Source organism: Beta vulgaris, chromosome 9, assembly GCF_026745355.1.
Source record: "Beta vulgaris subsp. vulgaris cultivar EL10 chromosome 9, EL10.2, whole genome shotgun sequence".
NCBI classification, from domain to species: Eukaryota; Viridiplantae; Streptophyta; class Magnoliopsida; order Caryophyllales; family Amaranthaceae; genus Beta; species Beta vulgaris.
The window spans coordinates 8,343,391-8,404,338 of NC_079210.1; the positions used below are offsets into that span (position 1 = coordinate 8,343,391).

General features: G+C 35.6%; 1 protein-coding gene and 1 long non-coding RNA gene across 15 annotated transcripts; both read left to right on the plus strand.

Moving 5' to 3' along the window:
- Window positions 1-35,609: 35,609 nt before the first annotated feature.
- Window positions 35,610-38,675, plus strand: LOC104902913 (benzyl alcohol O-benzoyltransferase). Its single transcript, XM_010690855.3, has 2 exons — window positions 35,610-36,156; window positions 37,518-38,675. Exons 1-2 carry the CDS (start codon window positions 35,704-35,706, stop codon window positions 38,394-38,396), a joined length of 1,332 nt encoding a protein of 443 aa, XP_010689157.2. The 5' UTR covers window positions 35,610-35,703; the 3' UTR covers window positions 38,397-38,675.
- A 14,485-nt stretch (window positions 38,676-53,160) lies between these two features.
- On the plus strand, window positions 53,161-60,731 carry LOC104908481 (uncharacterized). 14 transcript variants are annotated; one of them, XR_007269954.1, is made up of 11 exons: window positions 56,005-56,907; window positions 57,253-57,369; window positions 57,469-57,830; window positions 58,599-58,654; window positions 58,767-58,909; window positions 59,021-59,150; window positions 59,260-59,371; window positions 59,767-59,831; window positions 59,921-60,009; window positions 60,239-60,318; window positions 60,415-60,731. It is a non-coding gene; the product is annotated as an uncharacterized LOC104908481 (long non-coding RNA). The 14 variants fall into 14 exon arrangements; XR_007269957.2 differs by lacking the exon at window positions 58,599-58,654 and having other exon boundaries at window positions 57,469-57,570; window positions 57,664-57,830; XR_007269958.2 differs by lacking the exon at window positions 58,599-58,654 and having other exon boundaries at window positions 57,469-57,570; window positions 57,726-57,830.
- The last annotated feature ends 217 nt before the right edge of the window (window positions 60,732-60,948 follow it).

The following is a 60,948-nucleotide window of genomic DNA, read 5'->3' on the forward strand; positions in this document are numbered from 1 at the left end:
AACTTATCTAAACTTATCTAAACTTATCTGAACTTATTGGACCTGAAACTTAATTTTTTAAGTTGAAGAGAACGCACCCTTAATGATTGTTTGCAACAAAAACATGTTCTATGAACGTGCAAATGTGTAATAGTTAAGTGAATAAATGACTATATGTATGTCACGGAGACATCCGTTGTGTCATTTAGCGCCGGATGGTTCGCTCGGGAGGTGCACCTGAGACCCTTCTGAATGTTGAGCAATCGATATGTGACTTAGTGCAGATTACAACTAACCTAGCCTAAGGTCATAACTGGGATGTGGACTTGTCTGAAAAGGTTTTACATAGGAACCCACCAGTAGTGAATGGGAAACGGGGGCCAGAAGAATTGGTAAACTGGGTTGGGGAGTTTGATACGCTTTTCTTTACCCTTACCTGTCTAGATGACAAGACCCTTAACAAGCTATTACCTATAGGGGGATGCCCACTTTTGGTGGACTCAAGCAAAGGACAACCTCCTAAAATAGCCTGACTTTGGGTGGAGAACTTTTAAGAAAGCTCTAAGGGATAAGTATTATCCCCCGTACCTCTACAAGGAGAAAACCCAATAATTTATGGTGCTAGGACAAGGGATCATGTCTGTTGAGGAATATTACCGCAAATTCATTAACCTAATGAGATTTGCACCTAATATTGCCCCTACTGAGGAAGTTAAGGCCTCAAGCTTTAAATTAGGCCTCACCCTTAACCTGCAAGGGAGACTGGGGGAGATACTTTCACCTGGTTGGACAATATTTTTGGCAAAGCTCTCCCACTTATATGGAATAAGGAAACTAGAGGAAGAACGTAAACAAGGTGAGAAGCGAAAGGACAATCCAAACCCCAAGGTTAAAAGATTTGAAAAGAAACACCATGGGAACCAGAACACCCAAGCCTCACAAAAAAACTTCGGGTGGGGACCCAACAACAACAACACTGACCACAATAACAATACCCTCAACAATAATCCAACAACCGCAGACCTGAGCGTGTGCACAGGTGTAAGAAGTGCCCAAACAACCATCCTGGAGAGATTGCGAGGGTAATAAGGTGGAGTGTCATGAATGTGGGAAAATGGGGCATAGACCATATAAGTGCTACTCAAAGAATAAAGTTAATCCCAATGGTTAAAAGAAAGGGAGCTATGGAGACAAGCCTAGGAATGAGAATGGGAATGGTGGAAATGCATACAATAGAAACTCTAATTACTCCAAACCACCAACCAATGCAAATAATCAGGCACCAAATGGGAACCTTGTGACTAATAACAACGATAATAAGGGTAAAAGGAAGTTGTATATGATGACGGCTAGCGAAGAGGAAGCTCCTAGGGATGTTTTCACCGGTACTATCTTTATCAACTCAATTCCTGTTAAAGTATTGTTCGATTCTGGAGCATCTTTTTCTTTTATTGCCCATAGAATTGTTAGAACTCTAGCACTGGTTGAGTCTGAGTCAATTTATATGCCTATAGTTATTCCGTTTGGGGATATTGTTAATTACTCTAAGAAATTCCTAAATGTCTCACTGAAAATAGGGGAGGGCTTCTTTCCTTCCGATCCAATAGAGTTTAACTTATCAAACCTAGACATCATTTTGGGAATGGATTGGCTTGGGAAGTACAAGGCTAAGATAGATTGTGATGCACATAAGGTGGAACTGAGAGATCCTTCAGGAAATAGAGTGTCATATAGGAGAATACCTCAAGAACTTGGGATTAAGGTAATCAATGCCTTGCAACTTAAGAACTATATAGACAAAGGATGGCCTCTATTTATGTGTTCCGTGAGAAGGGTTGAGGATGATCCACTGATAACTGAGGATGGGCCTATAGTTAGAGAGTTCCAGGATGTTTTTTCCTGAAGAAATACCTGGTATGCCTTCAAGGAGAGATGTAGAGTTCACTGTTGACCTAGCACCTAGAATTGGACCTATCTCCAAAGCCCCATACCGAATGGCTCCAGTAGAAATGAACGAGCTGAAAAACCAGTTGGAAGAACTACTAAAGAAGGGGTATATTAGACCTAGTATGTCACTATGGGGAACCTCTGTCTTATTTGTGAAGAAGAAGGGTAGTAGTTTGAGGTTGTGTATAGACTACCGTGAGTTGAACAATGTCACAGTGAAAAACAAACATCCATTACCTAGGATAAATGACTTGTTTGACCAACTTCAGGGTGCAGGGATGTTCTCCAAAATAAACTTAAGGTCATTTTACCATCAATTGAGGATTGCTAATCAAGATAAACCTAAAATCGCCTCTAGGACTAGGTATTGGACACTATAAGTTTACCGTCATGCCTCTCTTCTAATCTCTAACATAACAATTGTTCTTTTTAAATGACCATAAATCGTATATTAGCTTTCATTGTCATGGTGAATAAGAATTTTGACTGTATTTGCTAGATGAGTAACAAAAAATGGAGAAAGTCTAAGCTACACGTGCTTCTTAATTAATTCAAATTATATGTGTTTATCAAATTAACTTATTGTCATTTCATTATTGTCAAAAGGTTTTAGTTTGACTTTAACAAAAAAAATATATAAATAAGAGTTTTAGTTTAGTGATTGCCCCATAAAATTATGATTAACTTGATTTTTCTTAGTAATGGTCGATGGCTAATTGATTCAAGTTACACTATTACACTACTACAACTATCATAAAATATGAAGTTTTAAGATTATTTTATAATGGTATAAAATCTAATGTTCACGACATACTATAATGTGATGTTTCATGATCATTAACAACTACTCCCTCCATTTATTTTTAATCTACACAATTTCGTTTTTCGTATTGTTTTTAATATATACACTATCACTTTTTATATTATTGGTGACATGTCCCATCTATTTTCTCCTATTTTTCCACCTATGTCATCCATTTTTTTATATTATAACCCACTTTTTAATTTTTTTTTGAAAAGGAATCAACTCAAATATATTAAAACAAATCTAATTCCGCCAAAGTGACAATACTTTGGGGAAACCAGTCCAAATACACATACCCAGTAGCAACATCATTCCATCTAGATCTATATGAGCTAAAGTATTCCCTCCTCTTTTAATATGACAACATTCAAAAGGATCAAAATAACATCTTTCTCAATCAATTTACTCATAGAAAAGGAATATAGGAGAGTAGTCATGTGTTATGTTAGTAATGTCACGCACCACATTCATCGAACACACTCCGAAATATCCTTCTTCCACCCCATATAACCCACCAATTCCAAGCTAAAACAAGCAATAGCATCATCGACCATCTCTTCACTTAAACCCCTCACCCCTCTTCTCGTTCCAGTAGCTAACACCACCCCTTCACACTCCTAACCATAGGGCCTGACCCCACACCCCTCCCCCTGCTAGATGTGCGTCTTTATTAACTTTCACAAAACCAGATGGGGGGAGTGTAAAACCCCAACTTCTAATCAACATTATTAGGTTAATTAATCATCCATTAGCAGCGGAACTTAGATAGTCGGTGCATTACAACCATACTTTCCTTTAGGAAAATACAAGGCAACATAATCTCATAAACTTAAACATACTATAACATAAAAAGTATAATAACTATACAACATTAGTTTCACTAATAAAACTTAGTTACTGAACAGAAATTAAAAGTGTGGCCGCGCGCGCAACACGCTGTCAGCCTGTCAGCTCGTTTTCAAATGGTCATATCTCACTCGTTTCTCGTCGGAATCGAGCTTCGGGCCAGGTGTTGAAAGCTATCGAGCCACAATTTCATATCCAACTTGAAGCTTCTCAAAATATTAAGATTTCTGTGAGATATGACCTTATTGAAGTAGACCCTTATGCACAAATATTGATAAACATATAGAGTTACTCTTATGAACAGATGAAGTTACTTTTATGAACAAATGGAGTTACTTGTATGAGTATGTGGTTACTTTTAATAATGAAAGGGTTTCACTCTTATAAAGAAATATGGTTACTCTTATAAGCAAATGTGGTTACTTTTGTGAACCTTCGGAGTTACTCGTATTATTAAATGAGGTTACTCGTATGATTTATTAAAGTTACTTGTATAAATAAATGAGGTTACTAGTACGAATTAATTGGGTTACTCATAAGATTAAATGAGGTTACTCATAAATAAATGATATTACTAGTATAAATTAATTGGATTACTCATATGATAAAAATAGGGTTATTCATATAATAAAATGGGGTTACTTTTGTGAGCAATTGGGGTTACTTGATCAAATAGGGTCATCATATGATTAAATAAGGTTAATATTGTGAACTAATGAGATTACTCATATGAAAAAACGAGGTTACTTTTGGTAACAAATGAGGTTACTAATTAGTTTACTTTTATAAATGAATGAGGTTACTCGTTTGAATAAATGCGGTTACTTTTGTGAACCTTTGGGGTTACTCGTATGATTTGTTGAAGTTACCTGTATAAATAAATCAGGTTACTAGTATGAATTAATTGTGTTACTCATAAGATTAAATGAGACTACTCATAAATTAAATTACATTACTAGTGTGAATTAATTAGGTTAGTCATATGATAAAAATGGGGTTACTCATATAATAAAATGGGGTTACTTTTGTGAACAATTGGGGTTACTTGATCAAATAGGGTCATCATATGATCAAATAAGGTTAATATTGTGAACTAATGAGGTTACTCGTATGAGAAAACGAGGTTACTGTTGTGAACAAATGAGCTTACTCATTTGAATGAATGAGGTTACACGTTTGAATAAACGTGGTTAATTTTGTCAACCTTTTGGGTTACTCGTATGATTAAGTGAGGTTACTCATATGATTAATTGAAGTTGCTTGTATAAATAAATTAGGTTACTAGTATGAATTAATTAGGTTACTCATAAGAATGAAAAGTATGGGTCATACACTCGCAAATCAATTCACTCTCCAGTCAAAATTTCAGGGTGCATAAAAGCACAAAAGTGGGGGAAAGAAGTTTTCTCTCTCCTCAATTTTTCTTTCTCGTTCATATTTACACTCTTCTTGTGCTGAAGCTTTCAGACACACCTTTCACCTTTGTTGTATTGTTTCACTTCCTTCTCGCATTTACTGCCACCATTTCTCTACTCATCATGACGTAAAAATAACAAGTTATAACCACCTTTTCTTCCACACTTTTTGTAGTACTTCGTATTTTTGGAGTTAATTCTTTATAAATAAGAAAATATAAAGAATATAATTGAAAGTTATTTTAGTATTATTTACAAAAAATAATAATAGAATAATAATAATACAGATTGAATACACTTACAACTTTAACGTAATTCTATTATCGTTCGGTTTATTTTAATTTCGGAATAAATAAAATAAACCAAGACCTATTAGACTTAAGATGGCCACACTATAAATAGGAGAGAATATAAAAAAATCAGAAAGAAAAAAGAAACCCTAATTCTCTCTTTTCTCTCTCTCAGACGCTCCATCTCTCTCTCAAATTCTCTCTCCCTCTACCTCGTCGCCTCCTCTGAACTTCGTCGCCCTCGACGAGGTTGGGTGTGTGAGACGTGCGAGAAAGTGTGCAAGCAAGTAGTGAGCACTCGAACGTGGCGTGTAATGTTCGAGGCTAACCGACAAAGTTGGCGTGCGAGCGAGTGCGAGAGTGTCGGACTGTGATGCGGTGGTGTGCGGGACATGCGAGAGTGCTGAGTGTGTTGTGCGAGCGATTCGAGGGTGTGCGAGCGAATTCGAGCGCACGCGACAAGGGTTGTGAGAGCGAGTGAAGTTGTGCGAAGGAACGAAGCTATGCGAGCGAGTCTTGTGGCGGGTTGTTGCTGTGTGTGCGAACCAAGGAAGGGGTTCGAGTTTTGGGCGAGGCGTGTGAACTCGCGATCGTGTGGTGTATTGTGGTTGCGCGAGCAGGCGACTAATTGTGTGCGTCGTTGCCGGAAGCTTCGTCGTCGGTGATTATCGCCGGCAAGTCGATCGGTAAAAAAAAAAAACCTAATATGTATAGTATATATTGTATTAGTTTTAATATTGTTTATTCTGTTTTATGTTAATTTAAATGGTAAGTAATTAATTTGTAATTTGAGTAAATTAGTAATTAATTAAGTTGTATGATTATTTTAAGTTATTAATCTGGTTTAAGTTGTTAATCTGATTTAAGGAGTTGTAATTAAGGTGTGAAGTAAAGAAAGTAGTTTATTTATTTTTAGATGGAAATTAAAGTTAGAATGACCTTGCTACTCGAACCTAGTTTTAGTTGTTTTGGACATAAGGACTTAAATGGACTTGGTAAAGGTATTAGATTATTAAACTAACTAAAATCAGTTAGGCTCACTAACTTTGACTCTTAAAAGACGCTAAGCTCAATAGAGTTAGGAAAGAGAAGAAAGTTAATAAACAAAGAGATTAGTTATTGTTTATACTTCGAAATACTAAGTCGATGTAGTTAGTCACGTATTATTTGATAATGTTATCAAAGACGTAGCACTGAAGTACTTCCTTACTCGTTGGGTCCCAATTTCATAAGCTAAACATTTGACTAAGACAACGAAAATTCTCCATTACAAGGTACATACGCGTACCAGTTTAGTTGCAAGTACTAGGATCATGATTAGGTTGTGCTTTGTTCCATCGAACCTAGAATCATGATAGCGAACGATTTTGATTGCTGAGATTGTTTGGTAATATGTTTATAATTGGAAATCGATATGTGGCATTGTAATGCCACTACTACATTTTGAAGCAATTGCAACGATTTAATGCAATAGTTGACCATAAAGCAACGGTCTATTGCAACGACATGTGCTAATGCAACACCTTTTTGCAACGAACAGTGCTATTGCAACGACTATTGCAACAGGTAGTGCTATTGCAACGACTATTGCAACAGGTAGTGCTATTGCAACGACTTATTGCAATGGTTAAAGTAAACCGTTGCATTAGAGAGGGTTAACTACAACATCATTTTAATCTATTGTAACGGTTGATCCAATAACTCAAGTCTAAAATTTTTAGCCATACGGCCCATACCCGCGCTGACTATTGATGTCCTACAGTCCCTCCCTATCCCTAATACTTTATTTTTTTTTCCTCCCGCACACATCCACAACATACACAATCAAAGACCAACGGCAATCCCTAATTCGGTCCTGAACTCCACGTACTCGTTGGCTTCTCTTATTCCTCGCCGGGATAACTGCGCGCGAAGGGGAATCCGGTGTACTGCTCGTCGCCTCCCTAATCGTCGCCGCAACAATGCACAAGGATGGCTGTTTAATGCTCGCCGGCTTCTCTTAAACTCTACAAGGCTTCAACTGCTATCTCACATTCTCTTGGGTCCGCCAAACTCTCTCTTTTTTTCCGTGACTTGGTGCTGCTCGGCGAGATCGTAACGGTTTTCAGGTGATGTTTCTTTAGTTATGATGGAAATTCGATTTGTTGATCATTTGATTGATGAGTAATGAGTTTCTACTCTACAGTCTACCCTAACTTTTTAAATTATGGCAGGTGTGAGCGGTGGAGGCAGTGGCAAGTTCGACGGCAATTCAGCGGCCAGTTCAGCGCAAGGTAACTCACGAATCAAACTCTAATCTTTACCTATATTTGATTGATTTCTGGGTTACTATTTCCCCTGAATGATGTTTCTTTATTGAAGTGATTTCTACAATTTCTATATTTCTGAGTTAAGTATTCAATTCCCCCATTTCTATGAAATTTTGGGTCACAGCACTAACACTACTAAAAAAAAGGGCAAAGATAACACGGTTAAATTAACTCTTATCTTAGCAACTGTTATGTAAAAAAAAATTTAACATTTTGACATAAGAACTGTTATCTTAGCTTGTATTGAAAATATATCAGTTAACACTTATCTTAATGTGTGTTATCTTTGCCATTAAAATTATTAGGTTTTTTATTTTTTTTATTTTTTAATAGCAACGTGGTGCTTCAATACATTATTAATAATAATAAATTCTGTAAAAATAATTATATTCAAAATAACGGTTTACTTAGTAGAAATTAGGAACCAAATTACCCTTGCTAAACCCTTTTGCAATTTCGCTATCACCACACACGAAAATTCTGCATCGTCATTGTCGTCTACATCAGTTTCGCGAGCCGACGGTGGTGACGCCGACGACCCTCCTCTGCTTCGTCCGACTCGCCGACCCTAAATCCTCCTCTCACTTCTCGTTCGACGCGCCATCTTGTCTGCATCGTCGTCGGCATCTGCTCGTCGCCAGGAACGTAACCACGGTCGTTTTCTTTGATTCTTGAATTTTTTGCTTTGATTGAGATATTGTTCTTCTGTTTCTTTTGATTTCAGTATATAATCTAGATTTCTTTTTTCGAAGGACCATAACCTTTTGACAAACGAGATCCTTTCCTCTCAAGTTGGTGTTCATATATAGACACTAAAGTAAATTACCACTTGAAATCAAATTAAATTAAACAAAATACATATAAGTTTACATTAATTTGGCTCTAGTAGCAGTCGATGAACTGCAGTAGGTAGGTAGCTAGCCAGGAGAAGCAGAATAAGAATAAGGAGGTCTAAAGTTGAAGCTGCTGTTTTGTAGGTCGTTGGCTAAAGGTAAACACGCCGTAGTGCACAATTGGTGGCACTGAACTGAAGTATCATGATACCATAAGTTGCTATGTACTACGAAATATATTTTTAGGGAATTAAGTTCCATTATCATTGGCATTAACATGTGGTTTCTTCACAAATTACATCCACTTATTAAAAAATTGTAGTAAGTTTGTCTGTATATGAGGATATTTGTGGTTTGCTACTCCAAGCTAATGAAAGCAACAGTAAATGCACAACAACCTATTTATTTACTAACCTTTTTAGTTACAGCTATTTGCAGTATCACAACAATGTGATTTACATAAGTTCTAAGCAGTGAATTAAAATTATCATATAATTTACCATGTCAAACATATATAAGTTGCAATATTAACTCTAAAACCTCTTAGTACCTTTAGTCTAAATTTGGTCACTCAAACTATATCTGCATCAGTTTGCTGTTGAATTTTGAGACTTAACTGAAGCATGTTTTTGTAATTGAATGAAGTCAGACTCCAGTAAAAATTTGTGAAGATTGTAATGGTTCTTCATAACCTATCAAACATTGATATTTTGAAGAAGCTTTCTGCAGTTACTAAATAAAGAGTAATAAATATAGTACATTACCATGCTGTGAGCACTTGATACACCACAAGCAACTTGTGGTTTCACTATGCTTGGAAGGGATACCTTAGCCTCCATCAGCCTTTCCATCAATTAGGATCATTATAACAGTCAATCGCATATTTCAACCCAAAAACAAGGCCAAAACAAGATGTAGGAGTAGTTTTTGATCTTTTTCCTCTTGGTTATTCTCAAACAATCTGCAAGCTATCTGGTTCTATGTGTCTGGTAGATTTTGATGTTCTCCTTTTATATGAGATATGTTGTCCAATGGCTATGTTCACAGTTTTTTGTAGATATTATCACTTTTTGTATCATTTCAGACTAATGTGTAAGAGGCTCTTGTTTGCAGATCCTTGAATGTTTTGCTTACAAATCCGATCTGGGTACTCGTCACTCGGATGCAGGTACTTTCAGATTTTTCCTTTACGTGACACTGATGCATGAGGGATTGTGGATAGTGTGTCCGAAGTTTTCCTGGCTCATGTTGTTAGAGTCAATCTTGTCAACGTTGCAGCTTCTTTCCCCTTTTTCCTTTTCCTTTCGGGGTGTGGGTGGTGGGGTGGGCATACTGTATGCAGAAACATTCTGTTTAGCTAATAGATTAATTAAAGGACAAATACTGGCTGAAGTGGAGAAAATAGTATTAAAAGAAATCCTTGGATATGGAGTTTAAGGGAATCGACTAGGACATTATATTTTGAATACGTGCAAGGAAAGTAGGAAATGTATTATTTCTTGAACATGTGTGCTCTCAAATAAGCATAAGTGGGAATTTCCATGATGAATATATTGTGCTCATTCTTGCATCACACATTTTGAGAGTGTGCAGAATCTACTTCAGAGCTCGTGATTTAATGTAATGTTTTGCAGCGTCTTTGTTTATAGACACAAACCCAAGCAAAAAGAAATATATGCTGGACACCTGCTGGCTGCAGTTAAGATTTTGCTTGTCTAACTTTTGTATGCATGTTTAGGGTGAAATGTATGATGCATGTGGAATGTGGATTGACTTGCAGCTTAGTGTATTTCACTTTTTGGAGCAGCTGTTTATAGTCTGTTCTCATGCAAAACTTTCATTCGCGTTCGAGTGTCATGTTATTTATTTTTAGGTTTCTGTCTGACATTTCTAAATTTTTGTTTTGGTAAACTAATTTTTGTAAGGATCTTTTTCCTCTTGGTTATTCTCAAACAATCTCCAAGCAATCTGGTTCTATGTGTAGGAGTTTTTGTGAAGCTTTTTATTGAGATAACTAATGAATTTTCTGAAATATTGTTCACAACATTTCATAAGCACCAAAAAGTACTTAATTCCACAACAGCATATGATTGACTACAAGCTGGAAAACTAGCATATTTTCCTATATTTGCATTGCCTATTCCAAAGAAACTTGAACAAAGGAATGATTAAGTAGAAAAGGGGAAAACATAATTTATGATCACCTAATTCTCTAATGCATTTCTTGTGGGAACACAGCAGGGGGATGCTGCTGGTGGGAACACACCAGTAGGGGGTGCTGCTGATGGGAACACAGCAGGGGAGGGTGGGGACTGGGGAGGGGTGGGGGGTGCTGCTGGTGGGAATGCAGCAGGGGTGGGGGTGGGGGGATGCTGCTAGTGGGGTTACAGGGGAGGGTGTGGTGGAGGTTGGTTGGGATGCAAGGTGGAAAATGTTGAGAGAGGTATTGTAGCTCCCTCAACTCGCTTCTACGTAGAGAGGTGAGGCGATTAATTAATTCTGAATTTTGTTGACATGTTGCCAACTTGATATTTACAAACAAACAAGTGATTCGTTTAAAGTAAGCATACAGTGCATGAAAATCAGGAAAGAACTTTGATATGTTCGTATGCTGTGAGATATGACTTATGAGCTGCTGCATAAGTTGGTTCGTTTAGAGTAAGTTTATTCAACTAACTATAATAGTCATAAGGAAACTCAAATAAGTAAACTCAAACGATACTTGAGAGCTTACTTCTAACCTTGGTTCTGTCATAATACACACACACACACACAAATAACTATCTTCCCTAACTACTTTAGTAAGTTTTTTTCCCTTCTATTTGATGCCTTTTTCTTATATTTGTTTTGATTACACTAACTTCGTATTTGTAGCTCCAAAAACCAAGAAGCATCGAAGACCAACAAAGTTGGTTAAGGTTCATGATCGTACAAAAACAGAACGCCCTTTTCTTATTTTTATAACTCCAATGGGTAACCAATTGGACCCACAAATGAGATCGTTCAAGAATTCGATCGCTTTTTGGGAACAGTGTCAAAAAATCCTTGAGCAGAATGGTGAACAAGAATTATCTTCCGAGACACACTTGTTAAATCATGTAAGATTTATGCATTATATCTTTTCTGATCTTCAATATCCCGTGATGATGATTAGTCCCTTGTCTCATATATATTATTAGAACCATATGTCGTACTTTATTAAACCTTTGTATAATTCTATATGTACATCAAGGAGAAGAAAATGTATCACATGAAGAACAATTGCAGTCGCACGAATGACAATTTTTGGGCGTTGGATCTCGCTTAAAAGTGGAGCATGGTTTTGGAATTAATTAGGCGACTAGCTAGTGATCTTATTCAATGGACATATATTTATGCTAGAAGTAGATATTTTTGGTGCATATATATTAGTTGGAAGTAAATATTTAGGTGATTAAACTTCTCTTGGGATTTGATATAGATAGTACTATATTAAGTTCTTGGTATTGGAAATTATCGAACGATTGGATGACCATGAATATATTTATGGGTCTTTTTGGAAATCTAAATTTTATCATTATGTTTATTTGGATTTTTTTTTGAATTATTTCGGCTTTGCATCAACATCAAATTAACAGGTTGATATATACATATTTGTAGATCCGTCGTTGCAGTAGGCGTGTAGCCACAATATGGAAAAAAATTGCAACGGTTCATGGGATATCATAGAGGCGTTGCCTTAGACTTTGAAATGTGTTGCATCATATCTAATGCAACGGTTCATAGGATACCATAGAGGTGTTGCATTAGACTATGAAACGTGTTGCATCATTTATTGCAACGGTTCATGGGATACCATAGAGGTGTTGCATTAGACAATAAACATGTGTTGCATTAAAACTATTGCAACGGTTATTTAGTGTTGCAATTGGCCGTTGCATTAGGTGTCCAAGACCGTTGCATTAGAGTAATGCAAGGGCAGCAACAGCAACGGTTGTCTGACCGTTGCAATAGCTCTGTTGCAACGGTTTTCGAGTCTATTGCAACGGTTTTTAGGGGTTGCAATAGCTCATTTATGTAGTAGTTTGCGTAATTCTATCGTATTATGAACATGAGAATTGGATTCGTATTATTTGATCCATGGTGTAACAAGAGTGTTACAAGAGAAAAGATTTGAGTATTGTATCAAAGAAAACATATTAAACGATTCTATGTTATTGTGGTATGAATGGACAGTATTAAGAATGAACTATGGCAATAAACTTGTAGTTGGACTCCCTACAAGTGATGAACAATGGGGGGAGTGTGGGACTTGTTCTACACTCCTATGCAGGCCTACTGTGACGACAGTAGTGTCGTAATAAAGTTTGATAACTCAAGTAGGAGGAAGGTTTCGTACGATCTTGGGGGTATGCATACTAAGGTGATGGATGTGAGACGGAACGAAACCGTATTTGCATTTCATCTAATAGACCAAGTTGTCTATTAAGCATTAAGTAGCCCGTATGATTCTAGTAAGATGACGGTGCCCGTTCGCTGCCAACTAAATAAAGAGTAAAGGATGTAATGCTATTGTAGTATCATGTCTAGGAATGTTCATTATTGCATTGTTTATGTTTGTATGCATTCAATGGTTTACTATATACTCAGCATAGCTGATTCTGTGTTATTATGTGTTTGTTGACCTGTGATGAACCATTGATGCTACAATGGGGAGCAGAATAGGTGTACTAGTGCCGCTACATGATACCCAGCATACGGGGGATAGTCCTTAATCTTTGAATTTTATAGCGTTTTAATTAAGTATTACAAGAATATTATAATTTAATTAATTAGTTGTGGTTTGAATAAAAATGGATCGTTGATGATTCCCGAGTTGTAGTTACATTTTATTTCCGCTGCATTTCAGTGTTCGAGACAATGATTTGAGTTAATATTCCTTTTCAATAAGCCTTGCGTTTCATCGCGGAGGTAACACTCCCAAAGTCGATGCGACGTAGTCGTAGACGTGTATGGATTTTGGGGGTGTTACACTTTTCAAGAACAACGAAGCCATTGATTTTACATAGGAGAGAAATAAGTTAGGATTTAAGCTTTGAATTTTCATGGAGTTCGATTCCATTTGCGAAATTACTCCAGTTTTTTAACTTGATGATTTGGTGAGGTTAGAACAAGTGAAGTACAGGAGAGAGAGGGGAAAGGATGAGATTGGAGAACGGAGGAGGAAAAGAGGAACGCATAATAGTGAAAGGCGCATGCAAGGGTTATGTTTCTGTGTGTGGGCTTATAAATGGGCCGGCTACACGGGAAGCTACAGATGTTGCCTGCTGCATATAAGAATTTGTGAAACTTATATTATGAGCATAGGAGTCTACACAAGAGTCTACATAAGTCTATATTAATCCGCATCGATATGCCATCCTGTTATCCTCATCAGTGACTAAAATAGAAAGCAAAACCTCGTGAGCCGAGGCTTGGTAATTACTTTAACAACGTAAATCCATTTCAACTCATTTTATATATAAACAAGGAGGAGGGAATAAGTAAAACTATTTGACAAACTTATAATGTCATATTACATTATCATCTTTATCATGTTTATAATCATTGTTCAATTATTTGGTAACTTGGCTAGTATACAACGGAAGGTACATCTTCCCAGAACATGGTAACATTGTAAACGGAAGACAGCCACCCAAGTACAATAATCCTCACAAATGGGAGGTGACATTAATGCCCAAAATATAGTAGTGCGCGGTACCACTCGATCATAAAATATTTCATTTCCTGCAATTCATATGTAAAGCATACTATTAACACGATCATAAAAACATACTTCAAAGGGGAATGCGGGAGTTAGCAGTAGACATTGCATTTATTCCTACTTAGCAACTTTGATAGTCGGGAGAGACTTGTAATATTTTTTATCCTTTTTCAATCTAGTTAAGAATAATGATACTAATATACGTTTGAAAATTTAATATTTAAGCCTTAATATTTATTAGATCTTATTATAGCCATAAGATTCGTCTTATTAACATAAAAGGATACATGGTCATTGTCATCACTTAAGTTTTACTTATTTAAGTCATAAGAAGGTCCAATAATAGTCATTATGGTCTAAGTCATTCTTAACTTATTAATGTGACTCTTAAATTAACTAACAATTAGAATAACTCCTTTGGTTCCATTTTAGAATCAGTGAACAATTATACTTACAAGTCATAACAATATATACCTATTTCATTCGGTTATAAAAGTGCATTATTATGTTTATAGATTATTATGTGAGTCCATGATTAAATATCAATTTATTAGTTATTATTAATTAACTAAGTCTATTGCTAAATAGAGCCATTAACATTATCATAATATTATTTACTTAAATTATACTAGTAAAGCAAGTTAATTAATTTATTAAAAGTGCATATAAGTATTAGTGAAGCAATAATATTATAGTTATCGCTTATTCTCAAATTATATAATTAACAAAGGTTAATATAAGTCTTTAATTTATTATCCATAAATCATGCTAAGTTTCTAAGATTAATAAAGAGAGTATAAACTTAACAATTCATATTAAAAAAACATTAACAATAACATAGTTTAGATCATATTAATGGGCTATAAGTTAGCTATTAACAATTACTAGGAGTCCATAAGAAAATTAGTAGTTTAACTAAGTGAGGTAGATATTATAAACTAGGTTATTAGCACATGAGACAAGTCATTAGCCCAACATGTGCAGCAAGGTGATGTCTTATTTATTTACTTTTTGATAGCTTTTAGTTGGTATTAAAGTTTTTTTTGAGTTAGTTTAGGCTAGTTTTGTTATCTATATTTCCTTAATTTGTTGCAATTTTTCTTTTTGTATGCACTTTCTTTGGATGCTTTGTTTCATTGGAAGGCTTAGGAGCATGCTTAGAGGATATTTGCACAACCCCGAATATTATGGTCGAAGGGGAAGGTCAAGAAATAATCAAGGAAGCATAACTGAGTTCATGCGGGCATACATAAGAAGTTTTGGAACGATTTGCGCACAAGGGTCAACTACAAATGGCCATCACTTTCAGCATACAAAACATTTTTGAGCGATTCAAGTTGGATATGAAATCTTTGTTCAATAACTTTCCAACGAGTGGTCAAAAGTCGAATTCCGATGAAAAAGAAGTAAGATTTGGCTGTTTGAAAACGAATTGACGAATTTGAAAAAGTGATCCAAGCGCTCATGTCAACTCACCCACCTGGGTTGGTCAACGAAAAAATGAATTCCAATCATGTTGATCTAACCCGCCCTGGCCAACCTCTACCCGAGTACCTAGGTCACTCCAACCCACCCAGGTCGCTGGATTTTTCTGGCAGGAAATTTTCTTTAATCCTCTTGTGTATGGGGTTTATTGTAATTATGCCTAGTTTATTTATTTTAGGACTATATAAGACAAAGTTCTCTCATTTTAGGCTAAGTTAATTTATATTTTAATAAAGGGTGATTTTATTTTGTTGAACATATCAAATTCTTAGAAACCTATGAGAGAGAAAATCTCATCTTCTAGAGAGAGAAATGAGAGAAACTTGTTGAAAGATGGAAGTTGACGAATCTAAGAAGGAAACTTGATGATTTGGAGCAGTGGCGGAGTTAGGATTTCAAAATTGCGTGGTCACAAAAAATATGATGGAGTACCACTATCTACCGTTGGCATTGAAGAACATGAATTATCTTGAGATTTCATTTTCTTGAACATAAATTGTCGAATATCGGGTTGTTTTCCCATTGCCTTTGATTTTTTTGCTCTAGGTGTGTAACTCATCGTTCCTATATTCATTATGTAATACAAATAAATAAACACATATGAGCTAATTATTAAACTATATGAAAATCAATTAATAAATTACCATCATAAAAGAACTAAATCATCATAAAGAATTATAAATTAATTAACACTGCCTAATTTATACAAATTCACACATTCACAAATAAACTTAACAGCATACTCAAAAGGTGCATCAATCACAATTCACAAATTCAAAAATTCACACATGTACGCAAATATTACAAATTATAATTAATATAAATAAAATAATATTTTATCTATACAATATAGGAATTAGGAAATTAATAATGTCAAAGAATTAAAATTTTAACTATTTCAAGTTTCAATACCTGATGGGTTATGGTTGTCGGCTGCCGCGGGGGTCCGAGGAGCGGTGTGGGCGTTGGCGCGGTGGTAGACGGACCCCGACCGCCCGGCGTCGCCTGAACATGATTAGGGCTGCACTTTTGAGTTTTGAATATCGTGAGTCGTGAAATCTGAGTAACTAAGATGGATTGGGAACCGAAGGACTAAAGAGGGAGAAAGTGATAATTGAGAGGTTTTAAAAATTAAAAGGTTTTTAAGTTTTTAAGTTTGATTAAAAAGCTGGTTTTAAGTGGGAGTTGGGAGCCACTGTCAATTTTAATTAATAATTTTGCAAAAGTGGGCAAGTGGCAGACAAGTTATAGAGAAAAAATTTCTAGCGCTAGAAGTTGTGGCGCTGAACTTTTTTTTCCACGAAAATCCTTAATTTTTTTTATTCAAGGGGTCATGTGACCCCACGTGACTCATATTAGCTCCGCCACTGATTTGGAGGGTCGTTGCAACTTTAATGAGAATTTCTTACACTCTCTCACATTTTATTACTTTATTTTCTTATTTTCATATCATTCTCACTCTATTTAGTTATTCATTGATAGGTTGTCGTTCATCTGTCAAAAATAATTCCTTCAAAACCTTCACAATGTATTAGGGTAAGTATGGTCGAATCCACAGAAAGATGGTGGTTTTAATCTAGCTTCTAAATTATGGGAAAACTAAATAAGATTAACATAATTTGAATTAAGGTTCTAAACTAATAAATACAGAAAATCAAAGTAAAAAGGATTTAGGGCAATGATTCACCATGTTTATACTTATAGTCTATCAAAATATCATCACTAGTTTAATCGATCATATATCTATAGCACAGGTTAATCCTACGGTCGAGTCTTAACGCTCTCAAATCAACATATGCTAGTACGGTCGCTCAACATAATCAAATTTTCTGATTGTAGGTAAGCCTCTAAAGAGTACTATCTCTCGATCTATGACTCGATTTTAGAAATATTTAATCAGACAATTGATCAGATTGCAAGATTAACAATAAAAATACTAATCAATTAGAGAAATTAATAACTAATCAAACCATGAATTAATATCAGTCAATAATCATATGATATAAACATGGATTCCCAAATCCTAGATATAAAAACTACTCTATCATGAAATAAATAACGAAATCGAAATCTACAAAGAAAAGTATAATCAAAAATCAAGGAAAGAAACTAATGAAACTCATGAAATAATGAAGAAGAATAAAAACTAAGATTTACAACTAAAAACTAGAGAGAAAGAGAGGAGAAAACTAAACTAAAACTAAGAATAATAAAAATAACGTGAGAGGGAGGAGGAGAGAGAAAGAATGAAAACCTCCTCTAAATAATATTCAATTACCTAATATGTCAGGATAGTAATTTACAAGATAAGAAAAGTCTTGAATATATCATTAAATGGGCGGAATAGTGACCCGATCGTACGTGTGGCAGATTCCAGAAGAAACAGTGCAATCTTCTGGAAGGCATAACTCCTTGAATACAAGTCTCCTCGTGGCGTGCCACCTATCGTTGGAAAGCTCTTCAAGTCTAGCTAGTTTCCAAATCTACTAGAATTACACGATTAATAAGCACATAAAAAGTTATAATCAAAAGAGTAGACGTGACTCTTTTTCACAATTCTTCTAGTGATTTTCTTCTTCGTTTTCGCTCAAACTCATACTGTAAGATATCTATGACGATCCTTATGCATTGTAGCTTCTTTCAAAATGCTCCTAATTCTCAAGTTTAGCTAATCATACTCCAAATACGTTCTAATTACCAGAAATTTTTCAAAAATAAGAAAACATACCGGATAGGAGTATAATAACATAACTTAAGAATATGCTGCAATAATGAACCTAAATATGAAACTAAATGCTCTAAAATACAACCTAAATGAACCTAAAAACTATATATAAAAATGACTTATCGAAAATTTTCTAGCGCTAGACGTTGTGGCCCTTAATTTTTCCCACGATAATCCTTAATTTTTTTTTATTCGAGGGGTCATGTGACCCCATGTGACCCATATTAGCTCTGCCATTAATTTGGAGGGTTCTTGAAACTTTAATGAGAATTTCTTACACTCTCTCATATTTTATTACTTTATTTTCTTCTTATTATATCATTCTCACTCTATTTAGTTATTCATCCTAGATTAGTGTTTAGTTCATGTTAATAGATTTTAATGTCTTTTAGTTTATAATTTATCATGAGTTGTGAGTGGTTATTTCTTTGGAAAAGGTTGAAGCCATTGATGAGTTCATGAATCTCTAAATCCAACACTAGGTTTTACTTGGGATAATGTTGGTTAATTGATTTGGCATTTTTATGGATGGTTTTGTGATTGGCCATCATAGGAGCATAATTTAGATACCTTTACTGAAGGATCGAGAGATGAAGTTAAGGGGTTGTCTCAAATCAATTATTATTTTTGAAGTACCATGAGAATAGGGACTAACTAGCTTAGGGTTCTTTGTTTGCTTGTTTATGTTCATCATGTGAATGGATGTGCTTAACTAAATGCCTTAGCCATGAGAATATGTCTTCGGTAGGAGACTAGGACAACCTAGCTAGATCGAGAGAGTGGCTAGAGTATCAATGGATGAATACTTCCCCTTAATCGATTTCAATTGTGAATGAGTTCATTGATGGATACCCTATCCCAAGTCATTTTTCTTATTTTCTTTTCATCTCTAAATCTTCAAAAAACTATTGGCCTAACTTATTAGATTGTTATACTTATTTGTGTTTTCTTTAGTTCTTGCGGATTCGATACTTTGATTGCCTTATATTGGGTAATTTAGGTTATATTTTACGTGTTTACGAGCTTGTCAAATTTTGGCGTTGTCGTCGAGGAATTCAACTTGCATTGATTCTGTTGATTAGATGAGTCTAGGCTATTTGTGAATATTCTTTTTTTCCTTTTTTTTTAAAGAAAGAAAAATTCTCAAAAAAATGGCAAGTACTTCTTTTCCTTAATATGACAACGAATCCTTTTGGGCATACTTTGATAGGCTTAGGTAATTTATAAATTTCCCAAGCTATGACATCGGGGAGGCACTAGTAGAATAATTGCTTATTGCTACGGTGGTATTGCTGCGGTTTTACTCATACGGAGCAATATATCACGTAAAAAGAAATGGTAAAATACAAAATAAAGATATTGCTGCGATTTTGGCCTAAAACGCAGCAATATGGTATCAACATATAAAAATTTGAAAAAAAGTTGACTATTTGACCGACATATTGCTGCGGTTTTGGTCAAGAACCGCAGCAATATATTAAAATAATATTTAAAATAATATTAAAAGTAATATTTTGATATATTGCTGTATTTTTTTGCAAGAAACCGCAACAATATCATTAAAAAAATATTCAAAACAGTATAAAACATGCACGTGTATCACTTAGGGTTTTTTATTTCCTCACATACCGTTATGTTCTCAACCTCTCATCTCTCTCACTCTAATCTCAACCTCTCATCTCTCCTCTATTCTCTCATCTCTCCTCTATCTGATCTTCAAATCTGCTCGAAATAATCTGTTCTAAACATGCGTATCTATTTTCTCATCTCTCTCACTCCTAATTTGTCGTCATTCTCCGCATTGGGGCTTGTTCGAAATTTCAACGTCTTCGAAATTGTTCGTCTCCGGCGAAATCTGTTCGTCTTCGTCTACGGCGAAATTTGTTCGTCTTCCTCTCTGGCTAAATTTATTCGACATTTGCTCAAAATCACAATCAACCGGCGACTTCGTTTTCTCCAATTGGTGACAGACTAGATCTGCTTCCTTTCATTCATCGCAAACCGCCGGCAACCGACCTACTGCATTCTCTTCCTCTCTGCTCTCGTTCATCACAGACTGGCGATCACCTACTGCATTCTCTTTCTCTCTCCTCTCGTTCATGAAAACTTGAGACCATTAGACATGTATACTTATTAAGATATACTCCCTCCGTCCCATAATATAGTTCCTACTTCATTTTTGGTGGGTCAAACTTTAAAATCTTTGACCGAATATTCTCATTTGTACATATAAAAAACATATTCATGTGAGATCTTGTTAGATTCGCCTTAATGTGTAGTTTCATACTATCAACTTTTTATGTTTTTGTACTAATACGGAATTGAAGATATTAAAGGTCAAAGTTATGTTTTGGAGACCGTGTAAAAAAGAAACAAGCACTATATTATGGGACGGAGGGAGTAATTAATAAGCTGGAGTCTCCCTGCATAAGACAAATTTTACTACTCCAAACCTTAATCCTAGCCATCATTTGCTCCATTATACCACTATACTCAACAACAGGAATCTTTCTAGAACAAATGAGAACACCCAAATATATGAATGGCAATCTACCGTGAGCAAAGCTAGAGACATCCCAGATTCTTCTTATATCATCAGTGCTAACTTCTGTTGTGTATCTGATTTTTTTCATTAACTTGCAACCCATAAGTAGTAGAGAATAGCTTGAAAGCTCGAAGCATTGCATAAACACTATAAAATTTTCCAGAACAGAATAATATCATTAGCAAACACCAAATGATTCAATGCATCTTGCATCTTGGGTGAAAAGAGAATCTTGGGTTGCTTTGAATTTTCTTCATCATCTTAGACATGTACTTCATGCATATGACAAATAATATGGGGTAGATAGCATCCCATGTCTTAGGCCCTTTTTAGACTAAAAAAAACCACAAAGAGCCTCAATTCACCATAAGAGTAAACTTAAGGGTTGCTACAGAAGTCATGACTGTTCTAATAATCTGATTAGGAAATTTCAAGGCATGCAACATCTCTTCAAGAAAATACCACTCTATCGTGTCACATGCCTTTCTCATGTCAAGTTTCATAATACAACTTGACTTAACATTTTGTCTAACTAAGTCTTGACTACCATTACATTATGGACTATAACCTTTCATGAACAAATGCACCTTGATTTTCAGAGACTAAATCAGGTACAACTTGTCAAGTCTATTACACAACATATTAGCTATGCATTTATACAATGTATTGCAACATATTATAGGTCTAAACTCCATAACTTAATTTGGACAAGGAACTTTAGGAATCAAAGTAAGTATGCATGGTAACATTAAGTTCCTTAAGCAATTAACTTGAATTGAAAAGAAATCCAAGACAGTCTGAGTCACTTCATCACCTAATTGACCAAGAGTTTCGATAAAAATGGGATCCAAAATATCACCAAGAATCCCAAATAGTGATTTCTTGACCTCGTTTTCTGTATAAGGACTGTTGAGAATGTGCAAGTGAGATTTATTCATCATATGACCCATGTTGATCACAACCTCTTTAATTGATTCCCTCTGCTCCAATTGTGAACCCAATAATTTCTTATAATACTTCAAAATAGCTTCATTGACATCCAATAATGAGTCCTTCCATACTCTAGAAGAGTCATGTATTGCATAAATAATGTTCCTTAGCCTTCTTTACCTGATTGATTGATGAAAGAGAGTTGTATTGTCATCACCTTCCTTGCACCAATTTACCTGTGCTTTCTGAGCTAAGAAAGAAATATAGGCTTTGTGAACTCTTCTATACTCCTTCACAACATCAATTTCTTCTTGCCTCAAATCCAAATTCATAGGTCGCGCCTATAATTCAGCTTGACATTTCTACATTCTATTATGAGCTTTTACATCTCTGCATTGTAAATCTTAAAAAAACCCTCCCTATTTAAATTTTTCATGCTACATTTCACTTTTTTTTTATCTTTGTCAACAACTTGAACATAAGACACCCTCATACTTCTTCATTCCACCCTTCCCTAATATTATCCTGAAAAGTTGAAACTTCTGTATACATATGAAAATATTTAAAAGGCCTCTATCCGGGATCAAGAACAGGGTAAACAACTACCATAATAAGGCAATGATCAAATTGACCATCTGGCATGAAATGAGCTACTGCATTTGGAAAGGTATCCGCCCATGCTTGATTAACCATAGCTATGTATAACTTGCAAAACACCCTATGCTCCCCATTTTGTTTATAATTCAAAGTAAAATAACTCCTTGTTCTTCTCATATCAATCATCCCACATTGATTCATACAGTCCTGAAAACCTGGATAATCCTGAGCTCTCACAAAATGCCCAATCCTTTCTTCAGGATTCAACAATACAGTTGAAGTCACCAGCTATTAACCAAGGCCCGTTAATTATTTCATTAAGCCAGTTGAAGTCTTTCCAAGCATCTTGTCCCTCATGTGCATCATTTGAAGCATACAAGAAAGAGTAGAAGAAGCTAACCCCCTAACCCTTCCACCAGTAGGAATAACTAGGCAATGAACCACTTGACTAGAAAAGAATAAGATTTTCACTGTAAAACTCCCTAGGTTCCAAGCAATAACCACCCTACCTCCATGATGAAAAGCAAAATTAGAATTGAGGCACCATCCTTGAAAAACTCTCAAGTATAGATTTCCCGTATTATGGGCCTTTACCTTAGTTTCTGGGAGACCAACTAAGTCAAGTTTATTAAGAACTTCGAATACCTTCACATCAATATGTTTATGTTGAATGTTGATCTCCTTACGTTCCAAATTATAACCTTATCCATGGTCAACAAGAGGTGGACAACCTCCTAGTTCCCCCTGATTACCTTGAACACACTCAACATCACCCACAACAACCACAAGAGCTTGAACATTAAAGATTTGAAAAGTATTCTATGTATCAGCAGGCTTTCAGATTGTTAAAGTCCTTCTAGCTGGATTTCTAACTTCCATATACTCATTTTCATCCTTTTCCAAGACCACCTCCTTTGTCTGCACTTGATCTACAAATTGCTGCACCTCAACAGCTGATTATGGTCTCCTAGATTTCCTAGTATCAGGCTTCACACACTCTAGCTTTATATCCCATACCTTTACATGAGCTATAAGAATCTGGCTTCCATTCAGAAATAATTTCGACAAGATCAATCTTATCTTGTTCATTTACAAAATAAATCATTTATGGCAAATGTTGATCAACCGTCACCTCCACCATTACCCTAGCAAACTGCAACTTATCTCGTTTACTAGTATCTTGATCTATCTTCATCATCTTACCAATACTACACATAATTTTTCCAAGACATGATCCCCCAAATATTGAAAATTATGTTTTTAGTGAATCCATGTTGGAATAGTCTTAAGAGTATTCCTACATATATCAATTTAGAAGTTCCAAGCCTTCACAATCAGTGGTCTCTTATCAAAAAAATGGATCAAGAGCAGCTAAAATCATGTCTCTTTTCTCCATATACCTAAATCTAACTACATAGAGTCCTTTCTTACCTGTGTAACTTTCTCAACTCCATAATTCCTCCAAATCCTTCATATATAACCCTCTGTAACGTAAATGGGAGGATTTGCCCCCACAAAATAACAATAAATCACATAATTATAGTAATCAATTTCATATTGAACATCATCTACGTACGTTAATTCTAACCATATGGCTTTCAACAACAACAATAGGTTCATTTTTAACATTACTAATTTCAATATTATCAGGAGAAAATACTATTATATTGGCAATGGGTCAATCATACCCTTAACTCGATTGATTCTCCTACTTTGTTCTGGTGCCATTCTCTCATCAGATTATTGATTGTTGCCAACCAACTCGAAAAATTCTCCCTCAGTTGTTCTTGCAGTTGAAGATCTCACATGGATGATCGACGAGAAATAATTTGCTTTTGAACCTCCACTTGGACATCCTTTTGCAATCTCCAGCAATGAAACCCCCATAACCGAGTCCATTGATTTTACATTTTTAACTTGAGAATCGAAGTTAGGTCCCTTCATTTTCTCCTTTTGTAATTCCGCTTGAGGTGCCTTCATCTTAACTTTAAATTTTCTGGCCATGGCGTATTGCGTTCATTTCCCACAGAGAGATCTTGAGAGAGAAGCGCGCGAAATTTTGATCTTTTTCTTAATATGGCATTGAATTCTTGTGTTATTTATTTAAAATAATATGTAATTCATATTCATTTAAATAAGTTTAGTGTTCCGTCAAAATAAAAAAAGTTTAGTGTTGAATGAAAAGTCGAAAATCAATCTACAATATTCAAATAGGTTAGCAAGGCAATGTCTTGGATAATTAAACCCTACTTTTATTTGAGGAGTAATGAAACCCTATTTTAGTGAGCTGAAGGTAGAGTCAATTTTGTCCTTACTCAAGGTCATTGAGAGTGGACAGGACACGAATGACTTAAGTAGACTAGCTTACCAGTTGATTTGCAACGTTGTTTCATAGGTTGATGGATACTAAATGTCATAAATTAATTGCATAAGCATAGGATGGAAACTTATGTGATGTGTAACGTGGAGAAAGAAATCTCACACCTTACAACTCGAAAGATAAGGAAACAAAGAAGATTACTCTATTCCTTGAAACGTTTAGTTAAGGTTCAAGAACTTGGTTCTTGGATCCTAAACTAAAGGTTTTTAATTTGTTAGTATTGGAATACTCACAACACTCACAAACTCTTCAAAGATTTACTTGGAACCTCACAAGAAATCACTCGAAAATTTAATCAAACAAACAAACAACATTAGTTGCAAATTTGATGAAACAAACGCTTTCTTAAACTTTGATAATATTTCATGTGTTAAAATAACGTACAACCTAAACTATTTATATGCAAATATCTTTAACCCAACAAGGCTTAGAACACGTCTCTAAGTCCTAGACTCCTAACACCCTTGAATCATGTAAAATCCGTCATTTTAAGAACGTAGGCAAAACCATGACTCCTAAGACTCCTAAAACAAAGACTCTAAAGACTCCTAATCCAACATGGATTAGTACTACCTTCTCCTAACAGATTTAGGAGAACTAATAACAATACTACCTTCTCCTAACAGAACTAGGAGACTAATAACAATCCAAGCATTAGCTGTCTGGACAGTGGCTAGCACTGTGTTGCCAATTAATTAGCTGTCTGGACAGTGGCTAGCACTGTGTTGCCAAGTAACCACCATGCACGCACTTGTAGCTTCCAAACTAGGACCATGTGCCTCACTAAACCTCCCATGGCCTCCCTCCATGCCTTTAGCAAGCAAAACCTCATGACCTTCTCTTGATGAGATACTTGCAATCATATCATTATGTTAGACTAACCCATCGTGAGAATGTTGTAATAATTCTTTGTCATAAGCATACCTCATTAACTACTAGAGACTATTTCTCGTAAGACGAGTTTCGATGTCTAGTTTACTCTTGAACTATTAGTCTTGATACTATCAAATGTTGCACCGTAAAAGGAGACTAAAAAGGAAGTACTCGGGTTATTACGATCATGTGATTAGAATTGAATGTACAAGATTGGGTTTGTCTTCCTATTGTATAGTACTCGTGTTACTACGTTCTTGTGATTACAGACCTCTCGTGACATGGACGTGCTCTAATTGATAATGGAATGATCATTTATCGTTATAGTTAACTCAAGGGATTCATGAAATAAACACATTTGAACCTGATCATAAGAATGACCTTCATCTTACCTTATAATTAAGATACATATGACAAAGGAACAAAATCATATATGTGTGAAGGATAGGTGGGATCTTGTTGGAATTGTGTCCCTCAACATTGTATATTTCTCTATATATTAGTTTAAAGGTTTAATTATGGAATAACCAATTCAATTATATTAAGTGATCAATAGATTTATTTATTTAATAAGATTTATTTTTAGCAACTTAATCATAATACAACCTATAGGTCAAATATAAACTGCAATACAGATCATTAAGTTAGGCTTGGAGCATGACTTAAATTGGGTTAGCAAAGGATTATCTCAATGCCCATAAAATGGCCAAAATAGGCGTGTAAAGTGAAGACTATTATTGGAATTTTGGTATTTTGACTGAGTCCAAGTAGTTAAGGACTCAAGCAGTTTGTTTGATGGTTTCTATTGCATGAATACCCAAACTTAGACGTGAGTTTTCGAAAGCGTAGTAGGCGTGGTTTTATCAAGCATTCTTGTTTCATCTCTATCTTTCACGCCCAAAATTACAAATCAAACACTAGGTGTTCGTTTGTTCGTCGATCATTTGTTGATCAAAACTATCAAAATGGCGAGATCCTATTGTGTTGTGTGGATAGTTGTAGAGCAACTTGCATGCATTGGAATTCTTTATTCTGTGGTCAAGTCTAACAAAGGGAATGCATGCTTCAAAGGTATAAATAATGTATTTTAGATTCAACATATGTATATGCATGAGATCATGTATTAATGGTTTTGGTTTTTTCACCATATCCCTGACAAATTTTTATTGCACCATATAACCTTGAGAGTTTCCAAATTCACCATATACCCCCGACGTTTTAAAAATACATCAAGCTATCATTATGATTAACGGAAGTCTAACACCGTTAGTCATTAACCCTTAATCCCCTCTCTAACCCTAATTAAATCATCTAAACTTAATCTCATCTAACCCTAATCCCTAATTACCCTAACAACCTAACCACCAACCATACCCGATACCCCTTCCCTCCGGCCCCACCACCCCTATAGACTCCCCTTCCCACCACCCCCACAGCCCCCCTCCCCACCACCTGCGAAGCCCCCCCTCCCCTCCCTCGTAGTCCCGTAATCCCCCCTCCCCTTCCCCCGCCACATCCCCCATCCTCGAACCCAGATTTTTGAACTCATAGCCCCCACCCCGAGCCCAGATTTTCGAGTTCACAACCCCCACTCCCAGACCCATATTTTCGAACCGATGATGTGGTTGGCGACGTCGGTGGGGTCGAGTAAGATGTGGTTGTGTGCTTGGGAAACAGCGAAGGAGAGGTTGGAGTTGGCGAGGTGTTCGGCGGCTTTAACGAAGTGGCAACGAGGGGGGCTACGGGGATGCGGGGGAGTGGGGGCTTCAGGGGTGAGGCTGCAAAGAGGGGGCTTCAGGGGTGGGGGGAAGGGGGTGTGGAGGTGGTGGGGGAAGGGATGGGGTGGGAAGGAGTGGTAGTTGTTGGTTAGTGTTAGGGTATTAGATTAGAGGTTAGGAGTAGGGTTAGGTTTAGGGATAGATTTAGGTTAGTTAATTAGTGTTAGAGGGAGGAATTAGGGGTTAATGACTGACAGAGTTTGATTCTGTTAGTAATCAAGGGTAAGTGGATGTATTTTTTCAAAAGTGGGGTGTATATGGTGAATTTCAAAAATTAAAAGGATATATTGTGCAAACAAAAAATTGTCATGGGTATAACCGTATATGGTGAAAAAAACATAATGGTTTTAATCAGTTGCGTAATTATTTGTAAAACCTAACAGTTTGGTGATAGAATGATGAGACCATCAATAAATAATTGCTCAATAACTTAGATTAGGATTGATATACTTGAATCAAAACCTTAATCAAATAATTAGAAAAGAAAGTTTGATAGTTTATCATCCAATTACACAACAATCTAATATCAGAATTTTTGGGTTAATATCATCTAGTTTCATGGATAAAACATATCATTACATTTTGTGGTTCAATAAAAAAAAAATACCATTACATTTAGTGGTTCATTAAAAAAAAAAAATACCAGACTTTTGGGGAAACTCAAAATTCAAATAAGTTTGCGATTTCCATTGCAATCGTTATCGAGGTAATATATTGTGTTGCTTTTGTGCGCTTTCTCTTGATTCTGGGACGCTTTGCAGTTTGCGTATTCTTCTTTATTTCTGGCAAATTACAGAATTTGTATTGGGCGTAGCAGGTGGCACTATATTTGCGTCTATGAGTATCACCGAAATCAGATGGCTCATTCTCACACGCCATTCTTTTCTTTTTTTCCTTGTGATTCTTTCACTGATACGATTGATTAACTTGTTGCTTTGGGTGGATATGCACAACTTTTAAGTTGACTTTGTGATAGTTTACTCCATTTGGTGCTGCTACTATATTTTTAATGAAAGCCTGATTTTCTTTGATTGCCAGTCCAATGGATGTAGTTGATGTCTTAATCTATAGCAAGTAAATTGGGCCACGCAATAAAACATATCACTAATAACTTATCTGTGAAAATCATAAAAAGTTGGAAACTTATAAACATGCATTGTGATAAATCCAACCAAAGATCCTTGGGTCTAATGGTATGACTTTCTATCTTCTACATGGGAGACTAAGGTTCAAATCTTGGTGGAAACAAAATTTCAATATTGTAAACCATAATGACACCTTTTGACTTAGCAAAGCTAGTCACCCTTAAGACCATAACGACACCCTTTGACTTAGCGACACTAGTCACCCTTAAGACCATAACGACACTCATTGACCTAATGAAGCTAAGATCATAGTTGCACCATTTGATATTTTGATATAGCGAAGCTAGTCATCCTTAAGACCATAATGACACCATGTAAACCTAGCAAGGCTAGTCACCCCTACGACATGTTTGGATCCTCTAGAGGATCCGGACTCCCCTTAAGACCATAAAGGCACCATATGAGTTAACGAAGCTACTTCTACCTTACATCTAATAGCGGTCCAAGTCTAGCGAAGCTAGTTTACCTTATGTCCATAATGGCCCAAAACCTTTAAGTCTAGCGAAACAAGTCTATCTTAAATCTGTAAAATCCCAAATCATCGAGTCTAGTGAAACTATCATAACAGCCCAATCATTCAATTCAATCTGCTTTCATAGTCAAGTCCCATTCATGTCTGCATATGCATATGGTTAGGTCCATGTCGCCATTATAACCACAATCATACTGATTTCTAATCAATTTCCAATATCATTTTCACTTTCATCTTCATTGCTCATCTCTTTTTTCCATTTATATTTCTCCATCCCTCATTTCCATTTCCATTTCCAAAATTATTTCTTAAAATTTACGAGGTCCATCCGATTTCTGTTCAGGACATGTCGTGAGATTATAACTTAGGAACGTCCAATAGAGAGGCAACAAGGTCGACCTACTCCCAGAATCGTCAAGCGCATCGTCCTAACCTTCTCAGACGAATTCTCCGACTCTTCTGAATCGTCATCTAAAATGGGGGACAGTAATGAAAAGCTCAGTGACATTATGGCTCAACTTACACTGATGTACTCTCGTCTTGAGGAACAAGACAAAGAGATTAAGGCACTGAACTAACTGAAGAAGAAGAACAAGGCAACATTCCACCATCACCACCTGCAATTAAGCACGACACGAACTTAAGCTTTGAAAAACTCGAGCAATTATCCAGTCAATTCCTGCACTCGAGAGTCAAGCTCATGGCCATCATTGATATTGAAGTAACATTGGGTGATCTCTAAATTCAAGAGGGTCGAAGACCTTGATGATCGTTTGAGATCTTTGTACATCTCTATATATGGCTCTCAAGGGATTGAGCAATGACCTATTTGCTTATGTCTTTCCTTTGACCTTGGATGCACATTCATCCAAGTGGTTAAGGTAACTGAATAAGACCAAGCTGAACGATCGGGACTATATCAGAGAAGAGTTCTACAAACAATACATATACAATACTCAGCTTCCTATTGACCTTCGTGAGTTGGAGTTAACTAAAGTGAACTCCAATAAATACTTTGTAACCTTTCATAACAGATGGAGGGAAAAAGATGCACAAATTACTAACAGGCCATCTCAAGAGGATCAAGTCTGACTGGTGATCCGTAACCTGCAGCCCAAGTATGGGATCTTTCACGAAACTCTATAAAGTAGGCCTACTGATTAAAGAAGAGCTACAAGCCAACAAGAACAAGGGTTCCAACAACAACAACTCTTTCAGGAAGAGTAATAACAATGCTTCTAGCTCTAAAAGCAACAACGTCAATGCACTAGCTATCGAACAAAGAGGTTATCAAGGCCCTCAAAGAACATTCACTCCATTGGGCATGACTCTAAAACAAGCCTTCACTAGGCTTCATGCAGAAGGAGCACTTCAGCCTCTTGTTCCTACTCCAAACCCTGCTAATGAGAAAAGATCCAGTGAATGGAATCCTAATGCCTACAGCAAATACCGTCAAGGAAAGGGGAATAACACATCACAATGTTGGACTTTGAAGCATGCTCTATAGAATATGGTTGAAGAAGGTAGATTTATTTAAGTCACAAAATTTAAACTCTTTGCTTCTTCAATCCAAGCTCTCTTTGTCCGTGAACGACTCTTCGCACAATCATGGTTTCTGGCGATATTTGTCTTTGCCTAAATCACATTCCAAATAAGAATCCCCAGTGATAACTTGCAACGCTCAAGAAAGATCAACTACATTCCAATCGAGGCTCATAGTGCCTCATTCAAGATAAGCTCACCCAAAGTAGGCACTTCCTTGTGTGGTGGCACCTCCAAATCAAACTCCTGAAAAGTTGTAATTTGGGGACCTCGTTTACGGAGCCTGATTATTTACAAAAAAACAGTTTTCGAAAACTATTCTATTTCTTTCTGATCATTCTATCATTCTACATATCTAGATCATCCTAACCTTGCAAAGTAATGACCTTGCATTTCATACATTCTAGTCTTGCATAATCTTGACCTTGTATGTCGCGTCATCCCTTAGCTTTGCATAACCATAATCCTTGCATAGCGTCTCATGCATCATTATATGCTTTGTCTAGGTTGTTTGAACCTATCTGCTAACATCTTCTTCTGTTTGCATACTAACCTTGTAGTTGGGGATTGTTAAACATCGCCCTGAAATTACTTAAAATTGCCTCAAATTTAATTTTATAGACCATTTTACCCTTTCTTCTTTTCCACCACCCACCACCCCCACCACCACCACCACCACCACCAACACCACCTCCTACCTCCCTACTGCCCTTTCACCCTCTCCTCTGTTCTCCACCACCTACCTTCCCACTGCCATTTCACCCTCTCCTCTTTTCTACACCACCCCCACCACCACCACCTGCGACCTCCACCGCGACAACCTACCTCCCGCGACATCCTCCACCACCATCACGTACCTCCCGCGACGTCCTCCACCGCAGCCACCCACTTCGCGAAGACGTTCATACCATAGGGCGAACGTCCTGGTCGAACGTTCGCAGTGTAAAAAAAATTTGTCGGCTTCGCGAAGGTGGTGGTGTTTGTGTGCGACGATTGAAATGGAGGTGAGGGTGGTGGAGTGAGGTGGGTGGTCGGTGGTGGTATGCATATAGTGTTGAAGAAGCAGAGAGAAGGGTAATTTCAATGGAGGTGAGGGTGGTGGAGTGAGGTAGTGGGTGGTGGTGGCGGCCAGGCAGGAGGTGAGTGGTGGTGGTGGCAGTTTGGCAGGAGGGGGATGGTGGTGGTGATTTAAGAATAAAAAAGAGAAATGTTATAAATGTAATTTCAGTTTTTTGGGAATGTATAAAAGTTCAGGTTTTACTTTACGCTGGTTTTACAATCTTTAGCAAACACCTACTTCATTCGTTTCATAATAACTTAATAAGTGAAATATAGGGATTGGACATAATATTTAATAAACATCATTTTCAAAAGGCAAAAAGTCATGAAATACTATTTTCATTATCAAAAGGAGGAAAGAGAAAAGCAAACCACAAAAAATTGTGATAGATACTCTTGTCATCTTGTTTTTTTTTTCATTTAAAGTACATTTCATTTATTTTAAAACGTTGAAAAGAAGTAAGTGTTTCAGTTATTATAAAACGGAGGAAGTATATATTTATTCACAATTTAGGCTTCTCTCAAATCTTTTTATTTGTTTTTTGTTTATCTCTTGCACGTCCTTGAATTATATTACTTGTTTATTAGTTTTTATATCCTCATATTTCTGTTTACATCTCATATGATTTTCGGGTTAATCCATAGGATAGGTGGGCTTTACTTAGAAGCAATTTTCTACTTCACCCAACATTTTCAACATATCAAATAGTTAAACTTAAGAGACTTATTTTGAATAATCAATGATTTTCTATGTTTAAGAATTATGTTAGTAACATCAACCGGCGGTCTCCTATATATGGTCTATTTGGCCTCTTTTATAGTAGTGGTTCCGTTTAGTTTCTCTTGTCAACGTGTTACTTCCACTATTTCATTTCTCTTTGTTCAAGCTCTATTTCCTCCTTTACGTTGATTATTGCTTTATATATTATGAAAATGATTCATATTAATATTAGTCAGCCCCAAATCATTCTAGGACTAGGACTATATACGTTGTTATTGGTGATGGTGGCGGCTTGGTGGTGTTGTAAAGACATTAATTTTAACAAATTTTTACAGGATTATATTAATCCTTATGTATAAATTATACACGGTAAAGTGTAGTCATTATAGTGTCAAAATTAATTTGAAACCACTCAAAAAAAAATAAGGAAAATTTGTCAAAAAGAACCTTTTGAATACAAGCTTTTGCGAGAAACAAACAAATTCTGGCAAAATATGACTGTAAAAGTAAGTTTTTACGAGGAACAACCTTGACTTATTTTCGAGCATTGACCAAGTATTTTGCATCTTCAACTCATTAAAACCAAACATGACGATGCACATAACCCATGTTTCTTATGTTTCAACTCGATTTCCCTTCATATACTGATGAAGTCAACATCAAAAATACTTAGACAATGTCGAAAAATGGAGAAAAACAGGGTTGAAACGTAAGAGATGTAGTTCATGTGTACTCCACATGTATGGTTTTAACTAGTCAAAGCTAAAAAATGCTTGTACAATGGCGGAAAATGGGTCAAGGTTATTCCTAACAAAATATTTTCTTTTTAAGGTCTTTGCCATTTTTTTAAAAAAGGTTGTTTTTGGCAAAAAATCGTATTTAAAATGTTGTTTCTGACAAATTTTCCAAAAAAATAAAAAAAAAATATTTTCTACTACTGGTTAATTAAATATAGTAATAGTTAATTAAAGTGAGAATTAAGGTTGGCCTAGTGATTGTAAGGTTCTCTTTCCACTCTTGTAATAGGGGTTCAATTTTCACTCCTTGCGAGAAGGATCCTCAATTTCACCCCGTGCAAGAGAATTCTCCTTATTTAAAATAAAATTTAAAAAAAGCTAATTAAAGTTACGACGTCCTTCACGGAAAAAGGTCAACTACATGCTGGTAATACAGATATAACATTAATATATCCACATTGACAGACAAACTTGACCAAATAAGACAGATGGAAATGTGAAAATATTAGTGGAATATTCAAAATAGTGTATAGGTGAAAAAGACAGAGTCAAAAAGTCTTGAAAACCCGGGGTAAAAAGTTTTTTAACTAACTAGCTTTTAGCCCGTGCAAAAATGCACGGGAGGTTTTATATAGATATGATTTGAACCGTACATAATGCATGGGAATTCTTTTGTTAATTAATTAGTTGTTTTTCATTTCAAATTTATTGAATCCATAATTATTAAAATTCGTGCCTTTAAGATGGAAATAAAGTAAAATGTAAAATTATATTTCATGATATATAAAAATCCTTTGTTACAACATTTTAAACTTTAGAAATCTTGTAATCGTAATATACATATATAAATACATAGATGAAACAAAATACACATTAAAGTGCGCGGGGATATTTTGTTTTGTAAATTTAGGATTTTAGGATGTTTCTCCTAAAATCATGGTTTGAATATTAGCTCATGATTTAAAGTTTTTTATAATCATATCGTGTAATAAAAAAAAATTTAAAACCGGCTTATGACCCGTGTATTCAATGACTGATGTAGCTAATGTCATGATAAAATACACGGGAGATTTTTTGTTGATTAGATATACTAAAAAATATTGATGACTATTTTATGTATGCAAATCTTTAGTAACACATATACAATAAATTAATGTGGGATAGCGGTAACTTTTTGCCTTAAATACGTTAATTTTATTAATCTAAAAGTGACCCATTTAAAATTAAAAGTTACAATTTGCTTAAAAGTGACCCATTTAAAATCCTAATTAGGTGGCCATTGAATTTATGAGTTGATGATTTAAACTTTAATTTTTAACAACTTTTTTAAAAAGTATATTTTTTTTATCGAGAATTAAAAAGAAGGTGGTTGATAGTATGTATTTCATCTTCATTATAAAATTAAATTTCTTCAGTGCCTTCCTTGCAAACGTCGTTAATCTTCAATCAACCTTTTTAATATTTTCATGTTTGCTCCATCAAAAAATGTCTTCCTATTAACTGGTTGATCCACATGTCTTTCAATTTTTTTGGGATCATAAGTTGAAATAATGTTAATTTTTTTTTTTAATTGACCAGATGGACATAATGGAGAAAAAAAAAGCAGGATTTAGGAGTTGCAACATGCATGTAAATATATATAGTAGTGAGAAATTTGGAAGCCAATTAGTATAGCAAAAATCATGATCATAATATGTTCCCAAAATAACAAAATTTTAGAATATTGCCTTGAATGATATATATTTGCTTTATACCAATTGACATATTTCGAGCTATTGTTGACTAATATAGCCCATTACGTTGTCATATTATGCTATCATATCTGTTATTTTAGGATGTATAATCACTTGGAAAATAATTATATACTGAAATAAAATCATTCTTCCTTACGATTGTCTGATATATTACCATAATTCTTTCCTTAAATTCTGCCAAAATCTTTCAATGCAAAGCAATGAAATCATTGCCGCAAGAGGTAATCAAACAGCCCATTGTTTAATTTTGTCAAAATGTATTGACACATGGCAAAATGGTGGAGAGCTATGACACGTGGCATTAGCAATTGGAGAATCATTGTGGACATGCCAAGTAGGATAAATGAACCTTGTTTTATATATATATATATAGATGTAAAGTACATACAAGTTGACGTGTTTGAATGGAAACAAGTTGAAAACAAATTGTAGTGCGTTTCCTACCAGCCTCACTTACTTAGCTATCCAAGCACCTACCCAAGTTTGACGAATTACTTTCTTGATTAACTCCACCAACTCATTCGGTCACGCACACCAACTCCCACATCTCACCCCATCACTTATCCGAACAAAATTTAGCTACTACTAAGTACTATGTTGCATGCTGCCGTCAGCAAAGATGGTTTTACCTCACCTACTACATCCACTAAACACACCACGTACATGGCTACATGCAATATATATAGACCTAAAAACCAATCACTTTTCCAGCAACACAAAAAACTCTTACTACTACTTACCCAAAAAACACTAAAAAAAAACATTCGATCAATTGTTTACCTAAGTGACCATTATGGCTCTTATGGCGCAGGACACCACTCCCATAGTGTTAAACGTAACACGAGGGAAGCCTGAACTTGTGTGCCCTGCAGAGCCCACGCCACGAGAGCTTAAACCGCTCTCGGACATCGATGATCAAGAGGGCCTTCGCTTCCATATGCCGGCCATCATGTTTTACAGGGCCGACCCTTCCATGGAAGAAAAGGACCCGGTGAAAGTGGTGAAAGATGCTCTTGCAAAAGCTCTTGTGTTTTACTATCCTTATGCAGGTCGGCTAGTAGAAGGGCCAACGAGGAAGCTCAGTGTTGACTGTACAGGTGAAGGTGTGCCCTTCATTGAGGCTGAGGCTGACGCACGACTCGAGGATTTTGGAGATGAGATTCATCCTCCATTTCCACTTCAGGACTTGCTCTATGACATGCCTGGGACTGATGGAATGCTTGGCACGCCATTACTTATAGTTCAGGTATCATTGTTATTTCTGTATATAACTTTATCTACAAGTGTGGAGAATAATTATGTTAACCCTGAGTAGGTTAACCTGGCATTCAATATATATAATATTTACAATACAGACCTATAACTAGTAAAGTATCATTCTACCATTTACATATATTATTATCGTCTTTACCTATAATATTATCCAATACTTTATTTATACTCAACTTGTGGGTCGTGTCATACAAGAATTTCATTTTTTGTCAAATATTTTCTAAAACCACTTTTGTTACGACAAAAGCAATAAAGCAATGAAAAATTAAGCAACAATTGATACACGAATTTAACGTGGTTCAATAACAATATCTTTGTTACGTCCACGGCTAGAAAAAAGATGATTTTATTATCTTTTAGCGGACGGAGACACGTGCTTGGTTAAACATGGCGCCAGATAATTCAAGACATAATATAACACTTTTAAGTACAATAAATATAAGAATTCATTAACAAAAATACAAAAATTAGTGATAGTGAATTCATAGGAATACTATAGATATATTTGATTAATACTTTCAACTATGTTCCATATTATATGATTATATTTTTTCACTATGATCATGTACAATAATAGTATCGAATATTTTTGACATATTAAATTTATTTTCCTTACAAATATAGAAATGTCTGGCCAAGAGCTGATAAAACGTCGATTATTGGTGTATGTATATATATAGATATGAAAAATTGACAGAAATAATTTCAACTATGACCGATCCGCTCAAAATAATTCCAACTTTGGGTTATTTTGGAACAATCCAAGCTATTTGAGGTACCTTTCCAAAAAAAATCCAAACTTTCATTTTTCTTGCCGTCAATGATCCCTTTTGGATCTATTATATACAGGATCATTAAAAGTTTGGATAATTTTGAGAAAATACTCCCAATAGTTTGGATTATTCTAGAATAATCTATAGTTGGGATTACTTTGAGCGGAAAGGTGATAATTTGGATAATTCTTGTCAATTTTTCCTATTAATATATTTGATACTAGTTTGTGAATTTATCTTTTCTATCCCCATATATCGAAAATTATTACTTCTACTTTGTTATCACCCTTACGTAGAAAAGTTAGGTGGACCATCATGTAGACTTTTCTTCTGTAAACTAAGATAATTATTGAAGTACTACCCCCTAAGAAGAAAAGGATGGATAAACATGCATAGAGCAATTGCATAACAACTTCGCCATGTTCTCAATAGTCGAATATGACACTTTGACGTAAATCCTAGCAGTTTATGTTATCAATTTGAATAGCGTAACCCTTTTTTCCAATTAGATGTGAACAATCCAAAGAACAATCATTAATTGTGTTTTTATGTAATGCGATAGGTAACACGTCTATTATGTGGTGGATTTATTGTGGCCCTTCGAGCCAACCATGCAATGAGCGATGGCACTGGAGTTATGCAATTCATGAACGTTGTAGGTGAGATGGGTAAAGGCTTTGTTACTCCATCCATTCTCCCAGTATGGGATCGCGAACGCTTAACAGCGAAGCGATCCCCGAATGTGAGCTTTTCACATCCGGAGTATGACCAGCATGAAATCGACCACCACTCGAATGATGAAGCTAACTTGGTCCAACAATCCTTCCTTTTTGGGCCAACAGAGATTGCTGCTCTTCGTCGTCATATCTCCCCGCGTATCAAACAATTCTCCACATTCGACATCCTTAGCGCTTCGTTGTGGCGGTGTCGAACAATAGCACTTGGACTAGACCCTGAAGACGAAGTTCGTTTGCTTTTCGCGGTTAATGCGAGGAGTAAGTTTAATCCACCCCTTGCAAAGGGATACTATGGAAATGCTTGTGCATTTCCAGCTATTTGTGCTAAAGCAGGGGACATATGCCAAAATAAAGTAGAGTATATTTTGGAGTTGATAAGGAATGCCAAAAGTGAAATCAACGAGGAATATATGAGGTCTATTATGGACCTTATGGTTACTAATGATAGGCCTCATTTCACAGTGCGTCAGACTTATGTAGTATCCGATTTAAGACATTTGGGTTTTGCAGATGTTGATTTCGGGTGGGGAAAGCCCGTTTTCGGCGGGCCAGCTAGTAATGGGTCAGTACCTGATGCAAGCTTCTTTATATCCTTTAAGAACAAGAAGGGAGAGACTATGACTATGGTGCCTATTTCCTTGCCTCCCGTGATAATGAATGTTTTTGTCAAGGAATTACGTGAGATGCTTAAAACACAGCTTTAAATTATTGGATATTCCAAGAATTGGCTTTGCACAATGCACAGTGCCTTGGTGCATGGATCTCATGATGTTTCTGCCTTTTCCGCAAATCGGTGGATCTATAGTGCACCAACTAAAGAAAGTTTCTTACAAATGAGTTGCAAGTGCAATGTACATAGTAAGGTTGATTGTGATTTGTGTATGTGTATCATAAAAAATGAATGTATTTCGTTTTCCAAAAATTTCAAATGTATCTAAAGTCACTTAACCCGGATAGCAATATAGCATGTAGTTTTTCTATTTCGTCAAAATATTTTTGTTGGTGAAACAAATTCAACAAGAATAAAATATTAGAGAAAAAGTCAAACTTGAATTCTTTTATTTTCTTCTTAACAACAAACTACAACAACTTGATTTAGATGGAAAGCTACATAACAAACAAACTAAATTCAAGGGAAGCATAATTCCCCACTCCTAACATCACGCGTTAAACAAATCACACACTTAATTGTTGAAATCCATTAAAAATTCACTTATGAATGTTTCACATTGGAGAAAGATGAGAGAATTGTTAGAATTCGTGTTTTAGGAAGGAAGAAAGGAGAAATGAATGAAGTCAGTCATTAATGATTAGAGAGAGCTTGAAGAGCGTAGAGAGAAAGAAAAATCAAATGTGTATGTTATTCTGTTGTAAAAGGAAAAAGTAAAGTATTAGAATATTACAACCTATCTATTTATACTAATTACAATAGGTAACCAAACTGTTAGAATATATTTCCATATATTCTCCTTGGTTCATATCTTTGTATTTGTAGTAACTAAATATTGTATAGCATGATTATAGGACTTGTAGTCCATATTTGTAGGCTGCCGTTACAGCCTTGTAGTTGGTATATAACTCTTCCAAAAGGAATGATAATACTCACGGAATATATTATCTTTCATGGTATCAAGAGCCCTAGGGCATCTTTCCTTCTTGCTTCCGCTAGTTCTTTATTTTTTTCTCGTTAATGGCTGCCGGTAAACACACGTTTCATCCGGCTCTCGCCGTCTCCAACATCAAGAACCATATTTCCGTCGTTCTTGAAATGGAAACCGTTCAGTATGGAACATGGGCTGAACTTTTTAAGATTCATGCTCGGTCCCATAGGGTGCTTCATCACATTATCCCCCCGGCACCGGAAAAAGCTCCTGCTCCGCCATCCACTGACGCCGAGAAGGAGATGTGGGCCACCCTAGATGCTACTGTTCTACAGTGGATTTACTCCACTATATCGAACGATCTACTGACCACCATACTTGAACCTGATTCCAGTGCCATGGCCGCTTGGGACCGTCTTCGGGATATTTTTCAGGACAATGAAAACTCTCGTGCTGTTGCACTTGAGCAGGAATTTTCGTCCACCACCATGGCTGACTTCCCGAATGTGTCCGCATATTGTCAGCGCCTTAAATCCCTCTCCGATCAGTTGAAGAACGTTGGTGCCCCTCTCACAAATCAACGGTTGGTCCTTCAATTGGTTTCGGGATTATCTCGTGCCTACAAGGAGGTGGGCACCTTGATCCGGCAAAGCAACCCCCTGCCGCCATTTTATAAGGCTCGTTCTATGTTAACCTTGGAAGAAGCTGGCTTAGCTAAGATGGCAGTGACGGAGTCGAGTTCGGCTCTTCTTGTTACGGCCCCGAAGGATGTGGATGATGGGGAAACTTATTCGCATCCTAAACCTCTTAAACATAATTCTTCCGGTGGTCGGAAAAATAATAACGGTGGTGGTCGGAAAAATAATAACGGCGGTGGTCGGGGTGGCCATCGAGGTGGCGGACGAAATGGTGGTCACCACGCAAATGCTGGACAGTTTTATCATGGGACATGGGGCACTCCTCCTACGGGTTGGACGTGGCCTCCTCCTTGGGCCCTCCCCCCGTGTCCCTACCCAACTCAGCAGCATTGGGCTCGTCCAGCAGGCCCCGCATCAGGTCGCCAGCAGCCCTCCAGCTTACTTGGACCTCGTCCTCAGCAGGCTTATATGGCCCAGTCAGCTTCGGTTCCCACAGATATTGAAGCTGCACTCCACACCATGACGTTGACTCCTCCCGATGCCACTTGGTACATGGACACAGGGGCTACTTCTCACATGACATCCACCAACGGTAATCTCTCGTCTTATTTTAATTTGAGCAATTCAAATCATCAAAGTATCATTGTTGGTAGTGGTCAATCAATTCCAATTCGTGGTCATGGTCATACTGTTTTGCCATCCCCCAACCCTCCTTTGTCATTAAATAACGTTCTTCATGCTCCTAAACTCATAAAAAATTTAATATCTGTTAGAAAATTCACAACTGATAACTCTGTCACTGTTGAATTTGATCCTTATGGGTTTTGTGTGAAGGACCTTCAGACGGGGATGCCTCTAATGAGATGTGAGAGCCGGGGTGACCTTTATCCTCTCACTACTACCATGTCCACCACTCCTACTCCATCAACATTTGCTGCATTATCTTCTTCACTTTGGCATGATCGTTTAGGCCATCCGGGAGCTCCTGTTTTTAATTTTCTTCGTAATAATAAACACATTTCATGTGATTCATCTTGTGATCCTAGTGTTTGTCATGGTTGTATTGTTGGAAAACATATTCGTTTGCCATTTGTTTCTTCTACTTCACGTACTTCTATGCCTTTTGATATTATTCATAGTGATTTGTGGACCTCTCCAGTTCCTAGTTCTATGGGACATCGGTATTATATGGTTTTGTTGGATGATTTTTCTAATTTTTTGTGGACCTATCCTTTAGCTCAAAAATCTGATGTATATGACAAGTTCTTGATTTTCTATGCCCATATTCAAACTCAATTTGAGCGAAATGTGAAAAATGTTCAATGTGATAATGGGCGCGAATTTGATCATTCATCGTTTAAAAGGTTTTGTGAGTCACATGGTATGTCTTTTCGGCTTTCATGTCCCTATACCTCTTCACAAAATGGTAAAGCTGAAAGAAAAATCCGGTCTATCAATAATATCATTCGCACTCTTCTTGCTCATGCATCGTTGCCTCCCTCTTTTTGGCATCATGCTTTACAAATGGCCACATACCTCCATAATATTCTCCCTAGCAAGCTTTTGGATCACAAGTCTCCTGTGGAAATTCTCTATCAAAAACGCCCGTCCTACACCCATCTTCGTGTGTTTGGTTGTTTGTGTTATCCCCTTATTCCATCTACTACTATTCACAAATTACAAGCCCGGTCTATGCCATGTGTTTTCTTGGGGTATCCATCTAACCATAGGGGGTATAAGTGTTATGATTTGTCATCTCACAAAATTATTATTTCCCGTCATGTTGTTTTTGATGAAAGTGTTTTTCCTTTTACTAAACTTCATTCACCCACTGCTCCTGTGTATGACTTTTTGAGTGAAGGGTTGTCTCCCTTCCTTTACCATCATTTCCAAAGTGAAGATAATGCTACTGTTGACATTCCCTCACCACAACGCACGACCCAGTCTCCTCAATCCTTGGGCCCGCCCTCACCTTTGGCCCAACGATCCCCCTCTCTTGATGTATCACCTAGTGAGTCTCCTGTGGCTACCCGTGGACCCCCTACCCAGCCCCATCAGCCCAGTGGGCCTTCGGCCCCTTTAGCTGCCCCTTCGGTCTCGTCTCCGCCTGCCCCCCCACCTCCCCCTCGCATGATTACCCGTAGCCACCATGGTATAGTCAAGCCAAATCCCAAATATAGCCTCCTTACCTCGGTGTCTAAATCCCCTCTTCCCCGTAATCCGTTAGCTGCCCTTCGTGATCCGAATTGGAAACTGGCTATGAATGATGAATTTGATGCTCTTATTAAAAATAGCACGTGGGAGTTGGTGCCCCGTCCTCCTAATGTTAATGTCATTCGTTCAATGTGGATTTTTTCTCATAAGGAAAAAGCTAATGGTGTTTTTGAGAGGCATAAGGCCCGTCTTGTAGGTGATGGCAAAACACAACAGGTTGGCATTGATTGTGGCGAAACGTTCAGTCCCGTCATCAAACCCGCTACTATTCGCACTGTTCTCAGTCTCTCTTTGTCTAAAGATTGGCCAATTCACCAACTGGATGTTAAGAATGCTTTTCTTCATGGTGATCTCCGAGAAACAGTGTATATGCATCAACCTATGGGTTTCCGGGATCCTACTCATCCTGATTATGTATGTCTGCTGAAGAAGTCATTATATGGTCTTAAACAGGCTCCCCGTGCTTGGTATAAGCGCTTTGCTGATTATGTCACCTCTCTTGGGTTCACCAACAGTAAAAGTGACACCTCTTTATTTGTTTACCACAACGGCACTGACATGGCTTATCTGTTGCTCTATGTTGATGACATCATCTTAACAGCTTCTTCTCATGCTCTCAGGCTTTCTATTATGGCTAATCTCAGTTCCGAGTTTGCTATGAAGGACTTGGGTCCTTTAAACTATTTTCTTGGCATTGCTGTGTCCAGGGACAAGCATGGGATGTTCTTATCACAACGCAAATATGCTACCGAGATTCTCGAGCGTGCTGGGATGGCTCACTGCAAGCCCTCCTTAACACCAGTTGATACTAAACCCAAGCTCAGTGCCACCCTGGGGGCCCCTTTTGATGATCCCACACTCTACCGGAGCCTTGCCGGGGCATTACAGTACCTTACTTTCACTCGTCCGGATATCTCTTACGCTGTTCAACAGGTTTGCTTACATATGCATGCCCCCTATGATAGTCATATGCATGCTCTTAAGCGTATTATCCGCTACGTTAAAGGTACTCTGGATCATGGGTTACATCTTTATCGATCTTCCATCTCTACACTAGTTTCGTACACTGATGCAGATTGGGGAGGTTGTCCTGACACCCGACGTTCTACATCTGGTTATTGTGTATTTTTGGGCGACAACTTGATTTCTTGGGCCTCTAAGCGCCAACCTACATTATCTCGGTCTAGTGCCGAGGCTGAGTATCGCGGCGTGGCTAACGTCGTCTCTGAGTCCTGTTGGCTCCGTAACTTACTTCTTGAACTTCACTGTCCTATGTCTAAGGCCACGCTAGTTTATTGTGACAATGTGAGCGCCATTTATCTCTCGGGCAATCCAGTTCAACATCAGCGTACCAAACATATTGAACTGGACATTCATTTTGTGCGTGAAAAGGTGGCTCGTGGTCTTGTTCGAGTTCATCATGTACCCTCCCGCTTTCAGATTGCTGATATATTTACTAAGGGTCTTCCTCTGGTTCTTTTTGAAGATTTTCGGGACAGTCTCAGCGTGCGCCCTTCTCCCGCTTTGACTGCGGGGGAGTGTTAGAATATATTTCCATATATTCTCCTTGGTTCATATCTTTGTATTTGTAGTAACTAAATATTGTATAGCATGATTATAGGACTTGTAGTCCATATTTGTAGGCTGCCGTTACAGCCTTGTAGTTGGTATATAACTCTTCCAAAAGGAATGATAATACTCACGGAATATATTATCTTTCACAAACTAATATTGTAATTTACATCTAACAAACTAACTAACAACATCACCAAATCTCAAACTCCAACAAGAATAAACCACTTTATAAGATTATGAGTTACTCCTCCTAGGCTCCTATCATCAATTGGTTTTAGGATGGAACCTCCTAGCTTGTATAAGTAGGCTAAACTCTCCTCCTCCTTATTGGATTATCCAGGCCCATTTTCATATAATCTAAAAATTAACACTAATCACTTGACTCCTAACTTACTGCCACTTATTCATTTAGCATCGTAACTAATAAGAAATTAAACATATGTTCCTAAACTATAGGAACTTATTTGGATCTATCAACTTAACAGTTTGACCCTTCCAATGTTTATTATTATAAATTCATCTCAAACTATAAAGATAAATTAAAGATATACTATATTTTGGCTTAATGGTATGAATTTAATGGATTATATTAAAAAAATTATTATGTGATAATAAAAATAAAGCGTATTTTCTGGATAAGCAAAACTCCCTAACCTGTAGGAGTCCGTTTTTGGAGAGACGGTCTCACGTTAGTGTTAACGTGAGACCACTGTCATGCTGACACCACGCACGTGCATCAAACCAGTAGTAGAATTAGTTAAGTGTTTGCACCTATTAGTTATGCTAGCCTTAAATTGCTTCTGGATGAATTAGTTAACCGCTGAAGTATATTATTTAAGCACTGAAGTATATTAGTTATATCATAAATTCCATATTATAATGCATTTTATTGACCATAACTTCAGTATCACACATACATATTCTCTCTTTCTTCTCTAATCCATCGAGACGCCCTAAAACTTGTATTGTTTTCCTCCTCCATTCTCTGCATACAACTTGCATTGGATGTTTAATTTGGATGTAAGTAAAATATTTGAGCATGAGTTTGTAATGACAATGTCCACAAACACTTACTTTATTTTTTCACCTGATAAGATGTTTATCATGTTTGAAGTGAAGGAGAGTTTGACATATATTCATCACAAAGGGTAATTATACTGCCCATTGTTAGATGATAACTTGCACTTGCCCAAACTTTGAAGAAATAGATCAGATCACTTTTGGTACCGAAAACTTAACTTTTGCATTTGAAAGTTTGACTTTTTTATTTGAAAAATATAACTAATACCTAAATATTATTATTTATTAATTTATTCGTAATAGTTAAGTAATATGGAGTATTAGTTATGCTACTAGGATTGTTGTATTTTTATGCCTTGAGAATAATGCACATGTGTTCAATCACAAAAATACTACATAAGTATATGTGCAAAAGGTGGATTAGATATGTAAAGAGGAAAGTGTGATGAATAGATAAACCAATGTAACCCGATGGCGATATAACACCGTGCGAAAATTAGTTCTACACTCTCATTCTCAAAAGTCAAGATAATGAAGATGCAAGAAAGGCACTCCAAGAAATCAAGAAAATACTACTGCAATTATAAACAAAGTCTTAACTATAAAACCAATCGTAGAAGAACGATGCTCATCAAGTAAAACTACATTGGTTATTTTATACCTGTATGGTTCAAAAGCAAAGAGAGGAAGTGCAAGAAAGAAAAGTCGTTTTGAGAAGACTAAAAAATAAATTCGAAGAACCAAACTGAAATTGATACAATAATTACTCCAAATACTAGGTTGTTTTAAGTTATTTTTTCAGGTTGTCTTTTGTATTTGACATTTTAGATTTGTAAAAAGTTGTTTCTTTGTTTATATTAGAAACCAAAATAATGCTTAATTAATCTTAATTAATTATAGAACAACACTAACTAATGTATTGAATATGTTAACTAAAAAACAATGAAAGTCTACATAAAGATTACCAATTGTCCTAAAATACTTAACTAATTCGCCAAAAATATTAAATAATTTGCCAAAATGTCACCGTGAGAATTTGTGAGAAGTGGTCCATTTTCTAAAAATATATATTTCTTGGGCTGGTCAAGTCTCATGTTAAGACTACGTGAGACTGTCTTTTTTAAGACTTTGTGAACCTGTAGGAACCTATCTTGACAATAGTAATCCATTTTTACTAAAATAGATTACTATTTCATAGTTTCTATATTCTCATATAAGGAATGTTCTTATGAAAAATTGTAAAAATAAATTCTACTTGTTCCCATAAAAAAATGAGTTCTACCACTTAAATCTAGCTAGTTTTCTAACCAAACCCCAATATAACCTATTATATACTAGCCTTATATGCACGCTATGTGTGGGGAATCGTTATTGAAATTAAATTTATTCCATAACTATATCTAGTAATAATTTGCATTAAAATTATTTACAAAGCTTTGGTAAAGAAAACATCTTCCTAATGTAAAGAAAATCCGGTAAGTAACAATATCTTTTTAAAAAGCTCTAGCCTTGTATGTACGTAACGTGTACGAAAAAATATAATTCTATAAAAAATACAATAAGTAACTGTTCTTGAAAGCATATACTATCGTTCTTTAATTTTTTTTCATTGTTTACGCTTCTAAGTTCTAAGTCTCTTGAGTGAGTAAGAATAACCATGTCTTCTATTATTTCTTTTTATCAATTATAAATTACACATACCAAATTTTTTGCATTGTTTGTGAGCATTATATATGATTATTTCTTTAATAATAATAATGTTTTTGCATATGTATAATTTGTATATGATATTTTTAGCATTTTTCAAATGTATTTACTTGGTTAGACAACAATCCCAAACATAATTCTATAATAGAATAAAGTCATGAAGGATGAAGAACAATGAAGCTCATGAAAATCATTATATACCAAAAAGAACATGTCCATCATAAATTGCAGTATTTTTGAAGAGTATGAAAAGACCGTAAATAGCCAATACTAAAATATTATAGTTACTCTATTTTTCAAAAAGATTTATTAGTATTGATACTTATTCATTGAAAAGTATGGCGAACTCACATATTGTATTGCTTCAAGATGAAGTTTTTTATTAAGGCTATTTTTTATCAAATTTGCGATGTATCTAGTTATAAGGTGTTATATACTTATGTTGGAATTTTCGATTTTTCAGGAATTGATTGTAAGTGCCGTTTGGCTATCTCTTATCAATGAAATTATTTTTCTTCCTGTCAAAAAAAAAAAATTATATTTTATGCCTTTCAAGAAGTTTAGTACCAAACCACCAATGCCTATTTTACTTCTTTCTCTTATAAGTTTTATCTAACCACTAAACATCAAAAAATTAATCGATAAAAATGAAAAATCCAAGATAATAAATAAAAAGTGAGAAAAAAAAACTGGAGAAACATATACTCCATATATAGGAGTAGTTATTTTTCAAATTATTAAAAAATATAAAAAAAAGGAAAATTGGACAGGAATAATTCCACTTTTGTCCGATTTGCCAAAAATAATACCACTTTTAGATTATTCTGGAATCATCCCACCTTTGCTTACTAAATGGATTGTTTGGTCTCATGAACATAATAACCGGTAACAACAAGTTAGGTATGGAATTTATCCGATTTTTCATTCCATGTTCATCTCTTTCATCTCTCCCACCCTCACAACCACCCCCACCCCCACCCTAGCCCGCTACAAAACCTAAACCCCCAGTTTGCTTTTGTTGCTTGATAGGCGTGTCGCGCACCTATCAAAAGTAAATTCCTAACTAACCTCCTAACTATGTAGCAGGGCAAGTCAGGGTCGAATCCACAGGGACAAACAGTATCAAACACTAGGTATCTTGACTCAATCTAACTAAACAAGTGACAAACGATGATGAAAAGGATGATGAACTAAGACTAATGTTAAACTATGACAATTACTAGAAACGCACAAGGTATAATCAGTTAATTAAAACATCTAGAATTAAGCATCACCACTAGCATGACCAATACATGAATAATTTCCATCCCAAATAAACATAATCAACGAATTCAAGAGGAGTAATGCACCCTATAATTACCAAAGATCTCTCCCGAGTACCGATGGCTACTCTAAACAAGCAATCAAACCTATTCCCATAGAATCATGCAAGAAAGAGACATTAAGGCCTCGTTTGGTTCACATGGGAAGTAATTTCCCATGGGAATTTACATTTCATACATGGGAAATTCTTTCCCTTGTTAATTTCCTAGGAATTAGACAAAATTGTTTGGTTAACACCATATGAAATTGCATTTCCTAGGAAATTACTCACCAAGGGGGGGCTTGTTGAGTGATTTCCTGTTTCATGGGAAATTCTATTTCCCTTGGAATTTGATTTCCTATGCTTCTCCCATTTTCCTCCAACCAAATACAACACCCATAATGTATTTCCTAGAAATTTGTATTTCCAAGGGAAATAGCTTCCAACCAAACAACACCTAAGCATAGCATCACAATTAAATTCCTAGCAATTCCATCTAACTATTCCCATAGAAGACATTCATGCCATTGATTGGATCAACAAAACCATCTAGATTCAATTCCCATTGAAAATAAGATATACGGAGTCAAATCAAAATCACCTATCCCTAGTATGATAATGAGCATAAGAACAATCCAATCAAACAAGAACAATTGATCACATAAACATGGGATTAATGGAGGAATTCATGTATTAAATCATTGCTAGGGTTTAACTTAACCCAAGATTAATAGACTACTCACACATAATTGAAATAGCAAAACAAATAATAAATAAATTGAAAGACATAATAATAATAAAGGAAAATAAGAGATTAGAAAAACTTATTCTTTACGTGAAGGAATCAAACTTGTAGAATTCAAGGTTCAATAATGGAGTTTTCTCTCAAAAGCTCTCTAAAAAGTAATACTCCATTCTCTAATAATGAAAAAGTACCGAAAAGTATGTTTTAATAAAACCTAATATCGTTTACATAAACTAAGAAAAAATAATTAACCGAGCAGCAGCACGCACGGTCGAGCGACATTCTGCACGGGCGTGCAGCACTACGCACGGGCAAGCAGAAAGTAGCTTGGGCGTGCGTGCAAAACAAAAGCTTTTGGGCGATTTCGTTATGCTTCCGCACGGGCAAGCGAGATCTCGCTTGGGCGTGCGCCTTGGTGCGTGGGCAAGCGAGATCTTGCTTGGGCGTGCACCTTGGAGTGTGGGCAAGCGGACTTCTGCTTGGTCCCGCAAAGAGGATAATCTTTGAAATCATCATTCGTTTGACTCCAAAAGCACTCAAACTCATCTTCTTGCATCCGGAAACCGCCATCTAGACCATCTACGAACCATATGAGCTCCTCCTAGTCACAATCGGCCTCAATAACCTGAAAATCACATGAAAAACCCGAAAGTGTCTCGAAATAACACAATAGTTCAGAAGAGTGCCCAAATCATGCAATTAGACCTAATATACACTAAAATCTTCATGAAAATGAGACTTAATACCTACCTATATGCAACTAAAAACCGACTTATCAATGCTGCCTGCTGCCACACCACAACCCGCCCCGCCCCACCCCCACCTCAGCCCGCTGCAAATCTAACCACTACTCCAGTCCCTTGCTGCCCCAACCCGAAACCCCACCCTACCCTCCCACCTGCCCCAACCCAATTTTCCAGAAAAAATAACCTGGCCAGATGATTCTACAGATTTCGTGAAGAGGAAGACAAATGCAACCATGAGAGATACGATCATACGACGACAATAGTGACTGCCCTTGTCGGAGTTTCAGTTAATGGACGTCCTTCCTCCATTGTTATTATTTCAAGTCTCAAGATGGTAACATCAATATCCTTGTTCACCAAATATGAGATTCCAAAAATGCTAATTTCTCTGCACCAAATTTCTAAAGGAACAAACCAAAAAACTGCTCTTGAGTTCTGACTGATACTAGCCTTCTTTGCACGCGATGCGTGCGTGAATTATTTTGGCAATTATTATTAAATTTCATCTAAATGTAATTTTAGAGGATGTAATTTACAATCGTCATTAGTTTAATAAAATATAAAAATTACTCGATGAAGAAGTTTTCTTGGTATTTTTATTACTTGTTAATGGATGTTAATATTGTTATTGCATTTCAAAAGTTTATGTAAAATTAAAATTTTATGTTTTTGGTTTTGTAATTGATTTGAAAACTGCTTTAGTTATGTTGTTTGTTCTTCAATCATAAACTTTTTCTTTCACCACACATAATTTTATGAAAGTTTATTTTAGCTTCTTTGAACTTCTTTTGATATACATATTTTAAAGTAGGAAGGGTTATGATTGAGGAAAATCTCGAAATTTTAATAGGTAATATTTTTTATTGAATGAAGAGTTAAAAAGTATTTTCAAATGAGACACCATAGCTCATCTCTTTGCTTATATAATAGAGATCAGGAAGGGGAGTAATTAGGGTAGTTTCCTATAATGATGTTGTAGTTATTCTTTTTCATATAACAAGGGATTTTTTAATTAAGAAGTTGGGCGAGGAATGTAAAACTAATAATTTTGACAGTTTTTTCACCTTTTAAAAATGAAGTGTTTATGTACCTTTTTATTTTTATTTTTTTATTATTTTTTGGTGTCTAAGGGTATGTTGTCTCCAACTTATTTTCAGCTCAGTCCAGTTCAATTCAGTTCAGTTGAGTTTAATTCAGTTCTGTCAATTCAATTCGGTTCGGTTCGGTTCAGCTCTGGACAATACTTTTACTCTCAAATATCACTATCCATTTCAATTCAATTCAGTTCATTTCAGTTCAACTGTTTTATGACGAAGAGAACATGCCCTAACCCCTATAGCCTTATAGAATAAACATAGTTGTCCATTGCAAATGGCATGCGCTCTAGCCTTTTTGCCAGGATGATGATACCATTATTATCATTTTCAGTTGGTCTTGTAAGAGATCGCTTATTTTTAATTTAAAATTAGGCACGGTCTAAGTCTAGTATTAAAAAGAGAACATGCCACCATTTTTAAATATTGTGACTAGTTTAATCTGTTTAGGGACCCATGTAATTTATTTCGTGATCAATTTAATCGATACAATAATGATACTCTTTAACCCATTAAGTGACTAGTTTAATCCATTTAGTAACTACTTTAATCCGTTTCATAAGACTACCGAGTTATTTTTTGAAACTGACTATTGTAGTTAGATAATCAAGAAAACAAAGAAAGGAGAGAGAAGAGATAGTTAGAATAATAGTGTTAAGTTAAAGTGAAATTAAATGGGCTTGTTAAAAATAATACTCAATATTAAACTCATCTAATTTTATATATGTTAAAATTAAATTGCCTATTTTAATATTTTGTGTATCAGTCTTTATGTTTTATATAATCGCGTTAAAGTTACAAGTGCGTGCTTGATTTTTTTTTTTTTTTTTCCTTACGAACCTTAACATCTTAACCTTCAAAGTTTCCAAGTCCAACCAAGCGGACCAAAATATTTAATGAGAGTAAGGCCAACGGATCCCTACTTGTGACTCCAGAAACGTGGATTCTCACCATCTTCAAAATCTCCAAGTCCAATCAAGTGGACTACAATTTTTCAGTGGAAGAAAGGAAAACACATCCCTTGTTGCGACTTTAGGAACGTTTGTTTCTCACCGACTACATGCTACATCAGATACTACTTGCTATATGATCTAATACTTCAAATTCCTCCAAAAAAAAACTACTTAGATTTTTTTATATAGTAAGGACTAAAGATAACTTAAAATACGATTCTAAGTGCTCTTTTCCATGTAGGGTTACAGAGTAGGCCCACAATATGATATGATAAATTTACAAGATAATAATGATATTACTATATTATTCAAGTGAGCAGTGCCGTCTCCAAGATTTTGGGGTCGCAATTTCGACATGAAAATTAGACTCTTAAATTTATAGAAAATAAAGATGGAAGGTTAGAGTTCTAACGACGGAAAGTTGAAAATATAAAGATAGATTATTGACAAATTTATTAAGGGTGAAAAACAAGGATGATTTATTCAAATATAAAGTAGATTCTCAAAATAATTAATATAATCTGAGGTCCTATATTTTGGGGCCCTATGGGCTCCTTACACACCCTCATCTACCTCTACAAATGAGAAATCTAAATATATATTTTGAATATATGGCGCCTCATGCAAAGACAATGAAGAAATATATAGATTATTTACATTCGTGTGAGCATTACAATAAAGTGCATGATGTGAATGCACAAGATCTCAAACGACGAGAAAGATTATTGACCACCCCATGTGAGAACACAGATTGATCACATATAAGGTTAGTAGGATTTCATCCTAAAATCAATTGGTGATAGCCGAGAGGTGTAATAACTCATTGATCTATATATTACTCATTCTTTCTTTGAATAATCAATGTAGGACAATTATTCCTAACTCACATGTGGATTATACTATTAACATTCACCTTTAATCTTGCAATCTGGATAGGTCACAAGATCCTTGATGGACCCCCTTTGGACTTCCAACATGAGGTCAACTGGCCCTTTCGTATGGCAATCACAATTCTGTGTGGCTTTACTAGCCCCAAAGAGATCTTTAACACCTTCTATCTTGTATTTCATAATGGACCATGATTGTCCTCTTTGATATCTTGCATGATAAAATAGATTGAAAAGGTTGAGTTATCAATCATGGAGCACTTATGTATAGTACAAGACAAAACTTAATTTCGATAAAACTAGGAAAATATATCCTAAACTAAATATAATACAAAGTGATATTATCTCGAAATAAACAAATCATGATATCTCTAGATAAACACGTCTGGACACATAATCATGCTTGATAGATAGATTTAGAAAATAATCCTAAATTTGTTCTAACACCCTTCCGCAATCGTAAGACGGTAATACGCACTGTAATACTCCATATTTTTTAGTATTTGTTCAAAGTAATTAAATATTTATTTTATAAAATATTTTAAGTAAAGGGTATTTTAGTAACTTCACTCATATTTAGATTATTTTGGCGGGAGATGACGCCAAAATTGGATTTGTTAAACTTTTGGTTATTAATCCTAGTCAAAGTTTTATTAAATAAGTCTTCAAAAACCAAAAAAAAAAAAAAAAGTTGACGGGATTCTATACTAAGTGTGGAGAGGGTTTTTTCCCTAAAACTTCCAAATTTATGATGGATGTTACAAATCTTGGTTTAATCTCCTAATTTATAGTAAAGGTTACAAACTATTTAATTTTGAAAATTAAGAACTACCTATTCTACTCCTATAAATACCCCATACCATAAGCCATCTTTTCCACACAAAAACTTTGAATAATTCATACTCTCTTACTTCAAGGTTTTTCTTTCTCTTCTTATCTATTGTAGTTTTTCTTATTCAAGTTCCAATTTCCTTTGAGTTAAGAAAGAGATTTTCCATATTTCTTACTCAAAAATATTATGTTCATGATAGGTCATTCATGTTTGAATTCATGATTAAGTTCATGTGATAAGTTACTCATTATTGGTTGGTTAGAAGAAAGCTCAAGTATAAGAATAAGTGAAGATACTAATATGCTCTTTGTGCAAGATCAAGGTATGTTATGTAGCTAGATCTTTTGAAATGTGGTTTTATGTGGTAAAGTTGTTTATTAATTTAATAGTTAGATGGGTTTAGAAAGTTGGTTTAAAATGGTTACAATATTTTATTATTCACTCTTGGAAGTGAAAAGAATGAATGATTCATTTTTGTAGAAAAATTTGGTTATCCTTTTTGAAAAATTAAATTATTTTTACAAGAAAAAGTTTGATTGATTTTCATGAAATTTGAATGTTGAAAAAGTTAGTTATGAGAAAAGGGGATTGTTTCATGACTTACAAGTCATATTATTATTATTACCGCTTGATTAACATCAAGAAGGGTTTATTCATGACTTACACGTTATATTATTATTATTACCGCTTGATCTATTAACATCAAGAAGCTAGGATTCATGCTTCAAAGTCTACTTGTTGGAAACTATTATTACCCCTTGATATAGACCCGTGATGGGATGACTAGTTTTGGGTGTGCACATTAGGAAAATGAAGGGAGATAAGAACATAAATTGTTTTCAAGATTATTTTTAATCCAAGTTATTTGGAAAGAGTTTGTTTTTAAAGGTTATTCTTGAATTATTAGTTAAAGTGTTCGGAAAGTGTCTATTCTTAAGGAGTTATTTTTGAATTATTAGTGATGGAGTTTTTGAAATATAAATTGTTAGGAACTAACAAATGTGTTACTTATCTAGTACATTTTGTATTAAGACGCGTATTTTCTTTTTCCTATTTGGCTATGCCCTTTTTACCTTTTGATAACCAGTTTTGCAAGTGAATTTAAGATGTGCACGAGAACATACTAGCTAGGAAGGGGATCTTCACATAGATTAGGGTGTTTCAGTTATTTTATGTATTGAGAAAATTATATTTACTTTTATTAATAAAGAAGTATTATTATTTTTGGTTAAAGTCTTCCTCTACAAGTTATTTTGTTAGTTAGTAGTTGGTTGCCAGAAAGCGTGTTCGTCACGTGGCGGTAATACTTCTAAATTACTCAAATATTGTTTACTAAATTATTTATTTAAAAGTGGGTAATTTGGGGATGTTACACGCACGTAAGATTAGATATAAAGAAACAAAATCTATTATTACTAAGAGTTACAAATCAATCAGATGAACTGGAACTTGTCTTCATTGTAGTATGCCCAAATACTACTGATGTCGGTTGCAGAAAATGCTCAGATTTTTTTAGAGCAAAATCAGGCTGGGTAACAATCTTTCTGGAGAAAACTAATCTCACTTCAGTTAATGGTTCTTCTTAAGCAAAACAACGCTCAAATCATATTAAAAACTCTAGTCTCATAGCACAAGGAGAACAAATAAACCCTATCTCACGACATAGGGAGAGCCAAAATTGTTGGTACGGTGGAGGGAATTTATGATTCAAAACCAAGTAAATTAGGTTCTTAATTGGTGGAGGGAGTTTGTGGTTAGAGAACCAAGTAAGTTAGGCTTTTTATTTAGTGAAGGGGTCAAAGAACCAAGTAAGTCAGACCCTCGATTTGTGGAGGAATTTTATGAAAAAGAACTAATTAAGTTAGGTTCTTGATTTGTTTAGGGATTTTATGGTTAAAGAACCACAATAAATTAGGTTCTTTATTTGTGAAGGGATTTTATGATTGAAGAACCAAATAAGTTAGATTTGTAACTTAAAAATAAGGCTGGGTAAACATGGCCGAAAAATAGAGGGGCCCCAAAATATATTATATGTATTAAATGTTTGAAATTAAAACAAAAGAAAAGCATTTGGATCAGTGGTAAAGTAGTAAGGGATGAGCAACAAGGGTGCGGGTTCGATTCTAGGTACAAGCAATTTTTTTTTCTTTGGCTGCTTATTCCCCATTAATGGCTACTCTCTTCTCTCTCCTCCTAACTCTCTCTCATTAATTTCTACACATACTCATTTATCTTATTTTCGCAATTTTCCAATAAAATTTACTCTTAAACTTCAATTCAACAAATTTATCCGGAGAAGTTCAAGAGATGGGTGGTTTTAAATTGATGTACAATATGGTTGATGATTTTTGTTTAGATTCTTTTAATATAATGTTCAGATATTATTTTCAATATAAAAGTATTTTTTTAAATTGAGAATCTAATATCTTTTATAAACTAAATATGAAGGGCCAAATTTTAAAAGAGCGTATAGGGCCCCCGCTATGTTTACCCCGCCCCTGTACATATGTTGAGGGGATGACAATTCAGTCTGAATCCGACCCTAGTCTGATCCGCTCCAATCCGAAGGAAATAATCCGAGTCAACTCCGACAAAAAATAATCTGAATCCGACTCTGTTTAAAAATTTCTACTTCGAGTCGAAGGAGGTTTAGGGTTGGATCACATAAAAAACTTCGACATCTGAATTCTATTTTAAGGCAATTAATACTTTCTTTTATTTATATTAATGTGTTATGTATGTATAATCTAACTAGGACTTTAAGGCAATAATTATTTAAGATTTTTCTATTGAAGAAATGCACTAGTGGAAAAAACTTCTTTTGCTACTTTACAAATGCTTGGGTTATTTAAACAACCCGAGCATTTGACAACCTTTCTAATATTTTTTTAAAAAAAAACCACTAATGCTTGGGTTTTTTAAAACAATCGGAGCATTTTACTATTTTAATGAAACTTCTCTGTTTATTTATTCTCTTTTTTCCCTGATTTGCTCATGGGAATTAGAAACCCCATACATACGACATACGCCCTTTCTCTCTCCTCTTTTCCTCTCTGCCTCCTATTTTCATTTCTCTTCATCAACTTAGGGTTTTCTCGCCTTCTCTCTTTCGTTGTAAAGCAAGTTATCATTTTCTTCAAATTGAGCGTCATATATCAGTAGCTTTTCGTGAACAACAACTAGCAGTTTTTTATGGAAGACGCTGCTGTAGCGATTTCAGAAGCCTCAGTTCGCCGTTCGATTGATAAGTTTCAACACTACTTCTCTCTCTCCTCACTTTCTCTCTCTTTTCTGCTTCAATCATGTCAATAATGGTGGATTTGTGTGCTTAGAAAAGAAATAGAGGTGCGAAGTTGATTCCTAACCTAAATGAAGTACTTGTGTTCTAGTTTTGAGTCATAGATTTCCTAATCATAAGCTAGTTGTTTTTTTAATAAGATTGATGAGAAATTAGGTTTTTTTCTTCGGTTGTTGGTGGTTTAGCATCGTAAGCTGTTCTATGGTTTTTGAAGGTATTTTTGCGACGAATCAGAGCTTCAGGGGTTCGGAGACGCTACTGCTGTCGATTAGACATAAGGTTCCATCGCTAGAGAGTCCAGGAAGAAAGATGATATGGTTTTCACATGATTTTTTATTGGTTTAAGTGATTTCATCTTCTTTGACAGACCTTTAAATGACATCTAACTACTCTTATGAGTTGCTGCTCGTACTTAAATTTAAAGCAAAACTCAATAATTGATGATGAGTTCCCTTTCAAAAGGAAATTGAAAAGGATTTCCCATCTTGATCTTGATAGAGAAGATTCTGACGACGTTCTTGAGGATGTTCGCCTGAAATTTAAGCGCAATCGTGTTGTTGGAGCTGCAACCGCTGTTAAATTTGACCATATTAGCTTGATTGGTGAGTTAAATTCGATTTAGGGTTTTGATTTTCGATTCTTATGATTCGATGTTGAAATGATTCGATATAAGCGCAAGTGGATTCAACTTCTAGCTTAATTGTAGGTTATTGTTGGCAAATCTTGTTGTTCACCTTTACTATTGTTTGTCTGCTTCTGGGTTACTATGAAATTTGTTAGCTATCTTTATTTTATAACTTTATGGCAGTTTGACATTCTGTATTGTGTCTATTATATCCCCTGTTATATAGCCATATTCCCCTTTTTCCAGTTGTTACCATTGCTTAATATGATTTTCTTTTGGATTACTAAATCCATTCTATCTTAATCAATTATATTCTTTTTAGGTACATCGTCTTGACAGAGAAAGTAGTGGGATCCTCTTGATGGGGAGGACAAAGGAGAGCGCTTTTTATCTTCAACAATTGTTCATCATCATTAATGTGGCAAAAACATCTTGTCTGGTATTGATACTCCTCCATTTACACTGTTTTATTATGATTTAGATATTATGTTGTTTGAAGTTGCAAATCTAACTCGAGAAGTATTTGTGGCTAAAACAGTCCTGGAATGATGCTTGTGGAGCAACTTTCATGAGATATTGGGCATTGGTTGTTGGGTCCCCTAGAGAAAAGGAAGGTGTAATATGTGCTCCTCTCACAAAGGTTCTCTCTCAAACACACCTCTCCCTCCCTTAAAAACAAGTGCTGTTGGTGCATCTTTGTTGACGTTTAAGGTTCATGTTAATTTGACAAAAGTTTTCTGCATGTCCTTCTTGATGACGGGAAAACTGAGAGGGTCATGCTGGCTCATCCATCAGGTTTAGAAGCTTCTCAAGAAGCTGACCGAGTATCGAGTGCTTGTCCCTATGATCAATGGGTGTTCGTGGATTGAGCTACGCCCACTTACCAGTCGGAAACATCAGGTAAAATTCGTCTCTCATTCATATGATAACTGTTCTGTATTTCGGCCTCATATATCGATGTCTGGGGGCTGGAGCAAGACCCTCGTACAGCTGGGGATGCCAGTTAATCTTTCGTCCTGTTACTGTTACTGTATTATTTACAACGGTAATTAGAGAGGAAACGGATAAGCGTGATGGTGTTAGCTATTGGCTATGCAAAAAGGGGGAGAAAACAAGTTTGTTTAGGCAATGTCCATGTGTTTGTAGTTAACTGATTCACTGGTATTGATGGACTTGTTGAGATTCTTTTTTTTTTTTTTTGGGTTGAGACAATGTTTTTGCTTCATCATCATTCTTTGCTAATTTAACAACTTTGTATTTCTTTTTAGCCTTTTGATGGAAGGTAACAGCTTAGTCATATCCTCTGTAACTAGAGAAAAGAGTACGCGTTGTATCTAGGTCTTGTTTCCTCATTATTCTCTGTCTAGTTTGATGTCTGATGAATCTGTTTTCTGTGTGGGACGCAAGATTCAATGGATTATTTGGGGGGGGTACTTGTCTTTCAGTCTGTTATGTGATACAAATTCAATACATGAAGTTTTCCTTCTTTGTCTTTGTAAATATGAGCACCTACCACATCGAGTAAGTTGTCTCAAATTATTTCACAATCAATTGTCTATATTTATCTGAACTCTGAAGTAATAGTTGTCTGCCTAGTTCTTCTACAACTTTGTTCCTGTGGTTTTCTCTTGTTGTAATGTTTGTTCTCACGATTCTTTAACTTTTTAGTTCCACGTATCGTCCCATGTGGTTGAACCACCTGATCTTTCTTCTTCATTCTTCTGGTATTTTCTTTTACAAGACAAGAATATATACATGAATTTTTGTTTATTAGTTTCGAATTTCGATCGAAACGAATGTTTCATTCCCTCATTGTGTGGCGAAACATAATAACAGCAGTAACCAAAGATTTTGGAAAACCAATGGATGCAGCTGAACATGCTGCAGTGAAGTTTCTACTATTTATACGACATGGGATTTGCTGCCTTCAAATTCTACCTTATGTCAGAAATCAATATAATGTGTTACTATAATATGAGGTTCTCCGCTCCTTTAGCTTGTATTCTTTCTCTAGTATTGGTTAGGCTAATATGTTATTAATATAAGTACATAAATCTTGATTATTATAGCAACTGAACTGTTTATGTCAGTTTGTGGCGATGTTGGAATTACAAAGTCATGAGATATATGGAAAAGCCTACATATATTATGCGAGTTCCTAAAAAATCAACTCCTGAAGATTATATAGAGCTAGTATTGCCAATACTATTGAGACGATGTGTAAGAGAACTTTTCTAATCTTCTGCTTCCTAATAATGTTCTAACTATAGTTCCATTATACTTAGTGAAACAATTATATGGCTGAACCTCCACCCACATTCTTTGACAGGATGTAGCTCGACTTCCGGCATGGCTTCAACTATAAGTTTTGTAGAAGGGAGCATTGATGTTTCAAGGAAAAGAATGGATGTTGAGTGCTTGGACATGATTCAATTCCACTGGTATGGATGTCCCTGATTTTCTATGGTGCAGATTTGAAGCATTTGTTTGCATATGTTGTGGTGTAAGAACATTATATTACTCTAAAATCCCAAGTATTACATTTGGAAATTTGTTATGAAAGCCATGCTTAGAGTGTATAATCATTTTCTCTAATCTTAAAAAGATCATAATTTGTTGTACAAAATCTGGTATGATTATATCATTGTTCCTTATACTGCTTATAGGGGAATTATGCTCCATATGTGAATATCCTAGGTGTGTTTGTTCTCTCTTGTGAATTCTTTTCATATGATGAATACATATCCTGATGCATGTTCTATAAATTCTGCTAACCCCTAGGAATTAAGTAGCTCAACCTTCTGTGTTCTGATTACCTTTTTTCACCTTGAAATAGGTGGGACTAGGCCAATACTGGGTATCTTGATGCATTGAAAAATCTTACGGATCTGAAAGATGAAGGTCATCTTCTTTTACTTCTTTTTCTATAACCTCAATGTTGGCAACTTTATAACTCTCAAGAACTTGAATCATTAGATGTGTAATTTCAGGAAAAATTAAGACCGTGGCTCTTACAAATTTTGATACGGAAAGGTTGCGCATAATTCTTGAAAATGAGATTCCTGTTGTTAGCAACCAGGTAAGTCAGATGTGTTGGTTTAACTCTTTGACTGAGGTTATATAGAGCTCAGATCAATGGTGAACATGTGAGATTGGGGCAATTTGGTAAATCCCCTTGTGCGCTACACACCATACGTCTATCTTGTTTAGAGTGAACTTGTTTTCCATTTAGCCTTTTGTAACTCTTTCTGCGTGGCACTTCATTATACGATGTTCAGGTCAGTACGATTAATGCCTGAACTATGTAGGTGCAACATTCACTTATCGACATGCGTCCTCAGTGGAGAATGGCAAAGCTTTGTCAGCAAACATGAGTCAAACTTATAACGTAATTTTGCACATTTTCTAATTCCCTTAATTCTTTCATCTGATTTTGATTGTTTCATTGAATATTTCCAGGCTTCTTATATGTTTGTATTTACAGGTATGGAACAGTTATGGGTGGGCTTCTATCTAAGAAATTCCTCGATACGAACTTGGCCATTCCTTTGTCAGAACACTTGAGTGCTTGTTGCTTACTTCAGCTATAGTTGCACCTTATTGCAGTATTTGGATTGCATTGCAGGCTGGTGCTGCAGTTTGGTGCATGGGATTCCAAAAATTCTGATGTCCTTATAACATTTAAGGAATACGTTCATATGGATATATTAGTTTATCTTAATGTTAATTGTTATTTATTTGTACTATATTTTGTATTTATGAACAAAAATATTAGAAATGAAACTTTTATCTACATGTAAATGATTGTCCATCAATTTAGGATAAAAAAAGCCAAAAAAAAAAAAAAAAAAATTTTTTAAATTTTTAGGGGCTCAAATGCTCCGGTTGTATCTTAAAAACCGGAGCATTTGTAACATAAATGCTCCGGTTTTTAAGATAAAACCGGAGCATTTGTTAAAATCTCAAATGCTCGGGCGACGTTTGCTACGCGTCAAATACGGAGCATTTGTGGCCTAAA

Excerpts from the sequence above, each read along its gene's own strand:
- LOC104902913 (XM_010690855.3), top strand. The coding sequence starts at position 35,704 with ATGGCTCTTATGGCGCAGGACACCACTCCCATAGTGTTAAACGTAACA. Across the intron at positions 36,157-37,517 it reads CGCCATTACTTATAGTTCAG|GTAACACGTCTATTATGTGG; the intron begins GTATCATTGTTA and ends GTAATGCGATAG.